The 72089-nt window shown below is 39.6% G+C and overlaps 1 protein-coding gene across 3 annotated transcripts; it reads right to left on the bottom strand.

Annotated features, from left to right (window-relative positions):
• Positions 1 to 23881: 23881 nt before the first annotated feature.
• Positions 23882 to 42804, bottom strand: LOC126299321 (NADH dehydrogenase [ubiquinone] iron-sulfur protein 6, mitochondrial). Of its 3 annotated transcripts, none has more exons than XM_049991148.1 (2): positions 42715 to 42804; positions 23882 to 24402 (listed from the first exon to the last, which is right to left on the bottom strand). In XM_049991148.1, the coding sequence occupies exon 2, from the start codon at positions 24366 to 24368 to the stop codon at positions 23994 to 23996; it is 375 nt and encodes a 124-aa protein (XP_049847105.1). In that variant the 5' UTR covers positions 24369 to 24402; positions 42715 to 42804; the 3' UTR covers positions 23882 to 23993. The 3 variants fall into 3 exon arrangements, with proteins under 3 accessions (XP_049847105.1, XP_049847104.1, XP_049847106.1); XM_049991147.1 differs by having other exon boundaries at positions 42690 to 42762; XM_049991149.1 differs by lacking the exon at positions 42715 to 42804 and adding an exon at positions 42442 to 42466.
• Positions 42805 to 72089: the final 29285 nt, after the last annotated feature.

Genomic DNA, 72089 nt, shown 5'->3' with positions numbered 1-72089 from the left:
GATGAGCATGAAATTGCATGTGGCACACAAAGAGTCACTGTCTCTGCTGGTGATCATTGATGACACACCAGAGAACAGACAGCTCTACCAGATTAAGAGGGTGGCCACTGTGGAAAACGTGGTGCTGAGAAAAGGCCTAGTGTAATGCTTTTGCTGCCAGGGTATGGGCCATGTGGCTTGCCATTGTTCCTTCCCTGAGTTACACGTGAAGTGTGAGGGAGGCCATGCCAGGAGAAACTGTCCACTATCCAGGACGTACACACTAAACTGTACAAACAATGGCCGCCCACATGTGACAAGTTATCACAGTTGTGAAATCATTAAGGCCGCAGTAGTCACCCAAGAAGACTGTTGACTGCTCCATCCAATGTCCATATGGGCCCAGGTGCACAGGCAGTGAGGAGACTGCCAAACACGAGGATGATGCCAACAGCTGACAGTGCCACTGCCACCTCCACTGATGGTGGCACCAAAAGACAGCACACCACTGCCAGCAAACATGCTCAAGAGAGCGCCCCATGTAATGTCGCAAGTTAATGTGCAATAACATTTAGTGCAGTAAGCTACTCTGCAGTACAGCCCGCAGCATTGCAGAAATTGGCTGTGAAGGAGACCACCAGTTGTGTCTTAGCAATGAGTCATTCGCACCTGTCTCTATGCTAGCCGTGAGAAGCGGTCTCCGTGTCACTTTGAGCAACTGTATATTCAAACTCCTAAGAATTTAAATAAACTGTATTAAATATTATTCAATTTACTTTTATTAAAAAGAAGATTGTGTGAAAATTTCAGCTTTATAGCTGGCATACTTTCAGAGTTAGAGAAAATTACCTAAAACACCCCAAACTGACACTTTTAAGATTAAAGTCAATTAGGATTCATAACAGTTTGTCTTCTAGTATCATGTGCAATCATTACTGAAGCTCACAGCATGTTAGGTCAATTTGTTTAGTGTTTCATATTTAAAAATGTTAACTATTTGGCATTTTTCATAATATAAAATTCAGAAAAGATCAGTATTTATTTAATGTGTTGTTGTGTGAGTAAATGAGAATGAGTGAGAGTGTGTATGTGGGATATAAGAAAAACTTCAATATTACCTCATGTTACACCATTACGTAACTGTGTCATAGGAAAGTTGTATTTTACCCACATTGCTGATGACGTATGTCTAAGTGTACTTGCTTTGGTAAGGAGGCAGCCAGAATAGCCATTTTCAGAGTAATCAGTTTCTAAATTTATTTCAAGTTTAGTTTTCCTTTCGTTTGGTTTTGTTAAACATTACGTTAATAATTGCATATTGAAATGACATAAATGCAACTAGGAATAGTGATTGGCGTAGGACAGTTTTGGCGTGAGAATAATCTCGAAGGATAGTTCCGATTGGCTGATCATTTTGATCAACCAATCAGAGTTAAGCAGTTCCCGTGCACTGCTAAGTAGTTAGAATGGGAGAGAAGCAGACTGAACAGGAGTCACTGGCTAGCTATTGGATATGCAGGTCATGTTGGACGTGTTCATCTACATCATGAGTAAAATGAAGAAGTTACTGGTTTCTCACATCTGGATTGTATTGTCATGAAAGCAGTTGCATTTACAGATAGATTGTGAAAATCTGAGCTTGTGAAGTGATCTGTTGGATAGATAAACATGTCTGAACTTTCGGCCTTTGTGGAATTCTGCGTGGCATGTTTCATATTCGTCTACGAAATATTTGGCGAGCAGTTTCTTTATTAGAAATCCACTGTGGAGGACTGAATGTGAAACTCGTATAATGTAGCAGAGTAATGACTGTAAATCACGTAATAATTCAGGTCAGACTTAAGTGTATCTCTGGCTGCCTTGCATATGTACTGAGTTGTCTGAACTGTGAGGTGTGGACAGTGATATTATTCGTTAATTAAATATGGGCTGATGGCAATTGCTCATTTTGAACCTAAAAAAAATAAAAGAACTTCTTTGCTCACTTTAGACAATTTTCTTAAGAGATGAAGCAATCGCCCTCCACCGGAAATTTGTTATAAGGTATTACAGAATAGCTTGCTACCAGTGTTTACGCGGACTTTATAAATGTAAGTATTGATGGTGTTTTTCTTCAACATTTCTTTTAACATAATCTGGACAGTAAGTATGTATGCGGAGAAACAGGCTGGTGATCACAGGCCGTACTGAGGTAGGTGGAACTTTGGTAGTGCACCGTACGATGAGAGACAGTGATCAAACTGTTACACAATGCTACGCCGCAATCCTAAATCATCCCACCGCACCCAGACAAATGCCGAGTTGATTCTCCCAGGGGGAAAATGTGCACAGAAGAAGCCAACAACATGGTGGGATGCAGCAGGACTGGAAACAGCCTCCACTTGCAACCCAGCTGCACCCCACCTCTGCACAGTAACTGCTGTACACCCTGAACAGCTGGCTGCAGTCGTCTCCACACATACTGCAGTACTTGAAAAGGTCTTGCACCTGGTCAAGACACTACAGAGAGTAGCAGAGGTAGTGTTGACTGCCATACTGTTAGCTGCCATGCAGTCGTTGGACTAATACGCTCCCAACACCATCTGTGCTGGGAGCAGCAAAATCTGGCCAGTATGGGCCACCAGATCTGTTTGTGCTGGGAGCAGCAATAATGCACTAAATCCTGATAAGAATGAACATGCTGACACCAACTACATGGGAAGAAACACATTCTGTTCTCAACTGCAGAAGATATGGAGGCAAAGTAGGTTTCGTCTACTAGGACTCTGCCTACCCAGGGGTCAAGGGGAGCTCCTGATTAAGTCCCATCAGTTTGTCGTAAGAAAGATGCCTGTTGTAACTGTATTTTCCATGGCCAAGAAAGTGCTATTTATATAAGTGCTCCATTAACCTATTTTTCACTATGGTTTCCATTGTTTTGGAAATTCAAGGTAATAAAGTAATTGGCCTGTGTTCCCCCTCCCCCTCGTTTCAGGTATTCCAGAAAGATTTGGAAGATACATGAATTATCATTGTTAATGGGGTTTCTATGTTGTTTATACATTTCTTAAGGACACTGACTGGAATCTCAGCCCACCCTGTGGATTTTTTTTATTGTTTAATTGGTGTATTACCTGTGCCACCCGTTTCTCTGTTGTAGAAAAGGGCACCATTGAGTATGGTGGCTGGTCCTGGTGGCGTAGAATGTGGGTATGGAAATTTCTCTTGCAGTTTCTTAGCAATGCCGCTGAAGTATTCATTCAGGAAGTTTGCTAGCTCCTTTGGGTTGCTAATTTGAACATCTTTGCTTTTAATCTGTGTTTCCAGCTGTTTTTGTCCAATATTTGCTGTCTCCTGTTTGATTATGTTCCAAATTGCTTTGCTTTTGTTATCTGCCTTTAGTAATGTTTTACTGTTTGTACATTATGGCTTTCAATTTTTTAGCTGGCAATACCTTTTAATAAGTTCTTCCAAACTTTTTGTAAAAATTCTGTGAAAGCTGAGTTATTGCAGCTATTTTTTGATAACTGTGAGATACCTTAGGGTCTCTGAGCATTTTTTTTAATGCCTTTCTTCACTGATATACTTTTCTTCCAATGGAATGCAATGTTTTGGGAAATGCCTCCTCTTATTTTAGTTTAATACTGTCAGAAACTTATTAAACATTTTGTTTATGTTTGTTCCTGGATACATAACTTCCTCCCATCTTTCATGTTTTAACTAAAGTGAGAATCGACATAGTTTTGATTTTGAGAAGATCTTTTGTATTCATTCAATTTAGCAGACTTTTCTGCATTAATACTGTCTTTTAATGTCTAACAGAGATGATTTGATAGCCTTGATTTTGAACAAGTAACTTGCAGTGCTTTCTTTCTATGCCTGTTGCTAAATGGTCTGTTATTGAAGAAGAATGTTGGGTCACTTTTGTTGGACAGTTTTCGAGCTACGTTATGCTGCACTGCAGATGATATTCAAGTATGTGTTATTGACATTATTTGATTTAATTGTGCTGATGTTTAAATCCCCTCATATAAGTTAACCTAAATGTTTAACAGTATTTCATCAAAATATACAATCCATGAAGAATAAAGTTTAGCAACTAGAATTAGAATTGCAACCATTACACAGTACCATTGGACTAGATACCTTGTCGAAGTTCTGAGTTTTGAGGAAAAAATATGTCCATGTTACCACTAGTGGATCTATACAAACAAAATACAATTAATTTTTTTGACATGCTGTTTTGTGTTATTTCAACTGCTGATAATTCAAAATGTTTGACCTCACTTCAGGCAGTAAGGTGTTTGCTGATTTTAAATGTAACACCTTTTTTCAAATCGTGCATGATCCCCCATCTTTCATGAAATTCTGCTATAGAAACAGGCCAGGTCATATGATGATAATGCAAAATATCAAATTTCATTTTCCTTGCACACTGCAATGTATATGCCACTGAAGAGAGATACATACAATGGTACTGTCTAGTACTTGCAATTCTAATTCTAGTTGCTGAACTTTATTCTTCCCGGATTGTCTATTTTGATGAAATACTGTCAAACATATAGTTCAACTTATCGTGGCAGTTTCATCCTCTTCATATCTAATGTGAAAAAAAAATTCCAGATGGGATGGTGGCACTATTTTTTGCCTTCTTGTTACACTACACATTTCACTTGCAGTCATTTCCTTCCTTCTGTTGGTGGTATTTCTGTCTCTGCTGCTGCTGTTGTTGTTAGTGCAGATGGGCATGCAGTGATGGCTTCCTCAGCTTCCAGATCAGCTGGTAAAGAAGGATTTTGCAGGCCTATGATGGCCTTGGCTGCGTACAATTCTTTGTATGCCTTTTTTATGATGGTAGTGCAACAGTGTCACAGTCCTCATTTATATGATGAACATAATCCAAAAATACTTTAATTCGCAGACGGAGTAATGATTTTCCCCTTTTACTCAGATGCATGCCGCATACTGTGAAGTGTTTTCTTTCCAGCTCATCTCTTGCTGAAGAAAGAACATTTGCACTGGACTAGCAGATCTGTCTGTAGGTCACATTAGCTCTTTGGTTCTCTCTGTTTGTAGCAAAAGATTCCATACGGTCATGACAGTGTGGTATGCCTACCACAATCCCCTTTTGATCATCCGTTTTTCTCAGTTCTCTCTTGAAACTGTGGTTGCAATTTTGAGTTTGTTTTGTACATATCATTGCGCTGCCTAGAACCACGTCAATTATGTAACACACAATTTTTGTTTATGTAGCCCTTCAATATTTCCTGCAATCCAGCTTTCACAACGTTCATAATAGTTGCATCTTGCTGGCAGCTAAGCATTCCTGCAATACCTCAGCTGGCAGTTGTCAGCAAGCAGAACTATGCTAATATTTTTTGTCATTTCAGTGTTGTCAAATAGTTTGTTTACCTTTCTTTTATGATATTTGGGATCAACTAATGTACTATGAGTCAGCTGGTGCCTTAAGCTTTTTGTTATTAGCAATCCAGATTGGTGTACTTTATCCCATGCGCAAGCTTCAACAGTTTTAGGTTCGTCAAGTAAATGTAAATGTCAATTTCGGACTATTTCCTGAAGGAAGCTTGCGTGCTCCTGAAATGTATTTAGATTTTGCATGTTCTGGTCCACTGTACATCTGCATATGCCTTTAATCTTGATGTGATTGTTTGCATAAGTATTTCACCATGTTTTGCAATACCATGACATGTTCTTTTGATGTTTTCAAGACTAAGTTCACGGTTGGCACTGAACATTTCAATTGCAGCTGAACAAACACTGCACTGTGTTTATATATATAGACACACACACACACACACACACACACACACACACACACACACACACACACACACACACAAGGCCATTGCAACATCCCTGAATATGGAAGCAAATAGGGATATAAAAAAGGGAGGAAGATTTATCTGTTTAGTAAGAGTAACACGAGGCAGATTTCAGACTAACTAACAGTTCAAAATGAAAATTTTTGTTCTGACACTGACAATACTGTCTGTTTATGGAAAAAGTTCAAGGCAATCGTAAAATGCATTTTAGACAGGTACGTGCTGAGTAAAACTGTGGGGAACGGGAAAAACCTACCATGGTTCAACAACAAAGTTAGAAAACTACTGCAAAAGCAAAGAGAGCTTCACTGCAAATTTAAATGTAGCCAAAACCTCTCATACAAATAGAAGCTAAATTATGTCAAAGTTAGCATAAGGAGATCTATGCGTGAAGCGTTCAGTGAATACTAAAGTAAAATTCTATGTACCGACTTGACAGAAAATCCTAGGAAGTTCTGGTCTTACGTTAAATCAGTAAGTGAATCAAAACAGCATATCCAGACACTCTGGGATGATAATGGCATTGAAACAGAGAATGACACACATAAAGCTGAAATACTAAACACCTTTCTCCAAAGCTGTTTCACAGAGGAAGACTGCACTGCATTTCCTTCTCCAAATCCTCACACAAATGAAAAAATGGCTGAAATCAAAATAAGTGTCCAAGGAATAGAAAAGCAACTGAAATCACTCAACAGAGGAAAGTCCACTGGACCTGATGGGATACCATTTCGATTCTACACAGAGTAGGCAAAAGAACTTGCCCCCCTTCTAACAGCCGTGTACCGCAAATCTCTAGAGGAACGGAAAAGAGCAAAGGTAGTTCCAGTTTTCAAGAAGGGTCGTCGAGCAGATGCGCTAAACTATAGGCCTATATCTCTGACATCGATCTACTATAGAATTTTAGAACATGTTTTTTGCTCGCGCATCATGTCATTTCTGGAAACCCAGAATCTACTCTGTACGAATCAACATTGATTCGGGAAATAGCGATCGTGCGAGACCCAACTTGCTTTATTTGTTCATGAGATCCAGAAAATATTAGATATAGGCTCCCAGGTTGATGCCATTTTCTTTGACTTCCGGAAGGCGTTCGATACAGTTCCGTACTGTCACCTGATAAAGTACGAGCCTACGGAATATCAGACCAGCTGTGTGGCTGGATTGAAGAGTTTTTAGCAAACAGAACACAGCATGTTGTTCTCAATGGAGACGTCTACAGACATTAAAGTAACCTGTGGCGTGCCACAGAGGAGTGTTATGGGACCATTGCTTTTTCACCTTGTAGATTGTGTCAGAAGTTCCATGCAGCTTTTCACAGATAATGCTGTAGTATACAGAGAAGTTGCAGCATTAGAAAATTGCAGCGAAATGCAGGAAGATCTGCAGCAGATAGGCAATTGGTGCAGGGAGTGGCAACTGACCCTTGTTGTTGTGGTCTTCAGTCCTGAGACTGGTTTGATGCAGCTCTCCATGCTACTCTATCCTGTGCAAGCTGCTTCATCTCCCAGTACCTAATGCAACCTACATCCTTCTGAATCTGTTTAGTGTATTTATTCATCTCTTGGTCTCCCTCTACGAATTTTACCCTCGACACTGCCCTCCAATACTAAACTGGTGATCCCTTGATGCCTCAGAACATGTCCTACCAACCGATCCCTTCTTCTAGTCAAGTTGTGCCATAAACTTCTCTTCTCCCCAATCCTATTCAATACCTCCTCATTAGTTATATGACCTATCCATCTAACCTTCACCATTCTTCTGTAACACCACATTTCAAAAGCTTCTATTCGCTTCTTGTCCAAACTAGTTATCGTCCATGTTTCACTTCCATACATGGCTTCGCTCCATACAAATACTTTCAGCAACAACTTCCTGACACTTAAATCTATACCTGATGTTAACAAATTCCTCTTCTTCAGAAACGCTTTCCTTGCCATTGCCAGTCTACATTGTATATCCTCTCTACATAGAAAGAGGGATCCTTTGTTGTATGATTATATGATAGCGGAACAAACACTGGTAGCAATTACTTATGTAAAATATCTGGGAGTATGCGTGCGGAACGATTTGAAGTGGAATGATCATATAAAATTAATTGTTGGTAAGGCAGGTGCCAGGTTGAGATTCATTGGGAGAGTCCTTAGAAATGTGGTCCATCAATGAAGGTGGTGGCTTACAAAACACTTGTTTGATCTATACTTGAGTATAGCTCATCAGTGTGGGATCTGTACCAGGTCAGGTTGATAGAGGAAATAGAGAATATCCAAAGAAGAGCGTCGCGTTTCGTCACAGGCTTATTTGGTAACCGTGATAGCGTTATGGGGATGTTTAGCAGACGAAAGTGGCAGACTCTGCAAGAGAGGTGCTCTGCATCACTGTATAGCTTGCTGTCCAGGTTTCAAGAGGGTACATTTCTGGATGAGGTATCGAATATATTGCTTGCCCCTACTTATACCACCCAAAGAGAACACAAATGTAAAATTAGAGAGATTCGAACGCGCACGGAGGCTTTGCGGCAGTGGTTCTTCCCGCGAACCATACGCGACTGGAACAGGAAAGGGAGGTAATGACACTGGCACGTAAAGTGCCCTCCGCCACACACCGTTGGGTGGCTTGCGGAGTATAAATGTAGATATAATTTGTTGGTTTATGTTTGTGTAGCAAAATGAATGATACCATTTATGCATAACTGAGCATATTCTGATGCCACCTGACATGATTTTATTGCATAATGTGCACTTTAGTGATGCTAAATAATCTTGATTTATAGAGCACTTAATTACAACTTCTACACATGGTGCAAACTTGCACACCTCTTGTGACTGCACTAGTCACCCCCATTTATTCTTGTTGTGGAAAGTGGAGTGTAATCTGTGCCCATTCAGTTGACTGGTGCCCATTTTAATTCTTTAAGCTACCATGAGTATGTAGATTAGGCACTGAGAACGTATCTAGAAAAATGGAGGATCAATGGGCTGTGGTTCACTAGGAAACCAAGTAGTAATGGGTGGTCATAATTAAACTTCCCTATTTAACATGTTATAACACAAACTAATTACCATACGAGTACCAAACTTGGTAACATTAACATCAAGGACATGGGGAAGAGAAATAATGCACAATCAATTCAATTGAGACACTTAATGTGCTACTTCAGTAGAACATACCATTACATGCTGGTACCATTGCTGTTACAAAAAGGGCTCAATATGGTGCCCACCAGTGTCCAGAAGAGTCTGAAAGCACAGGATTGCGTTCTACACAGCAGAATGCAGCATGCCTGCAGGTATGCTGGCTAGCTATCTTGATATGCTGTGCTTCAGATCAGCACATGTGTGAATGTTCCCCTAGTAAACCCTGTCCTTCAGATAGCCCCACAACCAGAAATCACAGGGAATGAGATCAGGTTATCATACTGGCCAAGCAGCTGGAAATGATTGGCTGATAATTCAATTGTTTCCAAATGTGTTTCAGAGAAGCAGCTGAACTTCATGAGCTATGTGCAATGGGGGTCCCATCTTACATGAAAATTATCAAGTTCAATGTGTGTGTGTGTGTGTGTGTGTCCTATAGGGTGGGTATGACAAGCTGGTGAAGCATATCACAGTAACGCTGGCCAGTCACAGTGCACGCCTTTGGTCCTTGAGTGCCAACCTGTTCAAAAGAAGAATGTTCCAATGATGAACATAGTTGTGATGCCACACCATATGGTGACACATTCACCATGCAGAGGAACTTCATGCAGTGACTGAAGGTGAAGATCCCCACATTTGGAAATTCTGTGTTCACCTCACCTGTCAGAGAATAAATGAGCTCTGTCTGTTCACTGGACGGTCCAGAGTCAGCTGTCATCAACTTCAATCACTGCGTGAAAGTGGAGAGTGAAGGGAATATGTCCTTGTGCATCCTGTGGTGCAAGTTGCTGTACAATGTGGATCTTTTACAGATACCATTTAAGAATGGTTCAAAGCATCTTCCATACAGTGGACCACAAGATGTTCAACTCATGACACAGCACACGTACTGCCTGACGATTGGGAATTGTGCATACCGTTGCCTGCCATAGCAACAGAGATTTTATCGACCAACAGCAGTGCAACTGGTTGTCGGCCTCTTGCCAGATAGACGACGAGCTCTCCAGTAGATTTGAAATTCATCATGCTCTGCACAGCAGGTGGAGAAAGAGGGACCTTCCATAATATTTTCAGCCAGCGATATTATAGAAGTGCAGTTGCAGCTTTACTGCTGTTTTGACGGTAGAGCTTCACCAATAATGCCCTGACCCTTTTTGTCCAAGCTCATGTTGACACATCAACAAGTGCACTGCGACTGGTCAGCTGTGTGAGACTATGCACCACGATGACTGATCATGGCACCTGGTGGCCATAGTTGGAACTGGATTTTAGCATTGTGATGCATGGAAATCATGCACCCCATACTCTGGACATCAATGCTACCAAGTTTGGTACTCATATGGTAATTAGTTTTCATGTTGTAATGTGTTAAATAGGGAAAATTATATATAGAAAGAAAATTCCACATGGGAAAAATATATTAAAAACAAAGATTCCAAGACTTACCAAGCGGGAAAGCGCCGGTAGATAGGCACAATGAATAAAGCACACAAACACACACACAGAATTTGAGCTTTCGCAACCGGCGGCTGCTTCGTCAGGAAAGAGGGAAGGAAAAGGAAAGATGAAAGGATGTGGGTTCTAAGGGAGAGGGTAAGGAGTCATTCCAATCCCGGGAGCGGAAAGACTTACCTTAGGGGGGAAAAAAGGCTAGTTATATACTCGCGCGCGCCCACACACACACATATATATATAACAAATCAGTAAGACGTGTGCAATGAAAGTTGTACTAGTTGTAAACCATGACCACCACTGCTTTTGGAATGATTCTCACATTTAACCATTTAGCAATTTTTTTCAGAACTGTTTCTAAATTAAACACTTAACTACTGCTCATACTTCCCCTCGGCACTCATCAATACCTGCTGGAGGGAGTGTTGCAGTTCCAGTGTTGGTCCACTCAAAGGGCACCACCTGCAGCCACTGGCTACACATCTACCTTGCCACATCCAATGACCACACCACTCCACCACCACAACATACCTGGCCTCTCCACTGTTGCTATCAACCAGAAACCCAATTTGTAAAATTAGAAAACTTCAAGTGAAATTTCCCTGTAAACCACCATGACCCCTGACAACCCTTCTTAAAAACTGTAAATATTGTTAATTACAGAATTAGGTCCCGATATATAACTGATTTTCCTGTGATACAAAAGATGCTCCCCTTAGCTCATAAGCCCCCTTTTTAATTTATCACGTCTCCAAAAAGTTTTCAATTACTGTTCACTTTATAAAACATTAATACTCTACTTCTGCAGAAGGGGAGTCATGCAAGATGTGGAAAGGGTCCTTCCGGATGCCACGAAGGGTACAGGGTGCAGCCAATTGCAGGTGGTGGCTCATGTCGGCACTAATGATGAGTGTTGCTATCGATCAGAAGAGCTTCTCTCTGGTTTCCGGTGGCTATATGAGTTGGTGAAGACTGCCAGTCTTGCTAGCGAGATGCGGGCAGAGCTCACCATCTGCAGCATTGTCGACAGGACTGATTGCAGACCTTTGGTACAGAGCCGAGTGGAGGGTCTGTATCAGAGGCACAAATGGTTGTGGGATCGTGTAGGCTTCAGATTCCTCGACTTGCACCATAGGGTGGTGGGGTTTCGGGTTCCGCTAAATAGGGCAGGTGGCCACTACACGCAGGAGGCAGCTACATAGGTAGCAGGGGCTGTGTGGCGTGGAGTGGGCGTGTTTTTTTTGGTTTTTTTTTTTTTTTTTTTTTTTTTTTGATTAGACAGCCCTGGAAAGATCAAAATGGGCTCCAGTCTCAAAGGGTGCAGGGCAAAGAAACGATGAGAATCGGGCAAGCAACAGTCGGTATTGTAGTTGTAAATTATTGTAGCTGTGTTGGAAAAGCACCAGAGTATGGAGCACTGATAGAAAGCACTGAAGCTGAAATCATTATAGGAACAGAAAGCTGGCTAAGGCCGGAGATAAATTCTGCCAAAATTTTTAGAGAGATCATTGTAGCGAGGCTCAAAACCATATCAACCAAAACCACTAAAAATAAATGCAAGATATATCTATTTAAAACAGCAGATAAAAATTTCCTTGATGCCTTCCTAAGAGAGTCTCCATTCCTTTCAAGCTAATTATGTAAGTGTAGGCCAGAGACAGCTCACATACAAAGGTACAGTATCGACAGCAAAAGATAGATTCATACCGCATAAGTTAAGAGATGAGACTGATCCTCCATGGTACACAAAACACGTCAGAACACTGTTGCAGAAGCAATGAAAAGAGCATGCCAAATTCAGAAGAACGCAAAATCCCCAAGACTGGCTAAGTTTCAAGGAAGCTCGAAATTTAGTGCGGACGTCAATGAGAGATGCTTTTAATAGTTTCCACAATGAAATATTGTCTCAAAATAGGGTAGAAAACCCAAAGAGATTCTGTTTGTATTAAAGTACACCAGTGGCAAACAACAATCAATACTGTCACTGCGAGATAGCGAAGGAAATGTTACCAATGATGGTGCCACTAAAGCGGAGTTACTAAATCAGTTTTTCACAATTCCTTCATGAAAGAAGATTAAGTAAATATGCCAGAATTCAAAACCAGAACAATTGCTAGCATGAGTGACATAAAAGTAGTTATCTTAGGTGTTGCAAAACAACTCAAATCACTTAAGAAAGGCAAGTCTTCCAGTCCAGATGATATACCAATCAGGTTCCTTTCAGAGTATGCAGACACAATAGCGCTTTTCTTAGCAATCATATACAACCGCTCACTTGACGAAAAGTCTGCTCATAAAGACTGGAAAGTAGCACAGGTCACCCCAGTATTCAAGAAAGGAAATAGGAGTAACGCATTGAATTACAGACCCATATCACTCACCTCAATTTGCAGTCGGATTTTAGAGCATATACTGTACTCTAACATTATGAATCACTTTGAAGAAAGTAACTTATTGATACATAACCAACACGGATTCAAAGAATATTGTTCTTGTGCAACACCGCTAGCTCTTTACTCCCATGAAGTAATGAGTGTTGTCAACAAGGGATCTCAGATCGATTCCATATTCCTAGATTTCTAGAAGGCTTTTGATACCGTTCCTCGCAAGCGACTATTAATCAAATTGTGTGCATATGGAGTATCGTCTCAGCTGTGTGACTGGATTCATGATTTCGTCTGAGAGGTCACAGTACATAGTGACAAACGTTAAGTCATCGAGTAGAACAGAAGCGATATCTGGCGTTCCGCAAGGTAGTGTCAAAGGCCCTCTACTACTCCTGATTTATATAAATGATCTAGCTGATAATCTGAGCAGCCCCCTTCGATTGTTTGCAAATGACGCTGTAATTTACCGTCTAGTAAAATAATCAGGTGATCAATTCCAATTACAAAATGATCTACAGAGAATTTCTGGATGGTGCGAAAAAGTGGCAATTAGCACTTAAAGAAAAGTACGAGGTCATCCGCATGGGTACTAAAATAAATCCAATAAATTTTGAGTATACGATAAATCGCACAAATCTAAGGGCTGTCAATTCGACTAAATACCTAGGGATTACAATTGCGAGCACCTTAAATTGGAAAGACCACATAGATAATATTGTGGGGAAGGCAAAACAAAGACTGCGCCTTGTTGGCAGAATATTTAGATTTTAAAAGATGTGACAAACCCACTAAAGTGGGAGCCTACATTACATTTGTCCGTCCTGTGGTGGAATACTGCTGCACAGTATGGGATCCTTACCAGGTAGGAGTGATGGAGGACATAGAAAAAGTGCAAAGAAGGGCAGCTCGTTTCATGTTATTGCACAATAGGGGTAAGAGTGTCACTGATATGATATGCAAGTTGGGGTGGCAGTCACTGAAACAACGGTGGTTTTCTTTGTGGCAAGATCTATTTACGAAATTTCAATCGCCAACTTTCTCTTCCGAATGCATAAATATTTTGTTGACACCCATCTACACGAGAGAAATGATCATCTTAATAAAATGAGAGAAATCAGAGCTCTAACGGGAAGAGTTAGGTGTTGCTTTTTCCCCAAACGCCATTCGAGAGTGGAATAGTAGAGAAGTAGTACGAAAATGGTTCGATGAACCCTCTGCCAGGCACTTAAGTGTGAATTGCAGAGTAACCATGTAGATGTAGATGGATGTAAAAGACTCGCCTACTTGGAGGGAGTACAAAAACAATTATTTAAAATTTTGTTTGTAAATTGCTACAGCTATACTTGAGTTAGTTTCTGTGAAGACTATTCACGGCTTGCCCATGGTACCAGCTTATGATGTTGGCCCCAGTGTGGTTCTCACACCGGTGATTGTTCAACAAATAGGGAGAAGTCAGGTGAGATCCTCCAAGCAGGTAACTGAGACATGTGGCAGACGCATGGCTTTGTCTGTGTTTCTGGCTTCTATTGTGTGAACATGCACCTACCTAGATCTCTTATGTTCTATACAGGTCTTTGACCAAGATAGCTAGCTAATCAGGTGCACCTTCTGTATACCCCAATCTTCAAGAAACTTGTCGAGGACCAATTTGTGCCAGAATTATACAGGTATGTACTGTTCTTGAGTCATACTTGCCTAGATCTCTCGTGTCTGTTTCTGTACACTCTCGATTTGATCAATGCAATCTAACAGAGGGCGTAAGTGACAGCAAAGTTTTATAACTGCCAGTTGGCTCTTCAGAGAATCCACAGGGGGTAACTGATCCATAGCATAGTAACAAGGAAGTGAAATGATCACCAGGAAGTCACTGTCACAAAGATAATCATGGAGCAAAGACATGAAACTGGGTGAAGAGACCGTATGGTTGATAGCTGAAGTTGGTAGGAGTACGCTCATTGAGGAGGCACAGACAGAGAATGGAAAGAAGCTGATTAATTAGATGGTGCATACTGAAATCCTCAGATGGGTGAACGAGGAGGGGGGGGGGGAGGGGGGGGGGGGGCACTGCAGGATTAAGGTGTTCATCTCAAGGGGCTAAGTGCCTTAACTGGAAGTAAATAAATGTTACAAATGGTGATCTTTTGGGTAGTTTGCACTCGCATCGCTATCACTTCTAATGTTGTATGGAGGGAAATCTACTCAGTAATGACATACATGCGAACAACCATTGAACAGACCCTAAAGTTGCCCTCCTTGGGCCAACACAATTCTGAAAGAATGCATCGTAACTACAAAATGTTGAGGAATGGTCATCAGAAAAGTGAGTTTCTTGGAGCACAGTAGGGACTGCAGGATAAGATGAAATAAGTTATTGCTGTTCCAGTAGTACCCATTACATCATAATGTTGAGGGTATCCTTGTTAGGTTTGAAGGGGTCAGGGAGACTGGTCACAAACCAAGACCAGTCTGTCACCAGTGCAAGAGGGACAATTTCGAGTAGCATTGACTCAGAATCTGGCGGCATGGGAGGAATCTGGCACAAGATTGGCCTTCTCCCAGTTCTTCTTTTCACAACTTTTGTTGGCCAAGATTCTTACCATGGCTAATCAGCAGTATACATGGGGACAGATGAAGACTGGGCAGCCAGGGGACTTACAGGTTGCAGCACCTTCAGCCATTGGCTAGTGTTGGGCCTCCTATCTCTGGGTTTCTGGGGGGATGGTGCCCTGACAACAGTAGACACATGACGAGGAAGCTGTCTGGGTGTGGGAAGTGGTTCCTGAAAAATGTTTCACCCACAAGGGGGATAGTAGATTTGGTTTGGAAGAAACAGAGGTGGGCTGGGGGATTACAGCAAACTTTTGCATACTTGGTCATCATGTCAACAATATTTTTTCTCACTTCAGTGTATAACAGACAGTCAAGTGATTTATATTCTTTCACTTTCTCTTTTTTTAAACACTGGGCAAATGTGGGGGGATGGTGTTCAGTGTATACAGGGTGACAATTACTGAACTATATGAAATAAAATTGTCATAACTTTGAACAATTTGCATTAGGACACTCAAACTGCACGGTTGGCTGCAGGGCATAATGGGGATTAGTACGGTTTCGTTTAGTGGAATGTTCACTTTCATTTAGATGGGTTCATCAATAAGCAAAACTGGTGCATTTGGGGGAGTAAGAATCTGCATTTTGCAATTGGCAAGTCTCTTCACCCTGAATGGGTGACTGTGGTGCGTGATGTCCAGTCATGGAATAATCAGTGTGATATTCCTTGATGGCATGTTGACTATTGAATGGTATGTGAACATTTTGGAAGATGATTTCATCCCCATTACCCAAAGTGACCCTGATTTTGACAAGATATGGTTCGTGCAAGACGGAGCTCTAGCCCATTGAAGCAGCACTGGGGAGGAGGACTTTGGGGACCGCATTCTGGCTCAGGGTACCCAGAGGCCAATGGCATGGGCTTTTACTGTCCACCATATTCTCCGAATCTGAACACATGCAATTCCTTTTTGTGAGGCTATATTAATGACAAGGTGTACAGCAATAACCCCAAAACGATTGCTGAGCTGAAAACAGCTATACAGGCCATCGACAGCATCAATGTTTTGATACTTCAGCAGGTCATGAAGAATTTCACAATTCATCTGCACTACATCATCGCCAATGTTGGAGGGCATATCTAACATCGAATATCTGTAGTGATGTTTACATGTTGAATGAAATGTGTGCACGCTGTAGTTTGTAACTAATTTGTGTTTGCTTTCATGTAGTTCAATAATTTTCATGGACCTTTGTCGAGTTATTATCCAGTTTTTGTTTTTTGTTTGCCGTGCAACAGGATGACATATGACCAAATCTTAAGCATCAGAAACATCTCACAGACGCCAGGGCATAAGGTTTCACGTCACTCCTGTACACCATAACTTTTTCTGGGAGAATGTTTCCTCGAGAGGCTAAGATGAATGCAACTGTATCTGTGTGGTTATCCTTAGGATTTTTTTCTTCGCATTGGACAAAATGAACACTTTGCAATTTGAGATTAGATTGTAGCTCCTTCTCTGTCTAAAATGCAAGGGCTCTGTGGAAGGTAATTCCTTGCACCATATTCAAAGTTTTATGTAAGGAAATAGTCACTGGTATGTCACACAAATTCACATCATGGAAGAGTTTGAGGTACTGAAACACAAGAGGTCTTTAACTAACAGTGATCCACTGTATATTTTTCCCAATTAAGGCATTAATGTACGTCCACTCCACAGAAAATATTTTCAAAATAGAAGTCAAACCCAAAAGGGGCCAAATGCACTTCAGCCAAAGTGATGCAAGGATAATAAATGAAGATTTCAATGAAAGAAAGCAGAACCTAGTAAAATGGACAGGTCAACAGCAAAGGCTGCCACCATGAGAAAGAGAAATAAGGATAATTGGAGAGGAAAGGCTGCAGCACTGAAAGGAAGCAGATACTGCAATAGTTTGAGGCCCCATGCTCACCACATACATACTTGTGAAAAGAGCCATGAGCCCCCTGAAAGGGGCAGTGGGGAGGGGGGACAGTGGTGTAGTAACAAGTACTCACTTGTGCGCATAAAATCAGTTAAATATTTAATGGGAAAAATAATTATATGCAATAATTTATAAGTTAAAACATTACAATAAAAACAATTTTTTTGTCAGTGCCAGCAGAAAATCTGAATCCAAAATAAGGCTGGGAAATATATGTTATTTCATTGAATGTGATTTCATGTCATGTGCCCACTCACTGACATCATTGCCTTCAACAGTGGAGCTCGCTCATGTGGAATGTACCCTATTACAACACCAGACCGAGAAGCATCAAAGGTTAAGTAAAAATTACACCAAATCCATGCTCAAACACATATTCCACAGAAATGTAGCTTTTGTTACATACATAATTAAATCCATTTGCAGATTACACCTGTTAAAGCTTTATCATTTGAATATTCTAAGTGAAAATATTTAGATCTGTGGTGTCATCATTTAATAAAGATCTAAAAATTGTATATTTTAATCTGTCTGTGAAAATACAAACAGTGTACTACACATATGACTAAAAATTAAAAATATCGGTCTTACAGTATATTTTACTTCAGATGGTCTTGATTTTCCTTAGTTCATATAGAAATTTGAAGGAAATTTTAATGTCACTAAATTTCCTGTCACTTTACTGGTATAAATCACAGAAACACTCTCAAATCATGATCAATCCTGTATAAATATGTAAATGTGTTATCTAATGTTGCCTTCTTTTCTTTTTAATAATCTTTACACTAATTTCAGTCAATGAACTGTTCAAACTCTCAGTTTCAGATAAGGCATGCAACCCCCCCCCCCCCCCTCTCGCTAAAAAAAAGAGTTCTTAATGTGTCACAGCACTGCCTATTTTATGAAAGCACTTCATTCTGCCAACTCAGTAGATGAATTTTTTTCCTTGAACTCCAGCTGCTACAGTGATACTTTCATCATCTGCACTTTTATTATTATTACTATAGTAGTAGTTTTTGGGAGGGTAGGGCTGGAGACAGTTTTCAGAAATAGAAACGAATTTATTAAGTTCATAAATTTAGAGGTGGGTTTCGGCTCACTGTAAGATTCAACTATGTCAATGTTATCGCCTGCTTTTCTACAATCTTCCTATGTTTTGTCACTTACCAGCTGCTTTCTCAAAGACTTCTGAATTGCAGACTCTACTAAGTTATGTAATGTGATTAACTGTACACCATGACAATTCATTTACCATATGATAGTTACGTGGTGGTACATTTATGCATTGCCAATACCAACATAATCTGGAAGGCTGCACCTCAAATCAGACTCAAATATTAATGATAGCATCTAATGCAAATAATTTTGCAAACAAAAAAGTGGAGAAGAGTATGCAGCAATAAGAAACAAGAGGCTGGAGGCTAATGTAGCTCAATTTTTCTCCAAGCTCACTTGCTGCATAAAAACTCTACACTAAATATAAAAAATGTCAACTCCCTGCTGCAGCATACAAAGAAGATATTCATCTGAGTAAGGTAAATATCTGACCACTTTCTCTCAGGCAACATTTAAATAATCTTAATGATCATTCCAGAATGGCACAAGTATTTGGATCCTGTGACTCTGATAAAAAGACTCACAGGTTTATAATTTCCACAAATAAAGTTCCAGCCATAAAATTTATTACTTTGTGGACTCCAAAGACTATCTATTACATGTACGACCCCTAATTCTTTCACACAATCTTAAAGCAATGTCTTGTGAAGCAGAACGCTAATCAACACAAAATTTAAATGAACTCGGCATCAATGTCTATTCTCTGCACCAAACGAACACCATAATAACTGCTACAATCAAAGCACAGATTTTCCAATCATTCACTGCATTATAATAAAAAAAAATGGAAACTACAGTTAAAGATTTTAGTTATAAATCCAAACATTTCTTGATCGGGACAGTTATATTGTGATTACTTTTGCTTCCCACGAGAATGCTAATGTTTCTTGCACATTGAAACCTTCCTGACCGGTATGCAATCAGCTAACTCTGAATGTAATGACTGAAACTGGCATCTAATTATTACACTCCATTAAGATAACTTATCTGCAAAATTTCAGTTAATTATGGTGACTTCTGCCACATCATTCATCCTTACCTTTACTTCAATCTCAGCTTTACACCCAATTTTATTGCAGAACATACAAGCTACATCCTCATAAGACTGCATCACACAATGAATGAATGAATGAATATAAATAGTCTGTACCAGGACGTCAACAAGCAGACAGACACTTCTAAACAACAAAAGTACAATTATCAGTTTATACATCAAGTATACAACAAACTTAGTCTAGAGATTTCTTCACTAACTCAGTAGCTATATTTATCTTCAAACTCATTGGAAGAGAGTAATTTGGGAAGGTCGAGAGCCTTGAAAACAGTCTCTTGTGAAATGATGTAGTCTGCCACCAGTGGCTTTCACACACTGTAACTAAACCTACGAAGTATCTGAGGAATGAATGAGAAATCTTAATGTAATTAGTAAGGCCCAACATGTACTCAAAACCTGTTCTGTTATCATGAATAATTAACAATGATATGGGCAAATTGTAGATAGCATCATTAGTTGTTTACATGTTCCATAGGTCATATTCTTAATAAATTTTACGATGGGGAATATGACAAACAAACCAACATCGAATACACACTTCAAACAAAAAATGTTTATATGGTTACTTCTAGTCAAGAACTACTCTTTGCAGTAGGACGAGTTTTTACAGAGATATCTTTAATCTAACCTAGATTTTAAAACATTTCTAGTATTTCTCAGGCTTTTTACTTCCACAGGTAAATAGTGTGTTTCATAGCTGCATATTTCTATCCTTTTTGTGCCAACGTTGGAGTCCCTGAAGGGTTACACAGATCATTCTTCCTTTTACTATTATACTCATGAATACCCCTGTTGGTAACAAATGACATAAGTGAATAAATGTACTGAGAGACTTGCAAATATTCACAGCTGTTTAAAGTGATGCCCTCAAGATGTATGTGTGTGAACTCTGCTCATTATTCCAATTAGTTTCTTTTGTGCAGTGAATATTGTGTAAGTGTGTGAGGTGTTACCTGTAAATATTATCCAACAAGACATCAGTGAATGAAAATTTGCCAGAGCTTTTCCACTTTAAGCTTTTGTCAATATGTAAACCTGAAAATCTAGAATTTTTTAACCCTATTTATTATTTCTTGTTGGTATACTTGGTTCATAGGATGTGAGATATTTTTCACACTATGCAACTGAATTAGACTTGTTTAAAAAATTTCAAGCTAGCCCACTCATACAAAACCATTCAATAACATTCACAAAAACATAATTTACTGTTTTCTCCACTGATGCTTCTTTGCTTGGCTTCACAACAATTCTTGTATAATCTATAAACAGGACTGACTGTGGTTACTGATTCAAATAAAAAGGGAGATCATAACAAAGCAAGAACAGTTGTGGCACAATGATCAAACCCTATGAGGTGCCTACTGTAATTTCTAACCATACAGATGGTGTGGCATCTCTCTTTGTATTACCCGAACAGCCTAGGGTCACTTTTTGCATTCTTTTTCTTAAATGAGAAATAAACCATACATGTGGTGAACAACGTATTTCTTAAAATCTTAACTGCTCTAACAGAATATTACGACTGACACAATCAAATACCTTCAATAAGCATAGCAGATCTCCACTGGTGAAATTTTGTTGTTTACACTTTTTTATGTGCTCAGTAAATGTACACCTAGCTGTCTCAGTAGCATGGCCCTTCTGAAATCCAAACCATGATTGGCTAAAGGTACCACTACTACACAGTTGCATGGCAACAGTTTACATCCCCTATCCCATTTGAATGTTATGAACGTCTTCCCAACTCTCAATCATCAACATCTCAATTTTCTATTTCATCTGTCTTTCCTCAGATTTGTAAGAATATCATTTGTAAGAATAACATTTCAAAAAAGTTCTGCAAACATTTTCATGTTTCTGCCCACTCAATCTCCATATCTTAAACACATAAAATAAGCATTATTCAAAGATTGAACAATGTAATAGTAGTAGCCCAGCCATCATATTTAATTTTTGTTTATATTGAGTTTAAGTGTACTCTGATATTCTAAGGTAGCGGCTAATTGTGTGAATTACTTCACTTACAATACAGTACAGTGTACAGTTCAGACTGCTAAGCATATTAGTGAAGAAATAAACCAAGAGAACAGTGTTTTGGGTCTGACAGACAACGAAAGTTACGTAACTCAAATGCAATTAAAAAGTTACAATTCACAAAACAAGACAACAATTGGGTAAGAGTGATAGCACAAATGCTTTCTATCACCCAACTGTGACAACTTCCATCATAAGACTGTAAAATACTGCTTGGAGAAGTACAGCACACCACATCATGACATTTACGGTAACTGAGCATGATCTTATGGAAACTATTTCACAACCATATCTGTGTATGAGCATCTCCACTTTACCCATCATTTTTGAGATACAAATTATAATTAAAAATAAAAAATTAAGGAGAAAAGGAGATAACTCACTGAGTAGTAGTAGTAGTGGTAGTAGTAGTAGTAGTAGTAGCAGCAGCAGCAGCAGCAGCAGCACTGAGTTGTTACACAAAAAAGAGAATAAAAATGTCTGATACCTGGATTGCAGTTTGCTGTGGGTAGAGGGCGGAAAGAGGTGATGCTTAAAGAGGGTGGCATACTGACTGAATGAAGGCAGATAAGAATGCAACAGCTAGGCACCAGAACCAATGAGTTCATGCATTCCATGATGATGGTGACCTGGAGGAGTAGACTGAAAGGGAGTGACAGGACAGAGGAAGTGGTGAATGTGGGACACAGGGTGTAATTGCAGTGGGTAAGTGAAGACTCAGGTCAGGAGGGTTACAGGATTGAATGTGTTGCAAGGATTCAAATAGCACAGGTTGTAAAGCAGCCATAAACCTCTAGTTGGATGGCTGCTTCACAACCCCTCCATTTCACTTACAACTGGGAAACCTTTGGACTGATCACATTACATGTTAATGATGATTGAGCCTGCTTAGGAATTATGGATAGTGGCATACATATATCACTTAAGTTCTACTTCAGCCAACTGTGTGTGGGAAGTATCCTTCCAACTCCTTCCAAAGTGATATTCAGCCACCCCCCCCCCCCACCCACCCCCACCCCCTTCCCCAATCTACACAACATCTCAGTCCATCCTTATGCCATCCACCCTTACCACATAGTTCATATCTTTGTGGCTGACCCAGGTGCAAGATCTGTCCGATACAACCACACAGCACATCCTGCTCCAGTTCTTTCACAGGCTTATCCTATCCCACTGGAGGGACATCTACCTGCGAAAGCAGTCATGAGACATACCATATCCGCTGCAACTTCTACACTGCATTATGCGAGAAAGATCACCAACCAGCTGTCCACAGAATGAATGGCCACCACCAAACTGGCCTTGAGCAGCGTTGACCACCCAGTGCAAGGACACACTGCTGAGAACAGCATAATCGATTCAAATGGCTGTTTTGCAAGCCAGGTTGTCTGGACCCCTTCCCCTGAACACCAGCATTTCTGATCTATGTAGATGCAAGTTATCCTTGCAACACACCCTTCACTCTTAATACTTCCAGCTTCAATTTATGCTAACCCTCTGCTCTTGTGCCTTCTACCCAACAATCCCCCTTTCTCTTTCCTGTAACCCCCTCTCAATCCCGTACTCCATGTCATTAGTTTTGTCCACTGCATGAACTAACTGGCTCCAGTGCCCATGTGTTCAACAATTCTACTATTTTGGGTTTTATTATTTACTCCTAAATTATTCCCATTCTGCCATAACTTTTCTTGCCCTATTTATAACGAAAAGTCTTATATTGTAACTTGAAATGTAAGTATGCTTCAATTTTAGACCATTCATAATAAAAACGGTACTACAGAGTAAAGAATCCACACAAAATAACTGACTACATGATCAGCAGTGTTTACTTCTTTTTGTGGACTTCATTGCTGATTTAAGGACATTGTTACCTTGTTCTTTGTTTCCTAGTAATTGACATGGAGGTTCTTGATTTTGCTCCATATTAGTTGAATTAGGTTATATTAAATTTATATTGAGCCCTTGAACCTGGTCTCTCTCAATGTGTTTCAAGGCTGCAAATTTTCCCCACTTTGTCAATACTGAACCTACCAATTCAATCCCCCTGCTGTGACCCCACAAATAAACTGCTCTCTAAAACTCACTATGTGTAATATACACCCCGTATTCTTATGATTTCACATTCATTGGCTTTGCCACCTCACAATCACCCTGTCATCTTCCAAGAACCTACTGGCAATACCTCTCATATGCAGACATAGTGAAAAAATATCACATTACTCCAACACTTAGAATGATATTATACACTACCATCAAGTTGACAAGTATTTCTTAATGAACTGAAGCACTTATTTCTAAATGTAAATAACAGGTGTACAATATCAACTAGCAATTTCAAGACACTTTGGATTAATATCAAAAACCTTGTCAAGTAGTAATGCAAGATTAATCATGTTAAATAGATTTATTTGTACACATAATTTCCAAAGTAACTAATAACAAGATATATTGGTAACACATCAAAACTGTGCTATTAAAGTGCTACAGAACTTCTTTTCTAATGGTCCTCTTTGAAGAAACGAAGGCCACAGTAGCCACAAGCATGGTTGCCTGGTTTATCAAGGTTTATGTACACTTTAGGATGACCAGTTGGGCCACCACCACCATCACACGCTACAACACGCTCTTTCTTAGGAATTGGTGGTGTGTCAGCAATCAGCTTGATTGCAAAATTTGGATTAACTTGTTTTTCTTTCCCAATGAACCGAACATTTCTGTAGTCATCCTCTTCAAACTTTTGACCAGTATGTGTCACAGTATCACCTGATTCTGCGACACCACTGTAAAAGCGTTTTGCATTAAGATGGTTGCAAAATCTTCTTACAATTGTGAGCTCGGATCCCAAGATCTTTGAGCTCAGTGATGCAGCCATTCCTGGAATTATCTTGCTGTCCTGTTACATGAATCTGTAAAGAAAAGAAGACCCATTCAAAGTGACTGACACAAAATGCATTTAGCTATGAAGTATGGCAATATGATGTGAAATACTTAATTAAATGTAGAAAGCATATGCAAGAATCATGAGAACTAAATTACAAACAGCAAGAAGCAGATTATTAAGATACAGGGAATCAAGCAGAAGTGCTGAATCCTGGAATTTATATTGTGCAGAAAGACTATCTGAAAGTCAGCTGCACATCTGTTTCTAATAAAAGCTTTTAATAAATAGTAAAAAAAATATCACACTAATGTCTTCCACTCCTTTGAACAAGGATATGTACATCTCTATCAATGATGAACAAATTGGTAAAAGTATGACGCCAAATTCTTAGGATTATGGTTGCAAAGTAATGTAAAATGGAATAAGAATGGAGAATATGTTTACATAAAATTGCTCACTGAAATCCTGCTGTAGTAAGGAAAGGAAGCACGCACATCATGCCTACTTTCTTTCTCATCTGAAATATGGAGTCATATTTTAAAGAAATTCTAAAGCAGCTATCACCACATTCCAACTACAAAAATGGGCTGCCACAAGAATCAGGTCTGGATGCACATTTAGCAACTCATTTTAAGCTCTGCTTAAGATCTCTAGTATTTCTCCTTTATGATGTCGCTACATTATCGAAAGCCTTAGTTCCTTTCAAATAAATGTAAAAGGCAATGATAATACACTGATGGAAAAAAAACTGTGGCACAAAGGAGGAGTTTTGCGACAAACTAAATTCAGTAGACATGCTTTTACTTGTGAAAGATGATTTCTATTAAAATTTATCACCAACAGCATACAAGTGGCAATAGTAGCAGCACTATGAGGACACAAAGATTTGCTTTAAATATACATTGTTACAGTCGTGAGTGTTAGTTACTTATGAGACTGGACATGGTGAGTTGACGTTAGTCAAGAATGCCTTTCAGATGACGACAGATGCCAATATCAACACCTCACTGAGTTTGAATGGGGTCTTGTAATAGGGCTACGAGTAAATGTATGTTCCTTCTGTGGTACTGCAGTAAGACTTGGCCGGAATCTAGCCCTGTACATGACTGCACACAGCGGTGGGCACAAGAATTTATGGGTGCAAGAAGACACAGGCTCCAGATGGCCACGTAGCATTATCGAGAGTGAAGATCGTGTTGTTCAGTGTGTGGCTGTGGCGCATCACACTGCATCTGCAGCAGCAATCCGAGCAGCAACTGAAACCACAGTGACATGACCAACTGTGACAAATTGGTTACTTCAAGGGCAGTTCTGAAACAGACCCCCTGTAGCGTCTGTTCTCCTGACCCCAAACCACCACCATTTGCGATTTCAGTGGTGTCAAGCACAAGCTCATTGAGGGGCAGGGTGAAGGTCTGTTGTTTTACCTGATGAAAGCTGGTTCTGGCTTGGTGCAAATGACAGACGTGCACTGGTTAGGAGGCAGCCACTTGAGGGCCTATAACCAACCTGTCTGTGCGCTAGACCAACATCTCTTAAATCACAAGGTCTTACAGCTCTCTGCCAATAGGTGAGTGATGTCATCAACTTCAGGCATACAGCCAGTGCCACCTATGGGTAGCAGCGCAAACCTAGGTGCCTGTAGGAATTCTATGTGGAGCCATGTAAACAACTGTTTCGGAGCTGTAGTGTTAGTGACTTGAATTCCATTGTGAAATAGTTAGCTTTCCAACTCTTTGAAATGTATACTGCCTGTGGCTGAGAAGTGAACAACACCATGGTGAATAAGTGTTGTGTTCCTGGTTGTAATGGTAATTACGTCGAGAAGGTGGTTCACATTTTTAAATTTCCAGCTGATGAGAATACGAGAAGGGAATGGTTGTCTACAATCAAAAGAGAGAATTTTGTTCCTAGCACACATTCTGTGCCCAGTACCTTTCATTTTAAGCTGTACTTATTGATGAAAGTACATGGCAGTTGACTAAGTATCAGCACAAGTTTCAGCAACATAGATCAAGTATATTATTTTTCAATTCATAGGTCTGCCATTTGCACTTCTGCATAGATGATATATTGTGGAAACACAAGCAGTAAACTGGAAAACTGGGACTACATTAACCGCACCACTAAGCATGCCACAACTCCGACAAAATGCAGCCCCAAGCGAATTTCCTAACTGCCCTTTGTATATTTCCAAAGCAATACCCTAAACCAGAGCTGCACCGAGAGCATACATAGAGGACAGTATTAAATCTCTAGAAGAATATAATAAGAAGTTTTCCCTCAGTTCATTTCAAGAACAAAGACGCTTGATTGTGTTGTAATGAATAGTGGTCGAAAGCAGTGAAAGATTCATATATACAGTTTTTTTATGTTTACACTGAAAGAACACCACATCGTATTTTGTACATAATTATTAAACAGGAACTCAGTATAAGCATTTACGTTAAGGGTTGTGAAATCACTTCCAATGAAGTTCCAAAAACTGTATCTAATACCCCTGATCTAGACAATATTATAATATTTGTTGAACGTTTAATGCACAAAAAGGATGAAAAACATCTTCAAGACATCATTGTTGAGCTGTTAGATAACTTAAAATGTGAGGGGAAAACTAAACCTGCTGTTGAATTCATAAAAAGCCAGTTTCAGTTAAGCTCCTCGCCACCGGAGAAACATAGGTTTCCTCCCCATGTTTTAGTATTTGCTTCTTTGTTGTTTTTTATTTCAAGCCATGCTTACAGATTCATACGAAGCACTGAAATATTGTTCTGCCTCACCCTAATACTATCAGACACATCTGTGCAAATACTGATGTTGATCCTAACAGTCCAAACTTTCTAGCTTACATTAGGGATAAAGTTCAAAAATGGCTCTGAGCACTATGGGACTCAACTGCTGTGGTCATTAGTCCCCTAGAACTTAGAACTACTTAAACCTAACCAACCTAAGGACATCACACACATCCATGCCCAAGGCAGGATTCGAACCTGCGACCGTAGCAGTCGCACGGTTCCGGACTGAGCGCCTAGAACTGCGAGACCACTGTAGGGATAAAGTATCAAACTTTAATCATCATGATTGTTTTGTGACACTCATCTTAGATGAAATACACATTAAGCCAGCCATGGACTACAAAGAAGGAAATTTGGTTGGTATGGCACATTATACCATTGCTCTTGCAACAACTGCTTATGTGTTTATAGTGCAAGGTGTAATTTCATCATTCAAAGATGTTGTCCACATCCTGCCTGTAAATAAAATAACTGCTGACCAGTTGTTCAATGTAATAAAAAAATATTGATTGGGTTGGAAGACTTAGATTTAAAGGTTATTTGTATTTGTTCTGACAATAACTCATTTAACAGAAAGGCTGTCTTATTTTGCAAACCCACCACAACTTAGTATTGCTTACCAACACCCTTCATATCATTCCAAACCCTTGTTTCATGTTACAGACCCATTACACATTTATAAATGCATCAGAAACAACTGGGTGACTTTGAAAGATGAACTTCTGTCATTTTGCTTCCCCAGCTTTGAAAACACATCTGTGAGAAGGCAGGCTTCATTTTCTGCAATTAGGTCCATATTTGCCATTGAATGAACAAATTATTGAAATCTGGATACAGTTTAAGTATGAAAGCTCTGTGGCCCTCTTAACTAGAAAAAAAAATGTAAAGCTTGTTTGTCAAATTTTCAATGACAACATCAAGTGCAGTTTACTGGAGTTAAAAATTATGAAGTAACTGCTGAATGTATTAAAATAATAAGCACACGGTGGAAAATTACGAATGTTAAGCCCCCTTTGAAAGGCCTTAGACTTGGAGAGGAAATGGAAGAGCCTCTAACAAGCCACAAGGATGATGAGGTGTGTAAATTTCTAGAATTTTTTTTTTTTAACTGGTTAGGCAACTGGAGCTCCACGAATTTGTCAAGTGGTAAGCTCAATACGGAAACACACACTGCACTCAAGCATTCAACATGTGCATTATTAGAACTGAGACTGTATGGTCTGTCAGAACTTAAAACGTCATACTTGCTGCTTGGAAAATTTCAGACTGATGCCTTGGAAGCCAGGTTTGGAATGTATTGGCAGCTATCTGGATCCCATTACTATATGTCAATGAGGCAAATATTTGAGGCAGAGAAAACGCTGAGATTATCAACTTTGTTAGAGCTTTCTTTACAAGGTGACTCAGCTACAAAAATTGTAATTATATCTCCACAAAGCTGTGATCAGTCTGAATGTCTTTACGTTGCCTGTGACATCTCAGCATCAGGTATTTGTAAATTAAGTGTTAGTCAATGCAATCTGGAACTTACTGGTCCAGAATTATCAGTGCTTAAATTCATTGCTGAATACTGATGCTACAACACAATAAAGAAGTTCGAGTGTGGTAACTGTGCTCAGTTTTTAACAATAGATAAGCAGATGGCATGTGGTGCTGAGCACAAACTAATTAAAGATCTTGATAGGGGTGGCTTGCAATATCCACAGAAAATGCCATTGTTGATAGTAATGTATTCTTTTTGTTTCATGCGAAACTGTTATCAGATGAACACTATGATTCCTTTCTCAGGCTTTAAAACCAATGGCAAACAACATGTAAATTAATTCTTCATTGTGTCGTGGCCAATGATGATTTTTCATCAGGCGTCTCTTACAAACATTCAGCACAGGAAATGTGTAAATCTGTTGTTTGAACAGGTGTTAATATTTTGCTTAATAACTATTGTAAAATGGAAAATAGCAAGGTTCATTGGTTGGTTTAAAAGAAGTGGAGAGGGACCAAACTGCTAGGTCATCAGTCCCTTGTTCTGATTAAAATAATTCCATAAGGGTGGGAGTAAAATAATCGAAACATACAGAACACAACTGGAAGAAAGGAGAAAACCACAAGAATGACAAAAGGGCAACAAACACTAAAATGGACAAAATCAGACAAGAAAACCACAGAGACATGCAAGAAACAGTAGAAGACATCAAAACAAGATAGCAGATTACCATGGCTGGCTGACCATGAAAATAAAAAGGAGAGGAGAAGCCAGCCACTCTGCAACACATTAAAACTTCCAGCCTAAAAGCACTAGGGTGGAGGACACAAACGGATAAAGGACATGTGCTACAGCTTAGATCAAATGATAAAACCCACCCTCACAAATGAAACGTAAAACTAAAGCTGCTTGTGAGGCACTGTCACCCAACACCGAAGGTAGGGTGCAGGGAAAGTTAAAAATCCGCCACAGAGCTGCTGAAAGTAGGCAGTCCAGCAAGAGGTGGACGACCGTCATTTGTGAGCCACAGCAACATCGAGGTGGGTCCTCACAATGGAGGAGGTAACCATGCGTTAGCCACCTATGACCAATGCGGAGTCAGCGGAGGACAACTGATTCCCTGCGAGAGGACCACATGGAAGATTTCCACACATTTGTAGTCTCCTTAATAACATGCAGTTTGTTGTGCGTACTGTCATGCCATTCCACCTCCCAAAGCCGAAAAACCTTGTGGTTTAAGACAGAACTCAGGTCAGTTTAGGAGATATCCTTCTCCAGAAGCAGTTCCCGAGTAGCCTGTTTGGCCAGCCTGTCGGCAAGTTCATTGCCTGGGATTCCTACATGTCCTGGGGTCCACACAAACACCACTGAATAACAGGACTTTTCCAGGTCATAGATGGACTCCTGAATGGATGCTGCCAAAGGATGGTGAGGGTAACACCAGTCGATAGCTTGTAGGCTGCCCAAAGAGTCAGTACACAGGAGAAATAACTCCAGGGAATGAGCGGATGTGCTCAAGAACACAAGATATGGCCGCCTGCTCCACAGCGAAAACAGTGCAACCATTTGGGAAGGAGTGCTGTTCATTATGTCCTCCATGAACATACGGAAAGCCTATATGACCATCAGCCATTGAGCCTTCGGTACAAACCACTTCATGGCCTCGGTACATGTCGAAAATTGAAAGAAAGTGATAGTGGAGAGCCGCAGGGTTAACAGAGCCCTTAGGGCCATGCGAAAGATCCAGAAGATTCTGCAGCCTAGGTGTACACCATGGAGGTGTACGTGAATGGACCTTGACGAGAGGTGGTAACGGGGAGGGCTCCAGTTCAGACAGAAGGGACTGGACGCCAACCGCCCTGACCTGGGCCGCTGATACGGGAGATGAACTGCCATGGTTGGGAAAAGCAGACAGTAATTCGGATGCACAGAACAACTATGAACATGTGCAATGTAACTGGCAAGTAGTTGTGCACGCCTAACCTTCAATGGAGGGACTCCGGCCTCCACCAGGACACTGATCACCGGACTTCTTCTAAAAGCTCTGGTCACTAGGTGAAGGACACAGTGGTGCACTGTTGTTGTTGTCTTCAGTCCTGAGACTGGTTTGGTGCAGCTCTCCATGCTACTCTATCCTGTGCAAGCTGCTTCATCTCCCAGTTCCTACTGCAACCTACATCCTTCTGAATCTGCTTAGTGTATTCATCTCTTGGTCTCCCTCTACGATTTTTACCCTCCACGCTGCCCTCCAATACTAAATTGATGATCCCTTGATGCCTCAGAACATGTCCTACCAACCAATCCCTTCTTCTGGTAAAGTTGTGCCACAAACTTCTCTTCTAGCCAATCCTGGGTCGAGTAAAAGCAATGCTGAGGGTGCCATCAAACTATAAACCAGACTCCCATAGTCAAGGCAGGATTGAACAAGGGCTCTGTAGAGCTGCAGCAGTGTAGAGCAATCTGCACCCCAGTTGGTGTTGCTCAGGCAGCGGAGGGCATTGAGGTGCTGCCGGCACTTCCGCTTCAGCTGAGGAAGGTGAGGTAGCCAAGTCAATCGGGTGTCGAAAACCAGTCCTAAGAATCAATATTTCTCCACTACAGTGAGTGGATCGTCATTAAGGTAAAGTTCTGGTTCTGGATCAACGGTGTGATGCTGACAGAAATGCATGACACACAACTCCACGGCTGAAAACTAGAAACTGTGGGCTAGAGTCCATTATTGTGCCTTGTGCATGGCTCCCTGTAGGCACCGCTCAGCAACACCAGTACTGAGGAGCAGTATGAAATTCAGAAGTCATCCACATACAGAGAAGGTGAGACCGACGTCCCTACAGCTGCTGCTAAACCATTAATATCCACTAAAAATAGAGACACACTCAATACGGAGTACTGCGGAACACCATTCTCCTGAATACAGGAGAAACTATGGGAGGCACTGACTCGGACACAGAGTACGGAGTGACAGGAAGTTTTGGATAAAAATCAGGAGCAGGCACTGGAGATCCCACTCATACAATGTAGCAAGGATATGATGTTGCCATGTCATGTCATATACTTTACTTAAGTGAAAAAAGCCAGCAACCAGATGTTGGTGTCTGGAAAAGGCTGTTCAGATGGTACACTCAAGGGACATGAGATTATCAGTGGTAGAGCAACCCTGGTGGAAGCTGCTCTGACATGGAGCCAGTAGGCCACGTGACTCCAGGGCCCAACCAGACCAATGACACACCATACATTCCATCAGCATACAAAGAAAGTTGGTGAGGCTGATGGGGTGGTAGCTATTTACATCAAGCGGTTTTTGACCAGGTTTGAGCACTGGAATGATGGTGCTCTCCTGCCATTGCGATGGAAAGATGCCATAGCATCAGATCCAGTTGAAGATGACGAAGAGATGTCACTTGTAGCCACAAGAGATGTTTAACCATCCGACTGTGCCTCTGATCCGGCCCAGGAGCTGTGTCAGGGCAAAGTGCAAAGGTGCTGAGGAGCTCCCACTCTGCAAATGGGGTGGGGCATTATAGGGTTCACTGTGGTGTGCAGTGAACGAGAGGACTTTCCTTTCCATCTGCCATTTGAGGGTGCGAAACGCTGGGGGTTAGTTCTCCAACGCAGAGACTCTAGCATAGTGCTCAAAAAAGTGCTTGGCAATCGTGTTTGCGTCGGTAGATAACATGCCCTGGATGTTAATGCCAGAGACATCTGTTGGGGTCTGGTACCCAAAAAGATGTCTGATCTTTGTTCAGACTTGGGAAAGTGATGTATGGCACCCACTGCTCAACATGTACCTCTCCCAACACTACGGTTTCCATCGTTTTATAAGCTGGTGAATGCAGACACGGAGACTATCGGGTGCTCTCGGGAAGGGTGCCACTTATGTTGCTGTTCAGCTTGCAGACGCTCTAATTGCCTCAGTGATTTTTGGCAACCACCATGGGACTGTGTCACCGGGGCGCCCTGAAGAACGAGGGATCGAGTTTTCCGCCACAGAAACAATCGTTGTAGTCACCTGCTCAATGACAACATCGATGGTACCATGTGGGGGAGCTTCAGCAGTGACAGCAGAGGTGAAGACTTCCTAGTCTGCCTTGTTTAAAGCCCATCTGGGTAGGCATCCTTGGGCAGAACACCAGGGGAGTGACAGGAAGACGGGGAAGTGGTCACAGCCACACAGGTCGTCATGTGCTCTCCAGTGGATAAATGGGAGAAGGCCACGACTGCAAACCGAGAGATCAATGGATGAATATGTGCCATGTGCCACAATGAAATGTGTGGGGGCACCTGTATTTAAGAGGCAGAGGTCGAGTTATGACAGTAAATTTTCGACCTCCCTACCTAGGCCAGTAAGCATGGCACCACCCCACAAGGGGTTACGCATGTTAAAATCTGCCAAAAGTAGGAAAGGTTTAGGGAGTTGATCAATCAGAGCAGCCAATACATTCAGGGGTTCTGCACTATCTGGAGGAAGATATACATTGCAGACAGTTATTTCCTGTGTTGTCCTTATCCTGACAGCCACAGCTTCAAGAGGGGTTTGAAGGGACGAAGGGACACATATTCACTACATACTGCGTTCAGGACATAGACGCAAACTCCACCAGACACACTATTATATTCACTATGGTTCTTGTAATATTCCCTGTAGCCGTGAAGAGCAGGGTTCCGTATTGCCAGGAACCAGGTTTCCTGGACAGCAATGCAGAAAGCAAGTGTAAAACTGAACAGTTGGCACAGCTCAATCAGGTGGTGGAAAAAACTGCTGCTATTCCACTGTAGGATGATGTGATCAGAGACTGGGAAGGCATGAAACACTCAAAGAGGCAGTCTACACCTCAGTGTCACCTGCTGCCACCATATGAGTACCTGTGTGATTGACATATATTGTGTCTGAGGGCCCATTGAGACCTAGGCCCTCAGTGAATGCCAGAATCTCCACCTCATCCTCAGATACAGAGCTTGTAGGTAGTGGTGGTGGTGGTGGTGGTGCCACTGCAGTGTTTTGGTTCTTTGAAGTATTTTCTTTTTAGGTTTCTCTCGCTGCTCCTTAGGTTTGTCCAGGTGGGAGGGCTTCACTGATTCAATCTCAGGGACTGAGGAGGACCGTGAAGACCTACGACCAGCTACCTGTGGTTGCTTCAGCCACTGGTGGGTGTCAGCTTTGCAACTGGTAGGAACCTGGGAAGGGAGTGACCCAAGGGATCCCTTCCTGGCGAGAGGAGCCAAAGAACACGTTTCTCCAGCTGAAAAGTGGGGACTGACACCCCCAATGATTGTGGGGTGTTGTTTCTGAAGTAGGTTGTGCAGGGGCAACAGAGAGAGGAGTGCACCCCACCATCAAGGGGCAAGTGTAGTCTGACTGCTGTGAGAGCCAACTGTATGTGGCGGAATGGAAGAGAGTAGAACCGTTGTTGAGGTGGTGTAGGTTGGACATCATATCCACAGGATGTAGCCTCTAATATTTTATCTTAGCCTCAGTGTAGGTCATCAGTCCAGGGTGTTGTATTCCCACATTTTTCTTTCTTTCTGGAGAATACTGCAGTCTGGAGAGCAAGGTGAATGGTGCTCTTTGCAGTTGACACAGATGGGAGGTGGGGCACAGGGAGTATTGGGATGTGAGGGACGTCTACAATTCCAACAGGTGATGCTGGAAGTAAAGCGGGAAGACATATGGCTGAACTTCCAGCACTGAGAGCACCGCATCAGGGGAGGGATGGATATATGGCTTTATGTCACAGTGGTAGACCATCACATTGACCTCCTTGGGTAATGTGTCACCCTCGAAGGCCAAGATGAAGGCACTGGTGGAAAACTGATTATCCCTTGGACCCTGGTGGACACGCCAGATGAAACACACACCTCCACTGCTCTAAATTGGCATGCAGCTCATCGTCAGACTGCAAAAGAAGGTCCCCGTGAAATATGATACCCTGGACCATATTTAAGCTATTATGGGACATGATGGAAACAAACATCCCCAAGCTTGTCACAGGCGAGTAGTGCCTATGACTGGGCAGAGGATGCTGTATTGATCAAGACCGACCCTGACTGCATTTTGGACAAGCCCTCCACCTCAACAAAATTGTCCTCTAAATGCTCCACAAAAAAAGCTGAGGTTTCACGGACAAGTAAGATTTCCCATCAACTCTCATACATACAAGGTACCAGGGTGAATAAGCTTTGCTGTCATCCTTATCCTGGCATTCCTCCCATGGTGTGGCCAGGCTGGGGGCTGGTGGAGGGGGCGATTTGGGGTCTTTTTCTATCATTGAAGTTAGACCTTGACTGCTTAGAAACTGTTGGTGTCTGACCACCAGCAAGAGATGACATACTACACTTCATTGCGGGTCATCCGTCCTGATACCACCCACTCCAACCAGGGGGCCTCCCCACAGGCGCCACCCAGCCACAGTAAAGGCCACCTGGCAGGATGGCCATTGCCGGGACTCCCGATGCCGCAGGGTGATGGGCATCTACTCCTTGGCATCTGTGGGGAGTTAACGGCACAGGCATCAACAGAATGATCCCTGTGTGGTCAGGGGCTACAAACAACAGGGTACATGGTGGCCCCAGCACAACAGACTGACTGCCGTCCTGGATATCAGGCGCAAACGAGTGAAGAAGTCCATTATCGTTGACAGCGCCAAAAGTGATACTGCACAGAGGATGGAGGAAAACGTACCCAGGAGGGTGACCTTGTCCAACAGCTGGAGAATGAGAGGCAGTACAGATCCACATCGACAAAGGGTGCGAGAGGTCTCAGTGCATGATGGACACTACACACCGTGTAAGGTGCCTTTCCCCAATGGGCTCGTTCTTCGGGAAAATTTTGAAAAATGGAGGCCAGTCCCTACAGGGGACCATCACATAAAGGCCAAAACAATTGAGAATCCTTTTAGTCGCCTCTTACGCCAGGCAGGAGTATCTAAGGCCTATTCTAACCCCCGGACCCACAGGGGGAGATGACAAGGGGCAACTTTACTATCTCTAAGATGGCTCTCATTCATGTTGCTTATTATCTGCACAGTATTCTTTGCCACATTGTCATTTTGTAAGTTTGGTAAGAAGCATTTGCATGTCCTTGACCATGTGCTATGTTGATCCCGCTTTGAAAGTTAATTGCAGTTGGGCCAGAGTGTCATGTCTGTATTTCCTTTACATGTCATGAATTTGGATTGTCTTGTTTTTCTTCCTCTATTTGTGTAAAAGTTATTTTTGTGTAGAAATCTGTTAGTGGGATGTGATCTCTCATTTGAAACTTAAATCTATTATCTTCCCTACATATTTTGCTACGCCCATTAGCACAATAATTGAGAACCACGCTGTTAATGTTTAAGGTGTTTTGTAGAAGAAACTTCGCTACCTAGAAATGCAAATGTCATATAGTCTGATCAATTATTACCATCTGTCCTTACATGAACTATTAAGAGGCTGTGACATCAGTCATTATGTCTGTGAAACAAACATAGCAAATGGAAACAAGGTTACATTCACAAGGACTGCTACTTTCTAACTCTATGCAATGTTTCCATAAGTGCAACGTAGAATGAATGCTTTCATTGTTAGAGTAATGCTGGGCTGTTTCATGCAATTCATGGTTACTTTTGTATGTTTTGCTTGTGCTCATAGGTTTCGCGAAAGTTATCAGTAATCTTTTTTCCCACTTTTATTGTAGACCATTATTTTGCAGGACAATGCTCAAGCACATACATTGCAAGCTGTTACCGATTTGTTTGACTGATGTGGCTGCTAGGTGCTATATCACCTACTGCACTAACCTGACTTAAGCTCTCGTGAGTTCAACTCTATATCTAAACTGAAGGAAACACTTCACGGCATTCACTTCAGAACTGCTACAAATTCGCCGGGCAATAGACCGCACCACTCGAACTGTCAAGATAACTGGCACTGCTAAGACCAACGGATTATGCACAATGCTTGTGACTATTTTGAAAGTCAGTAGAACTTTGAAACCTGTACCTATTTTGTATGAGCTGTAAATAAACAGTTGCCACTATTAAGGTTCTAACCCTTGTACTAAATCAGAATTCATTTGGGAAACAGATTGCTGTGTCCAGAAGTAAATTAGCAATATGCCTTAAATGCAGCATCTGTAATTGGTGTATAGAATAACTACTGAAGTATGTGAATGAACACCAATGAATAAACAAACAAGATATAAATTTAAAAATTAAGATTTAACCCCCCCCCCCCCCCCCTCCCTGCCCCACACACACTTTGTCCGATGCATTCAGTTGTCTTCTACTAACCAAAGGAGAGCCAGCTGATAGTTGGATGTCCACATCAAGTAACAACATCAGCAGTAGAAAATGGCAAACTGTTTGTTGCACCTCTTTGGATGCACCTGTAGCTGTTGGTTACTGCTGCCCAGTACTAAGATAGATGCTGTGTCACAAGTCATTTTATTGGTGAATGTTCATATTTTGGTGAACACTGTTGCTTGTTTTTTATAATATGTGAACATAAATAACATTTATAATGATTACAAATAAATGAGAAATCCTGTATTTCAAGGTTGGGGGGGGGGGGGGGGGTGTTCAGTAACTGGATACTTGAGATCTAAGATTTACCAATAAACGGACATGTGTTCATTCAGTGAGGTTTTTAACACTTTCTTGAAATCAAATGTAAATGGGCTTAAATGAACTGCTCACTAAAGCAAATATGTTCTGAGTTCAGTATACAATATCCTGTATGCCTCTAACCAGTCAGTAAACACCCAATGTATTAACAGTTCATAGTCTCATAATTAATCCACAGTCCATTTAATAGTCAAAAAGGCATCTGTAAGAACTTTGAAGACATGTTTCATGCATGGTTATTTCCTGTAAACTGCATCTGTTACCTCAGCTCAGTCTGATGGTATATTTTCTTTACAGATGCTTGACGAACTGAACTTTCAGGCAAATAGAAGAAAATACAATCACTCTAAATATGCAGAAAAACAATTAGATTATGCATTGAGGCAATAAGATCTGGAAGAGACTTTAAATAAAGCATTATCACAGTATAATATACCACATGCAACAGTATCAAAATGACGAAACCATTAAGGAAGGCAGATGGTCCAACCCCCACTTAACAACACCTGAACAGCAGCCGCTTGAAGGCTGGATATTAGGAAAAGCAAAATTTGTTTATCCAATACATCCAAATGAAGTGAAAACACAATGTACAAATTTACAATGGAGATAGGAAGGAAGAATCTCTTTACAAATTGTAGGTCAAAAGACATCCAGCTATTTTACATTGTAATGTGCAATCATGTCTAAAGGAAAAATGAGTGAAGGCATCATGCAAATCTGTTTTGAGGAAATTGAAAAATACCTTCAAGGAGAAAACTCCCAGAACATACATCATCATGGTGACTGAATATTCAACACTCATGAGACTGGAGTTGAATGTTGCCCAAAAACTGGATGAGTCTTAGGCCCAAGGAATTATATGAACTTTTTTTAACAAGTGTTCCTGGCAGAGAGACAGAATGTGTAACTGCATTGGCTAATTTTTCTGCTAGTGGAAAACTGTAAAACCACTGGTAGTATTTGCTTATGAAAGGATTATAAAACATACTTCTGAATTCATTCCTTCTCGCAAAGAGTGAGTGTGACTGGATGATTGCACAAATGTTTTATATGCTGCCAACTGCTTTTATCCTTCACTGATGGAAAAAAATATAACTTTTCTGTTTTATTACTTTTTAATGAGTGCAAGTGTCATTTAAATTTAGAAGTCAGTCAGACATGTTCAGGGGAGAAGATAGTTATTTTCAGTTTTCCATAAAATCAGCAAATATCGTTCCAGCCTCGTGATGTTATTGTTTTCCATCCACTTCAAGCATTAGGGAAGAATACCATAAGATGCTGGAAACAAATATGGTGGATCAAAGACATTAACAATGGTAAATTATGCTTCTTTCTTCCAATAAGCTTTAGAATTTGTAGTGGATGAAAATACATAAAGCTTTCAAAAATGTGGCATTTTTCCTTTAAACAATGAAAATGTAGATTTTGACACATGAATGCAAATTTGTCATTATGAGCAAATGGAAAAACATGTTGGATGAAGGAAAGTTATGTTGTCAGAGCCCATATCTATTACAGATATATCTGAACTTTTCGTAACAGCTTTACTTGATGAATCCAGAAACACAGATTAAAGGACCAGTTTTGTATTCCACAAGGAGGCAGTAGCTATTCAATTGAAGTAGACCTAAGGCAGAACAATACTTGATACGAACCACTATTCACTCATAGGGGCCACTGGAAACTAAATTTAAAAGATCACCAGAACATAATGCACTATAAGCAAATGCTTCTTAACACCAGAAAGGAGATGTTCTTTAGACAGTCAAACAGAAGAGATGGTTTTAGAATACATCTCAACCACATCTAATCAGTCTGAAACACTCATTTTAGATGTACCAGACTCCATTCATAGTTCTCAGCATCAGAACTCTAAATTCCCAATAGCAAATTCATATTAGGAAGGTCGTCAAATTACTGAAGAAATCTAGAAGGCCCACAGGACCACCTTCATTGGTCAATAACAAAGCAAAAAAGAAAAACACCAACTTCTTTATGTAGGTACCTTCAGAAAAAAGTCACAAAGTGTTAAGAAAAAACAAGGAAGTTAGAAGAAAAAATAAAAAGGAAGTGAAACAGAAGCAAGAATTGTGTGTATCCCAGGAGTAACATTGTTAGGAAAGGTGAAGTCACATCAAGTGGTGGTGATACAATCTCTCTGTGTGATTCAGAAAAAAGTTTAGGAGTCCTGGTTCAGGCATCTAATAATTGCAATCTTGAAGACATAGAAGTAATTACAACCTATGTATTTGTAGTTTATGAACGTGAATATTTTCCACACATTGTTACTGACAAACAAAAAGATAGGAATTTGAAATAAGCACTATACATGGACCAACACACTAGAAATTGCCCAAGAAAGAGGAAAAGATAATTATGGTATCAGAGAGAGGAGATAAAACAGTTTATTTCAGATCCTCAGCCAATCTACATAATAACTTACTGAATCTCACAGACATTGTTGAGTAAAATGAAGACATATATTTAAAGTATAATTTCCTTCTGTTATGAAAATTGCAGTTTCCAGATTGTAAAAAGTTACAACAAAATAACTAACATTCATTTATTTGTGTGTTCTCCTCAGAATATAATAACTATAGCCAGAATAATGCTCTAAAAGTTTATCAGTTTGCGTTTACGCAATCTGCCTTAACCACTCATTTTTACATTTAAATGATCTGTACTGCAGTGTGCATGTGCTATTTTATACTTATTTTCATGTTGATTTTAAGTTTTTTTTTTGCACTTAAGAGATTTTTTATGGTTATTTTGCATTATAACATTCCTCTTATGATATTAAATACTAAAATATAAAAAGAACTGACTAAACAGTTGTGCTATTATTATTAAGTTGTAACTGGCCCTGAAACTGCACTTATAAAATTATCAATTTTCTTGGGTAGGGGGAGGCATGAGGGGGGAGGCATGAGGGGGGAGGGGAGATGGACAGTGTATCTGTTCACTAAGTGGATAATGCTGTTTATTCACTTAGTTTTCTTTTATATATTTTATATGCACTGTAAATACAATTGAAGTGTGTATTTCCCTTTTTTTTTTTTTTTTTTACCAATTCGAGATAGTCTATAACATGTTTTCTTCAGTTTAAAATTTCACCAGAAATTGTGGTACCAATGTTCGAATGTAAATGTGCACTTAACTGTTCATTCACTGGTTATGTTAATCTACTGTCAGAACTACCTTACAGAAGTTACACATGAATGTTAAATACGAAAACACTAAAATTTGAGGACTGACAAATGATGAATGGGAAAATGTACGTTGGGCGTGAGAATGGACAAGGCAAATGAAGAGATACAAAGAAAGACAAGAGTTTATGGATGTCATAGTAACTGTTGTGAAATGGACTGCAAATTGGTCAAAAGCAAGACGAAAGGGTGGGAGCTGAACTAAGCAGATTCTGTATTTGATTCATCACAATATGAAAAATATATAGAGGATAACATAATTGCAGATGAAGTGAAAAAACCAAGGGAACAAGCAGGACAAACTTGCATACAAAGTTTAGAGCCTATTGACTGCAGAAGTATGAAGTGGCGAATATGCAGTGGAGCTAATGGCTGGTTGTGACGATATTATGTACTTTCGTGTTCCATTCACAGATGAAGCAATAAAAAGTTACTGCTTATATACATCTATGTATACTGCTTGTTTCACATAATTTATTGCAATATTCTGCACTACTTACTCCAAGCACTCAATACTTTATATAAATCTATTAATGGTGACCTACAGTGGGAAAAGTGGAAGATCTATATAATAACTGCTCTGTTAGTTGATTTTGGGGGAGAATACCAAACAAGAGGTCCTCAGTACTATCGGATTAGGGACGGATGGGGAAGGACGTTGGCCATGCCCTTTTAACAGAACCATCCCAGAATTTGCCTGATACGATTTAGGGAACTCATGAGAAACCTAAATCAGTATGGCCAGACGTGTTTGAACTGTCGTCCTCCCGAAAGCGAGTCCAGTGTGCTAACCACTGCACCACCTTGCTCAGTAATAAGTGCTCTGTAATACCTTGAGTACATACATTGTCAGGGTTTTACTTTGCAAGTAATGGAAATAGCTGAAGTGTCTTTCTCCCTTTTTTTACAATAGTATGCAACAATAAGTGTAAAAAACCTAATACTGTATTTAAACTGCAGACAATTCTGTGAAGTGAAAATCTGGATATAAAAAAAAGCTAATGATCCACATTTTCATGTCAAGTATTTCCGTCTAAAATGAAAGGCCTTAAGTCGCACAACATAACAAAGAATCAATGTCATAGAGGGGAGATTTTATATATATATATATATATATATATATATATATATATATATATATAAGAGAGAGAGAGAGAGAGAGAGAGAGAGAGAGAGAGAGAGAGAGAGAGAGCAATGAGTTCCTATTAAGATATACACTACTTTTAAAAGAAATATGTAACACTATGTCAGAATTTATGATTAATCACTAACCAATCACAACTGCATCCTACGAAGTAATGACAGTTTCTTTCTTTGTGCTGAAAACAATCTAAAGAAACAATGAAGACATTAAGGTATAAAAGTTGTGGGGGTAGGACGAGGGAAGTCCCAAAGCTTTCACATGCAACCAAGATTAACTATAAATGTTTTGAACTGAAGAGCATTTTCTTAGGATTCGTTCTCAGGGTTGAATAGTGTGACACAAAGACCACGAGAAACATACAGTGGTACACGGATTTGAACCACTGTCAAGCGGAATATGGCTCCAACATTTACCACCGTGTTATTTTCTACCAGTATGCAAACACAGCCATCAGCTGTGAAATCTACATGTCAAAACCATCAGCTGACCAACATAATGTGATTCCGAATCGGCTGAACGTAAACAACTTTATATTTATGAAAGATAAAAGAAATGATAACGTCAGTTCTGAAACTGAACAGCTCATCCAGTTCCTCAAGTGCTCTCACGATGCAAGTCGTCTTTAATTACACTGACATTTGTACTGCATAGATCACAATGACCTCTACGTAAGGACAATGGCAGGACCTGTACGACTGCAAAAAGGTAAAACTTTGGTCGAGTATAAACATAGACTGCTGTTTGTACAATTCGTCAAGGTATCAATAGCATATAAATACTATTAACACCGAAATACGAATAAAGTAGTACTTTAATTCGCCCACGTCACTTACTCGGATTGTCGGTATCTTGACACCGAGAACAGTGTTCCAGTAACCTAGGACTTCGTTTCAGATAATAATGTATATAACTGAGCTGGAAAAAATAGCTGTTCAACGATGGATTCCCAGCGTATTTTAGATTCAATACCTGTTTCTCAATAATGACTGTTATTATACGTAAGTAATGAACGGCAACATACAACAAGACAACATACGCAAACTAGAAAAAATATAACAGCAGACGACTACAATTCCCTTACCCTTTTGCCGCACAATAAACATTACCTGTAGTTGTCGAGAAGACCACCGAAAGCGCTGCATACGATTAATCGAAAGGAAATAGTCGATAAGAATGCCAAGAACTGTTTTCGAAAGTCGATTTTCGTCTTTTCCTTTAAACAAATACAGCGATTATATTTTAACATGACTCCCATCTATGTGATAGGAGACGAGTTAGGGACCATATTTTTTCGCAATACATAATTATAATCATGCAAAGCATATAGAACATTTTATTACAGTTTCCCCTACCGTATTGGGAAAACACTGTTAGGCTGTTGCGTTCTTCACCTTATATATTTAAAATATTAATTTAAATTGTGTAATTGATTCAAATATATGTTAAAAATAGGATAAAATACTTGGCGGTGACTCTTGGGCTGGAACTACTCCTGAAAATGCGTGAATGGAAAGGTTACTAATATACTGAAGGAAGATATAGGTAATCGTTTTTCATCCTTTTGTCCAATGTCAGTAATGATTGTGGATGTAACAGTTGTATGTAAGATACGAGGTGCTTAGAAACCAAAGAATGTAGTGGTAAGTGCACTTTACCATGTTTTGATGAAATCAAGTGGAATGATGAGCGAGTGCCACTCTCAGCAACATTTAATATGACATTTAATGCAATTTCCACCTCACCTATAGATAGTCTATTCTATTTTATACTAAAGAATGAAATCCACTGGACACATACAACTTATTTAATCAAAGAGAAGGAGTATTTTGTCTCATTTGGTCTAATTTTGCGATACACGTATGGCGTCTGCCTTCTAAATCATAATAGGACAATAAAAAGCAACTAAGTTCAGTACTCCTTTATCTTTTCACACTAACTGCTTATAAATATATTTTAGTGATTTTCGCCTCTTGAAAATCACGCATTGCGTGCTGTGTATGTAACTACCACTATGACATTTAAATAAATAAATAAATGTTCCTATACTCTGTTTATCATAAGAATAACCCTGATGTAAACATTCTTCCACGTTTGTTTGAATCTCATTGGATTTCGTTTCACGTGTATCGGAAGCCAAGCTGTGGCCACTACAGTCAAGTACGATCATAAGGACACGTTTTATGCTGTGTTAGACGAACATATATATTGAGCGATAGGGCAGGACAACTGCTTTACCGGCTGGCTTGCCAAACTTGACAGCACTGGCAAGCCAGCTGATCCAACTAACCTTCGACGATGTAAGCAGTTGCGGTTCAGACGAAAAAAGAAACGAGCAAAGAAGCAATATAGCTTCGCATGTCATTAAATTTTTAAAGAGAATGAAATAATATTCGGCAAAATTCCGGCACTACTGCACACTTCTTAGGTGATCAGACTGAAAGCATAAAATGCTCTAGTTCTCACCTAATGTAGTGTTCTAATTACTAATAAGGATGATGAAAACTGTCAGTTAAACAAAGAGTAATTTTTCTGAGCGATTATGTCTGGTGCAAAAGCGTACTGACCATACTGTTGAATACTGAAGCCACTGAAGGTGTTAATTACAATCAGTCACCTGGTAATCTATTAGCTCCTTCCTTATCCGAATTAGAGAAATACATTTCAGTTCTGGAACTGTCATCTGCTATGTTGATAACAACAGAATCCACGAAGCCACCCAGCCGCCGAATATTCTCCTACTCTTAGATGACGTGCCATTCTATATTATGCCAGCGTTCGGCAGTTACATGTAAAAAAGTTGCGTGCATTAGTTGTAGTGCATCTGTCAGCTTGACAGTCTTGTTATTTCTTGGGCTAAAGCCCTTAACTTGGCTCCAGATCAGTTCTGTTGGATTCATATTGGTACAGTGGCATATGTAATAATGCAGCATTTGTATGACATGTTCGATGCTGTGAAAATGATTGTTTTTCATGTTTCTAAGACACTTATCACTCTGGTTTGTGTAAGTCTACATCTGTGGTATTAAACAACGGACATAGCCCAAACAAAGAGTATTTGGTTTTTCATTTTTGCCTTAAAACATTAAATTGTTATGTTTCCTTAATTTAAGCAACCTTAATTAACAATCTTTCATACAATATCTATAATTAAAAATTATATTTGAAATGAAAACTGGAATTTGTGGAATATGTAATTAGAAACAAGAAGACATACATACATACATACATTAAACCTTGTTCTGTAGATCATGAATACGACATTTCATACTGATGTGGAATGTGTCACTTTAACATAAGTTTTCTTTACACAAAATAATTAATTATTTATTTTTAGTGCTTCATATCTAAGAATTCATCTATTGAGTAGAAGGAGTTGTCATTCAGAAATTCTTTTAATTTGCTTTTAAATGTTGATTGGCTATCTGTCAGACTTTTAATACTATTTGATAAATGACCAATGATTTTTGTGGCAGCATAATTCACCCCTTTCTGTGCCAAAGTGAGATTTAAGCCAGAATAATGAAGATCATCCTTTCTGCTAGTGTTGTAGCTATGCACTTTCCTGTTGTTTTTGAATTGGGATTGGTTATTAATGACAAATTTCATAAGTGAATATATGTATTTGCGAAGGTGCTGTGAATATCCTGAGTTCCTTGAATAAATGTCTGCAAGGTGATCTTGTGTGGGTTCCAGCTATTATTCTGATTACACACTTTTGTCCAATGAATACTTTCTCTCTTAATGACGAATTGTCCCAAAATATGATGCCATATGAAAGCAGTGAATGAAAATAGGCATAGTAGGCTAATTTACTGATATGTTTATCACCAAAATTTGCAATAACCCTAATAGCATAAGTAGCTGAACCTAACCCTTTCAACAGATTATCGATGTGTTTCTTCCAATTTAATTTCTCATCAATTCACACACACAGTAATTTTGAGTATTCTACCTTAGCAACAGACTTGCTTTAATGTTCTATGTTTATCAATGGTGTTATGCCATTTATTGTACAGAATCGTATAAACTGTGTGTTCTCAAAATTTAGTGACAGTCCATTTGCAGAGAACCACTTAATAATTTTCTGAAAGACATTATTTGCAGTTTCCTCAGCTGATTCTTGCTTCTTGGATGTGATTACTATACTTGTATCGTCAGCAAAAAGAACTAACTTTGCATCTTCATGAATATAGAGTGGCAAGTCGTTAATAGATATTAAGAACACTAAGGGACTCAAGACTGAACCCTGTCTGACACCATTCTTGATACCTCCCCAGATAGACTATCTGTACTGTTAATTTCAACCTTCTCCATTCTCCAAGTTAAGTACGAATTAAACCATTTTTGCACTGTCCCACTCATACCACAACACTTAAGCTTGTCTAGAAGAATTCCATGGTTCACACAATCAAAAGCCTTTCAGAGAGCACAAAATATCCCACTGGGTGTTGTTCACTTATTCACTGCATTTCATATTTTATCACTGAAAGCATATATAGCATTATCTGTTGAGAAGCCTTTCTGAAAACCAAACCAACATTTTGGTAGTACTTCATTTTTACAAATACGTGATGCTACTCTTGAATACATTACTTTTCAAGAATTTTGGATAAATCTGTCAGAAGTTAGATTGGGTAGTAGTTGTTAGCATAAGATCTGTACCCTTTTTTATGCAATGGTTTAACAATAGCATATTTCAGTCTACCTGGAAAAAATACGTTTCAATGAGGTACTACATGTGTGGCTGAGAATCCTAATTATTTGTTGCCAACAAGCTTTTAGTACTCTGTTGGAAATGCCATGAATTCCATGTGAGCTTTTACTTTTGAGTGAATTGGTTATTTTCCTAATTTCAGTAGGAGTAATGGGTTGAATTTCAGTTTTTCCAAATTGCGTAGGCACTGCCTCTTCCATATCCTGCCTTGCATTTTCTAATGAATTGCTGGAACCTATTTTCTCTACAACACTTAAAATATGATTATTATAAATGTTTTTTACTTCTCACTTCTTGTTAACAAACTTTTCATTGTGCATGATACAAATACAGTCCTCCTGTGCTCTCGGTTGCCCTGTTTCCTTTTCCACAATATTCCAGATTGTTTTAATTTTATGATCAGAAGTTCTAATCTCTGACATGATATACATACTTCTGGGCTTTTTAATAACCTTTCTTAATACAGTGCAGTAGTTTTTATAATGTTTCATTATTTCGGGATCATTACTCCTCCTAGCTATAAGGTACATTTCCCTTTTCTGTTTACAAGATATTTTTATCCCTTTAGTAAGCCATGGCTTTTTACATTGTTTCTTACAATTGTATTTCACTGTATTCTTAGGGAAATCGTTTTCAAATTTACTCACAAAGGTATCATGAAGTAGGTCAAATTTTAAATTAGCACCAAGCTCCCTGTAAACCTTATCCCAGTCTAACTGTTGCAAGCTTCCCATAAAATTTTGAAGTGTTAAATCGTTAATGGAACAATCTATTTTGGAGGACTGTTTTGCATTACTGTAAGGAGCTGTATCACATACTATAACTAGCTGTGCATTGTGATCAGACCATTCTTAACAGGAAAAGTTTTTATTTGATTAAATTTATCTTGGTCTATGAAAACATTATCTATCAGTGTGCTGCTTCCCTGTACCACCCAAGTAGGAAAATCATTAACTGATGTCAAATTGAAAGAACCAAGTAATACTTCAAGGTCAAGCTTTCTATCTGTCTCTTTCAGAAAATCTACATTGAAATCCACACAAACAATCATTTGCTTTCCTTTGTCTGACACATAGCACAACAAAGAATCCAAGTTTTTGAAAAATAGTCTAAAATTTCCCAATGGGGCCTATACATGGCTACAATTATGAAAGTGCCTTTATTTAATTTAAGCTCACATGCACATGCTTCTATGTTTTGCTCTACGCAAAATTTTTAGTTTCCAAATTTTTCACACTCTGACTGATTTTATAATATATAGCAACTCCTCCTCTCTCCATAGTGTCTGTGCTTACATGTGCTGAAAGCTTATATGCACCTATGTTTACCATTTCCATACCTGTGATTATATGATATTCAGACACGCATAGTATATCTATTCCACCTTCAGTTTCTAAATCTTCTATACAAACAAGAAGCTTATCTACTTTGTTTTTTAATCCCCTGATGTTCTGATGTAATATATCAGCATTATTTTTTACTGCAATTTTATGTGAATCTTGTGACATAGTAACATTATGTTTCAATGTACTGTTAAGAGAATCTTGTGTCACTAGTACCTGCCTGTCTGAACTTTTCATTAAGCTTAATTTCAATCAATGTAGGCTGATTGGATACTGATCTTAGGCTAAAAAAGTACTCCAATGAGTTTCTGTGCCCCCCTTAAACCTTTTGCTTTCATCGCAGCTAGTTTACCCTTCCCTTTCCTACTGAGATGCAGGCCATGTCTTGTGAAGTCCCACCTACCAATACCATCAACAGGAACCAAATCTATGCCTGTGAAAGTAGCTGCCCAAAGCAGCCTATCTAGCTCCATATTGACCCTCCTGACAGAGCTGTTCAATTGGGGCCAGTCACACCGCATGAAAGCAGGAACCAAGCCAACATATGTATGGTTCATTGCACACGCTATTATTACCATGTCGAACTCAATATTGTAGCCCCGATCCCTATCAATACTGTTTCCCACTCCATCCACTGCCACAACATGATCCTTCTTTGTAAAAACTTTGCACAATGATCCTACATCCTCTATCACTCGGCTAAGACATGCACTGGGCTTGAAAACACTTGTGACCTGGTACCTGCCACCTAATTTTTCCTGCAAAATCTGGCCCACACCTCTTCCATTGCTACTAACTAACAACAGAACTTTCCTCCTACGTTCTACTTTTTTTGCAACAGTGGGTTTCCTAGTGAAAATCTTCTGAGTGCTGACTACACTTACATCTGCTTGAGCCTCTTCCTTAGCTGACTGAGGTAGCAAGGCAAATCTATTGTTTGTGCCAATGATGAAACTGTCTGATACTGTTCTCTTTCTGTGGCTACTGTTCCTTGCTAGCACTTCCCACCTGCCTTCACCCTTCTCCCCCTGTAACCTCATCAGTTCCTCCCTAACACTATCCAGTTCAGCTTGAAGGGCTCTAATTTTCCCTTCCTGTTCCTTATTTTCCTATCCCTTGAACATAATCTGCAGTACCATGGAAGAGACCCATTTACTTCCCTGATTCCCATGCCACTACATTCACGCCAATGTAACGATCTGACACAACAGCTGCACAGAATAGAAGAACTGACTTTCCTATGGCAGCTCAAACACTTCTCGCTCATAGTTGTTTACAATATTTTTTACACACTTTATGTAGGCAATAACAATAATATTCTAGTAACTACAGATCACAAAAGCCACTAAAGTTATGTGGAACACTTGTATATGTGTATACTATTAATATAGTAACGTAATGCAGTTAAACTAACGTTAAAAATCAAAACTTGTATACCTGAAAAATTAGGCCTAAGATCGTCCTAAGTATATGTGTAATGAAAACAACCTACATTCTTCACTTAATACTTTAATAAATATGTTACATTTGTACGTAAACCTATGTCTAAAGTACGCGGAAACAGGCCCTTATGTTGTTGTTTTCTTTTTTCGAGAAATACTTTGAAACGAGTGAAACCTTCAATATATAATATAAAACAGACTCTAATTAACTTCGCTACGGTGTAATATTAACTTAATTGACAGTTATTATAGAATTAATTACTTACCTTCACGAGCTTAATATTCAAGCATGTGCGATCTGCACCAGTGCTGCTAACCATTGACATGCATTATTCAGAAAAAAATGCTGATGAATTTCACTATCAGTGTTGGGGGCACTCCTGTTCCTTATTTATATAATTGATATAATGCCTGGTATTACAGGTAGTTCTAAAATATTTCTGTTTGCTGATGACACTAGGTGGGTAGTAAAGGATCTTTTTTTCTTCTAAACATAAGTATTTATTAATGGTTCTTCTGACATTGGAATATATTGTTCTTTCTTTATTTATGTTGATTATTGCTTTTCTTATTTAATTTGATTATGATTGATTTTTTCCAGTTATTTTTTTAGTTTTTTGTGAAGGTGATTTAGGTCTCTCTATTTTGTTTTCAGTAATTCGAACTCATGGTAATGATTTTTTAAATTCTTTTGGCTTGTCTTTTTGCTAAAGTATTTATTTATAACTGTTTTTATCCTTCTTTGTTTATTAAATAATTGTTGATGGTTGGTTCATTCTTTGAGGTTCCTGTCAAATTTTGTTTTTATGATTTGTGTATATTCATATGCTGATTTGAATATAATTAGATATTATTTTGGTATTGATAATTTTTCTTTTGGTTTAGTCTAGTTTTGTTGAGTTTTTGAATTTGTTCTTTAATAATTATTGCTAGAGGTTCAGTTTATTAAATTTCTTATCATTCTAATTTTCTTGTTTTTATGGTTGTGATTTTAATAAGTATACTTTATTGTTCATTTGCTAGATTAAGTCTTCTTTCTTTTTATATATTTTTTTGAGGCTAGATTGATTCCTATTTTGCATTTGATTTTAGTTTGTGGTTATCAACCCGAGCATTTGCAGGCATGTAACATTGGCTCTGTTTCTAATGGTGCAGTTCATGACATAAGTTCATGGTCTGTAGAAAATAAACTAAAGCTAAATCATAGTAAGACCCTGTTTTACAGTTTCTGGCACACAACTCAACAAAACACAACGTCTTAGTTACACAGAATAGGCAAATGATTAGTGAAACTGAACAGTTCAAATTTCTAGGTGTTCCAATATACAGTAAACTGTCATGGAAAGCCCACATTCAGGATCTTGTCCAAAGACTTAATACTGCCATTTTTACTATTCGAACGGTATCTGAAGAATATGATCGTTCGACACGAAAATGTGTCTACTTTGCTAATTTTTTTTGCTTATGTCGTATTGAATTATATTTTGGAGTAACTCTTCCCATTCTAAAAGGATATTTTTGGCTCAGAAATGGGTAGTTTGGGCAAAAAGTGGTGTAAGTTTGTAAACCTCTTGTCGACCCCTGTTCAATAGTCTGGATATTTTGACAAGGACCTTTCAATATATATATTCTTTACTGTTGTTTCTTGTTAACAATATCAACGTATTACCAAGAATTAGCAGCTTTCACTCAGTTAATACTCGGCAGAAATCCAATCTGCATGTGGATCGCACTTCCTTAACTCTTGTGCACATAGGTGTGCATTATATTATTGCATCCAGTTTCAATAAGCTACCACAAGAATTCAAAAACCTTAGCAGTAATCCATGCGCTTTCAAATCGAAACTGAAGAGCTTCCTCTTGGGTAACTCCTTCTATTCTATTGAGGAGTTCCTTGAAAAATTAAGCTGATTCTTATGTTATACTGTTGACTGCGGTTACTTAAATTTATGGGTTGAATTTTTTGGGTTCATAAACATTTTATTTTATATGTTATTACTTTTATGTTGTAATTTGATGTACTAACATGTTCCAAGACCTTGGAGATTTACTGCCCAATTTGGTACTACAGGACTAAACGTGTAAATAAAATAAAATCAAATAAATTACGAGATGTACGTATTTCAAATTGAAAAAAAATCATTATGGCGAGATTTGAACCACTGAGCTATGAATACACAAGGTTATCAGCCTACTATGCTACTGATTCCGCTATACATTCAATGAGTATTTGTTTCTCAACTGTATTGAAGAGAGTCCCTGAGAAAGCTTCAATGCCAATTTTTTCTGTAGATGTATGAAAAGCATTAAGAATAACCTATAACTTGAAACTTCCTGACAGATTAAAACTGTGTGGCTGACCGAGACTCGAACTCGGGACCTTTGCCTTTCGCAGGCAAGTGCTCTACCATCTGAGCTACCGAAGCACAACTCACGCCCGGTACTCACAGTTTTACTTCTGCCAGTATCTCGTCTCCTACCTTCCAAACTTTACAGAAGTTCTCCTGCGAACCATGCAGGACTAACACCCCTGAAAGAAAGGATACTGCAGAGACATGGCTTAGCCACAGCCTGGGGGATGTTTCCAGAATGAGATTTTCACTCTGCAATGGAGAGTGCTCTGATATGAAACTTCCTGGCAGATTAAAACTGTGTGCCCGACCGAGACTCGAACTCGGGACCTATATCGTAGTACTTTTTAACCATGTTCCACACGAATGTTTGACAACAGAATAGGAAGCAGCCTCAGTCATTTTCATACTGCGTACAGTGACAGTCAGGGCACATTGTTACAGAGACTTTTACTGTACACGATTTTTGAAATAAAATCTATATAGCTAAAGTATGATCAAGAAAAACTTTTCCAGAATGAGATTTTCACTCTGCTTTGGAGTGTGCCCTGTTATGAAACTTTCTTGGCAGATTAAAACTGTCTGCCGGACCGAGACTCAAACTCATGACCTTCGCCTTTCGCAGGCAAGTGCTCTACCAACTGAGCAAGCCAAGCATGACTCACACACTGCCCTCACAGCTTTACGTCCTCCAGTACCTCTTCTCCTACTTTCCAAACTTCACAGAAGCTCTCCTGCGAACCTTGCAGAACTAGCACTCCTGGAAGAAAGAATATTGCGGAGACATGGCTTAGCCACAGCCTGGGGGATGTTTCCAAAATGAGATTTTCACTCTGCAGTGGAGTGTGCGCTGGTGTGAAACTTGCAGGAAAGTTTCAAGAAAACCGTTGATCGCTGTTAATACATTAGAACATCTTAAAGTTTCATTTAATGTAACTGAGTAATAATATATCTAATACATAATGAGGACCCTCTTCCAAGAGTATAACAACACTAGTGTAAATACTATACGTGAACTATTACTTGGCATCTCGCAGCAGGGGGAAGCGGGGAGCGAGCACTAGGGTAGCTGCGGGGAGAGGCGGGGTGAGTAGGGGAACAAGCTTCACCTCCATGTACTGCGAGCGCACAGTGCAGGCAACACAAACGTGTTTCTTAAACTCCCACAAATGCAGCTATGTGTGGGACAGAGTTAATCGTCAGTTAAATACTTTATGCTATAGAAATTGAGATCACTGTACTGACATATTAAATAAAGACATTAATAGTGATTTTTGGTTGTTTCATCATCACGCTACTTCACTCCATTCCTCATTATTTTACGACAAGCACTCCTTATAAAAGGGCTTCTTTTTCCAAAGTGGAGTCGACGATAACTCCCCAAATGGCCAGCAAACAGATCATCACTCATTTTAGAAACAGTGAACACCCAGCTACTACACACTGACAGCAACAGTATAGCTAAGTGACCGACATAGCAAGCAACAAAGGAGGCGACACATGCAACCTACACCGCACAGTAGGCGACATGTACAAATCGCCATGCCACGCCACGAAATCTCCCGACTGCTGCCGATAGTTTCAGATTCGGAACTATGGGCCCCACATGCCAAGTTATAGTTTTTTAAAAATATTTTCGGGGGAATTAGAGTCTACCTGTTTTCAGTGTTCTGATAAACATATTTCCCATTGACAGTCACATTTAGTTTCCTCTATGAACCTGATATCTCGATCTAACTTCTTCAAAAAAAAAAAAAAAAAAAAATGCCAATGCGGTGAGTGCTTTGGTTATCTTCTTCAGTCCCTGTACTTATTCTCGACATAAGGTCAAAAGTTTACAACATGGTGGCTTTTGTTTGAATAATTATAATAATACTTTATTCAACATCGAATGAGTCATTGCATGTGTATGAAAACCTGAGATCTTCAAAGATGCACACAAAAGAACGCTCTCTATGATATCAGATAGTGGTTTCATAAACTCTGATCTCTTCAAATGGCAAAAGCACTTCAGTGACTATCCCAAACCAACTAAAGATGACCCAGTCCTGTTGATACTCGACATTCACATGTCACATCACAGTCTTCAAGCAGTTCTCTGTTGTCGAGATCACCACATAACTTTGTTATTCTTACTATGACATGCCAGTCATAAATTTCAGCCCTTAGACTGTGGATTCTTTGGACCCCTGAACACTACTTACGCAGGTGACCTGACAAACAGATGCATAATCACTCAGGGGCTTCAATTACACTGAGTGATATCTGCCTGGTGTTTTGTAGTGCCTATGAACGAGTTACCATTCTGCAGAAGGCGAATCAATCCTTGTGTCCAAAAGGTGTACCCGATTTAATCACGAAGTTTTTGGGGAGGAGGAAAGTTTCCACCTACTGGAACTGATCGACCCATAGGATGATCTAATCCAGAATTCTGGAGAAACAAAAGAACTTGCGCCCCACGAGACAGATTTGAACAGCACCTCCAGTGGTGACCCAAGCAGAAACTCTCCATTTGTGGGAAGTGAGAACACAGCAGAAGCAGCAGTGTCACCAACAGAAATTTTACCATTTCTGAAAGCTAAACAAATATTAAAGAGGAGATGAAAAGCCGGATAATGAGAGATCACGACAGCTGCTACATACAAAAATAATATTTTGGAGGGAAAGACCAACAGAAAGCACATATCATCTTATGGACTTAATACTCAGGAAGCATCCTGTTCCATAAAAAACATTACTTATGAGGAGGCATCCTGTTCCAGATGCAATGGGCTCACACCATCTGAAGAGGCAGCAGACAGCTTGGCTATTTTCTGTCTAAGAAGTGACATGCAGTAGAGGACTGGATCCTGTTCATTAAGTATGAGAATTGGCGGCATGAACACTGCTCTTCATTTGAGGATAGTTGTGCATTCATTTGCAACATTTGCTAAAAGCATACTCTTTGTGTATACTTTGCATATCCTTAAGCGTAGGTGAACAAAAGACTGCACCTTTCCCATGTTCTGTATTTTGGAAAAGTTCAATAAAGGTATTACCTTTTTGCACCTGTTGTTTTCTGAACACGTAGATAGTGTGTTAATAAATATAAACCTAAAATATTTTTTCCTCTTGATAATAAGACAGATATTTAAGGTTATTCCTTAATTGCACACGTTTAGGTATGGTTCCCCTATTTCGTCACACCATGTGATTGCCCTTTGTTGAGTGATGTATCACATATGGTGTTCAGTCAGTCAAATACCTATACAGGAAAGATTGTCAGCAATTGGCTACAAAATTCATATTGATGGAGTTCGAGTTAATTACAAATATGGCTTGTTAGTTGTTATGAAACGAGTACATTCATGTACAGAGAATTTCTCTGGCAGTAAAGATTTCGAAGATGCAGAAAATCTGAATAAATACCCAACTAGAGCTATTTTGTAACCAACTGCAGAAGTTAGGTTTAAAAATTTGGAGCATCTACTAAAAGTCATTGACGGAAATAATGTTTCAAAATATAGGAAAGCTAGAGTCATGTGCATCAAATGTCAAATTTATTGATGTTTATGGGAAACAATTATTTTGAAGCTGATACTAAAAATTAAAGATTTCTTAATTGGAGTGGCAAATTATTACTTGGTAGAAATTATTTTATGATTCCCATTTCCTTGCATTTATGACACTATTTCAGAGCATCAACAAAAACGTGTATTGGAAATCTCACATTTTGCAAATATTAACATTAAGAAATCGATTTTCTGTGTACATTAGCACAAGTAGTTGACTGTTTCAAATAAAATAAATATTTTGCTGTAACAGGATAAAATATAGAAAGCAAAGGTTAGTATATTTTCACTGTAGGTGAGACTGGAGATCCACACATGTGGACTTTTATTTATACCTTAGTGAATCATCATCATAAAAAACTACTAATTTTATGCCATTCTTGTGAACTGGTATGTTGGAAAATATGAAAAGAAAAATTTCCTGTGAATTTTATTAACATCAGTAGTGAAGAGGCAGATTCAAGGTGTTGTCTTCAACTGAAACCGAAACTGACCTAGTCAGACTCTCTTCACTTGAAACTTCCTGGCAGATTAAAACTGTGTGCCCGACCGAGACTCAAACTCGGGACCTTTGCCTTTCTCGGGCAAGTGCTCTACCATCTGAGCTGCTGAAGCACGGCTCGCACCTGGTCTTCACAGCTTTACTTCTGCCAGTATCTCGTCTCCTACACTTCACTTGTTGGAAAACCTGCTGTGTCGTGTGTCATTCGGAGGCAAACACAAAAGGACAGGCGTCTCTTAATCACCAACTGTGCAAACGTATGGCTAATAGTAGTACTTCTTAGGGAAATGTCAGCAAAGGATGGAAAGGAAAGCAGATGCACTTGGTGTGTATGCCTTGGGGCACCACTGAGCACGATGAAGGTGCTATTCCATAAGCCATTGAGGGAATAGGGTGTTACCAACTGTAGAGTGTGACTCGTTAGAACAAACAATGCCTGTCATCTGGGTCCTGAGGGCATACTCTGACCATTCCAGAGACTAGTAGAGAAGGTTAAGAAGACTAGCCTTCCAGAATGAAATATTTGGAAGGTATGAGACGAGGTACTGGCAGAAGTAAAGCTGTGAGGATGGGGTGTGAGTCGTGCTTGGGTCGCTCAGTTAGTAGAGCACTTGCCCGCAAAAGGCAAAGGTCCCAAGTTCGTATCTCGGTCCGGCACACAGTTTTAATCTGCCAGGAAGTTTCAAGACTAGCCTTTATCATAGAATTTCAATGAATCTCACACTCTGCAGCATTGTCCCCAAAACTGAGTGTGGTCCCCATTTCTGAATAGAGTGCAAGATTTCAGCTAGAGACTACGAATGTTCTGTGGCAGCGCAGGCTGTGACTTTCCTAATTATCGCCATAGAATTGAGAAACGTAGGGTCTCCCTGAATGAGTCAGTTATGTTCTACTCTTCAGAGGCAGCTACCCAAGTAGCTGTCCATGTGTGGAATGCACACAAGATTTTCTATTGAATTAGGCGAGTCTTTATCCTACCCAGATAACAACGGCTGAAGGAAACCAAGAATTATCAGTGTAACAGCCAAATAAAAGCCCTCCCCACCTCCTCCCCACAAGTGATAGTATTAAAATCTTAGTGGTTAACAGCTGAAGCTTTCATGGCAAAGAGCCGAAGTTTGAAGTCCTTCTAAGAAGGAGTGATGCTCACAGAATACAAAGTGCAGAACGCTGGTTAAAACCAGTTAACAGTAGTAGCATCTTTGGGAAAAATATAAGTACACACTGAAAAGATAGACTAACAGGAAATGAGGTAATGTATTTGTCGTAGTAAACAAGAAACTCAAAATCAAAGTTGCATGTGAGATTGTTTGGGTGAGACTCAGTACTGTGGGTGGGCATAAATTTGTAATTGGATCCTCCTTTTAACCACCAGACTTACCTTTTGGTGTAACTGATAACTTTAGAGAAAACTTGTGTCACTTTTATGTAAGTACCCCAATCGCACTGTATTCACTGGAGGATACTTTAACCACTCTATAGTCAATTGTAATACTTACAGTTTGTTAGCAGTGAGCATAAAAGACATGTTGTGAAACATAACTGAATGCCTTCTTCAAAAACTACCTAGAAGAGATAGCTTAGAACCGAACTCATGATGAAATGTATCTAATGGCAAGAAACAGACCAGACATCCTTAACGATGTCCACATCAGATCTGTTATCAGTGACCTTGAGGCATCTATAGCAAACGGCAGATTCAGGGGTAAGGTGTGAGGACATGAAAAAAAACAGCTGAAGGAAGAGAAAAAGGAAAGAGAGAGTGGGAAGGTGGGAGGAGGAGGAGGGAGATAGAGAGAGAGAGAGAGAGAGAGAGAGAGAGAGAGAGAGAGAGAGAGAGAGAGAGAAAGGAGAGAGGATGAGAGATAGGGAAGGTGAGAGAGTGAGAGAGAGAGGGAGGGGGAGAGTGTTTTTATGTTAAAATTAGTAACACAAATTATATAACGACATGTTCACCCTCCTGATCTTTGTACCCCCACCCTCCCCCCACACACAAGAATGAATATCAAACTGCAAAGAGCGACTAAAACAAGTACAAAGATTTATACCAGGTGGTTACAATTAAAGTGCAGCTACTCACAGAGGTACAGGGTGGGCTGCAATTATCATGTGGCAGCGAAACTTAGTAGATATACTAATGTGTTAATTTGGAACCGATTTGCACTAGAAAAATATTTATTCCAATTTTGGCCACCAGGTGCAAATCTGAAGATGTGAATTAAAGAAAAAACGTATAGAATGTTTTGATGTGTAACGCATTAGGACCAGGAAATGGGCATAAACGCTCAAATGAGAGAGAAAATCTTAATGTTAATTTTATTGTAAACCACTGCTTACACACTTTGTACAATAGTAGCATCAGAGACGTTGATGAGATGTTGTATCTCTAAAACGACATGATCGACTGTTGCTCACAGCAGTTCTGGTGGAATTTGAGCAATGTGTTCCCATGTACTGGCCCTCAGATCAGGTAGAGACTGAACATGTCCCTGGTAAATGCGTTCTTTCAGATATCCCCAGAGTAAAAAAATCGCATAGATTCCGATCACGTGATCTTGCAGGCTGTGCATCTGGAAAACCTCTGGAGATAACACGTTCGTGGAAGGTTGCATTAAGCAGATCTTTCACTGGGTGAGCCCCATCTTTAATGGTTTCCCCACAATTGCCCTCCTCCAAAATAGGAATCAGATGCTGCACAAGTAGGTTTCGATAACATGCAGATGTTGCGGTACACCTAACAGGCCCTCTGGGTATATTCTCTTCAAAGAAGAATGAACCGAGAGTAAATGTGTTTGTGAATCCACACCACACAGTCACGCAGGGCGAGTGCAAGCAACTTAGCAGTAACCCAAATCCGGCAGTTCGATGTATTGACTGCACCCTGAAGTGTAAAATGTGCCTCGTCACTACATAGAGTATTGCATGGCGACATGCCATCAACTTTGATCTGTGCTGGAAACCAACAGAACAGTGTTGCAGGTCATGAGATTACAGGTGCTGCAGCATCTGGATTTTGTATGGGTACCAGTCCAAAATAAATCGCAAAACTTTTCATACTGATCGGTGTGGAATGGTCAATTCTCTAAGGAGCACTGCATGCTGCATGGTCAGTTGAAGCAACAGAAACCTTATCGATAACTTCCACTGGGATTAGCCGCAGTCATGGACTGTGCGACTGGTCCCGGCAGAGGTTCGAGTCCTCCCTCGGGCATGGGTGTGCGTGTTTGTCCTTAGGATACTTTAGGCTAAGTAGTGTTTAAGCTTAGGGACTGATGACCTTAGCAGTTAAGTCCCATAAGATTTCACACACATTTGAAATTTTTTTTGATAGGGCGCCTTCCTCTTTCAGGTGTCACAACAAGCGCAACACGTGTTTTCGAATTTCATTACAATGTTCTTTAAACCATTCAACGATATTGGTCCTCTCCTCAGGCCATTCAGCCGGCCATATTCTCTCAATGCAGCGCTGTACTTGCTGCCTTTCACATAAAACAATGTCACTACCAGAGCATGGTCTCTCTTCTTGATAGCCATAGTATTCACTCACGTTATCGCTTGTCAAATAACATTGTGAGTGTCAAGCCATCATACAAACAGTGTACAGTGTGAGATTTGCACCTGGTGGTCAAAATTCGAACTAATTTTTTTCTAGCGTAGATCAGTTAAATCGGATCCACGTGAAGGCATTAGAATATCTACCAAGTTTGGCTCTCTTACGATAATAGTAGCCAAAATTGTATCTCTGTGAGCAGTTGCACTTTAATTGTAACCACCCACTGTGTTCAGAAAACTAGACAAAGTAGCAGCAGTGTCATCTCGCAATGAGGAACTCGAAACTTTTAGCTCAGTACAGGAGCATGTAGAGGAACTATGGCTCCAGTTAAAAAAAGAAGTTGACCATGCACTGAATAGTTATGTACCTATTGGAATAGTTCTTGATGTGAGGGATACACTTGAAATGTGACAATGTGCTGTGCAGCAAATGATCACGCTTCATATAAGCAATAATTTTAAGAACTTCATGTGACACCTAAGAATATGTGGTGACTGTGTGGGCAATAAAAGTAAAGTTCCAGCATTTTTTAATTAAGCGAGCGTTGATTAGAATGCAGTGGGATGGCAGACATACAGACGACCAGAGAAGAAGTATTTGATGAAGGGTTACGATGAGAGTCGAGTCGGGCGCGGTAGGCTAGTAGGGTGACTTGCAAGAACGTCAAGGTGGAAGGACACAGAAAAGCCAGAGGTAGCTTAGAAATACGACGCAGCATCGACAGGTGAACACCCCTTGGGGATGGAGAAGGTGGACTGGTCCCACCAGAGGCTGCCAAAGGGTAAAAAATAGCTCGTTTGAAAAAACCTTAAAATAGAACAGAGGGCTAGAGTAAAAATTGCAGAAGGGTGAAAATCAAAACTGTATTTGCGCAGAAAGCAACAGGGAAAGTATAAGGTAAAATGTTTCTGTTTTAAAGGCAGAAATGATGGCTGACATCACAAACGGTTTATTGGGGGAGAAAATGGACACAGCTCGCCACTGTTGAGGGCTAACGGTTTGAACGGGGAGCGGTACGGATGGCCGGAAGTTGCGCTCCCACAAGATTACCAACTAAACTTTGCCTTTTGGCTACATCTGCATAAGACCATGAAAAAGTAACGTTCGCGTAGGTTTTGAAGTTATTTATCTTAATATGTGACCATTACTGAGGTATAAATAGTTAATTGAGCAAAGCTTAGTGTATGCAACAACACGACAGTCATTAAACACGGGATGTCAGCTGCTGTGCTCGCTCCTGCTGTTGCAATTCTGTTTTTGTTTTCTACCAATGATCATTATGAATAACTGATTATGACCATGCTTATTTTTATGTGGGATATCAAGTGTAAGTAAAGACTGAGTACCGTGGCTTATGGTAATACAAGATCCTGGCCTTGTGCACTAAAGGACCCGCGTGGCAGCTGAGTGAATGATATTAAAGCGATCACAATAGGGATTAGCCAAAGGCAATCGGTATCCGACAGTGGTCTTAAACCCACTTAGAGGGGCATATCCGTCTGACCGCTATCTGGCTGGATTCTGACGTGCAAAGTACGATTTTGAAACTTGTTTGTAATAAATTGTATTAAAGGATTCTGAGGCCAACGAGTCTCTAGAATATAATTGCTTTCATCAGAGCTGCATGGCATTGTTTAGTAGCACCGGAATTCCTCTCCAAAACCTCAGTTCAACATATTTACTAAGTACAAAACCCACAGGGTGCCGAATAACGTGCGTGCAGCTGAACTGCAGGTAAGGGCAGGTAAGATTACAGGTCGAGAAAGTGCGGAGGCTGACTACACTGCCATTGCGCAGGTAAGTCACAAAGAGTACCTGCCACGTACTCCTTTAATCTACCGCTTACTGTACCAGACAGTCCAAGGGGTCCAGTACGTTATAAGTTAGGGTTTGTCATTCTGCAGAAGGGGTGTTACAAAGTGGTACATCGGTCTAAGGAATGTTACACACTCATTGTGAAGAAACTTCTGAAGATACAGAGACTATTGCATAATAGTTATGAAACAAATCATAGGGCTGTAGATAGAAAGATGCTGAGTGAAACACATCTGGTGGCGAGAGAGCAATGCATGAAGCATTCAATGGTTACCAAAGCAGTGTGTTGTCAAAAGATCTCATGCAGTACTCAAAGAAATTCTAGTTGTATATAAAGGCTCATAGTGGCACTAAAGCTAGTGTCATGAGACGGGAACTGAAACTGAGAGGAGCAAAGCAAAAGCAGTAATGCTTAAATGTATGTTCAAAAGTTCCTTTACAAAGGAAAACCCAGGAGTATTGCCCTAATTTATTTCTCATGCCGCTAAAAAGATGAATGAAACAGAAGTTAGTATCAGTGGCGTTGAAAAACATCTGAAATCGCTAACACTTACCAAAGCCCCAGGTCCTGATGGGATCCCTGTCAGGTTCTATACCCAATTTGACTGAGTTAGTCCCTCTGTTAACTATAACCTATCATATATCCTTCAGTCAGTAGTTAGAAGAAATCACAGATCACGTTCATTTACAAGAAGGATAGGAGAAGTGATCCACAAAACTACCTCCTGTACCACTGACATTCATTTGTTGTAGAATCTTAGAAGATATTCTGAGGTCAAACATAATCAGGCATTTCGAACATAATCTTCTCCACCATTCCAACCAGTACGGGTTTCGAAAGTATCTGTCATATGAATTCCAACTTGCACTTTTCTCACATGACATCCTGAAAGCCCCAGAGCAAGGCAGCAAGGCAGTCAGGTAGGTGCAGTAGTTCTCGGTTTCCGAAAAGCATATAGTTCAATATCATACCTACACTTATTATCAAAAGTGCGATGTAGGGGGTTTCAAACGAAATTTGTGACTGGTAGAGAGGATGTGGCAAGTTATCTTGGTTGGAGAGTCATCGACAGACATAGAGGTAACTTTGGGTGTATCCCAGGGAAGATACTTGCTATTTATATAAATGACCTTGCAGATAATACTAATAGTAACATCAGACATTTCGCAGATGCTGTTGTTATATGCACTAAAGTACAGTCTGAAAGTAGTTGCACAAATATTCAATCAGATCTTGATAAGATTTGAAAGTGGAGCACAGGTTGACAACTTGTTTTAAATGTTCAGAAATGTAAAATTGTGCACTTCACAAAACGAAAATACGTAGTACCACATTGCTACAGTATCAAAGACTTATAGTTGGACTTGCTAAACTCATACAAATGCCTGGGTGTAACACTTATTAGGTACATGTAATGGAACGATCACGTAGGCTCAATCATGGGTAAATTAGGTAGGAGATTTCAGTTTATTGGGAGAATACTTGGCAAATGCAATCAGTCTGCAAAGGAAATTGCTTGAAAATCATTTGTGATACTGCTCAAACGTGTGGGACCCTTACCAAGCAGGACTAACAGCGGATACTGAACACATACAGAGAAGGGCAGTGCGAATGGTCACAAGTTTATTTGACTCACAGGAGCAGACACTTGAAGACGGACTTAAACTGCCATATTCTTCATAGTGGCTTGTAGAGTATAGATGTAAATGTAGATTCATGAAATTAACCATGTTCAGTCTGTTACATAAGATCGTGGTCGGCTTAATCAGTAGAAAAATATATTTGACAACGAATTAAAACATATACATACATCATATAAGAACAAAAGGAAAAGGAAATTGCAATATTAGTAATGTGTCCACTCACCCACAGCATCAGTAATTGCTTGGTATCTCCAAGACCTGCTTGAAACCAGGTCGTCCGCGTATTCATGTGGAAGAGACCTCCAAATGCGTCGAATCTGCATTGACAGCTGTTCCAAAGTGAAAATATTTTTTTGTTGGAACTTCTTTTTTGTGTAAGACCATAAATTTTCAATAGGAGTAGCGCCAGATGACTGTGAGCGCCAATCCACTACCTACACACCTTTCTCCTTTTTCCAGTCGCTGCAAGGCCTGCTGCAGTGCTTCAAATCATTGTTCTCCTGCAGTACCCAATAGTCATTTTTGTCGGTGAACCAACGTTTGGCAGTCGGCATCAAACATCTGTGATAACAGTGACACGTAACCTGCACTCATGTCTCTTCTTGTGTATCTCAGTCAATAATTCATTGTAAACTAATGCTCGATGGACATTGCATGAAAGACTAAGATCCCCTCTGTGTCTGATGGCGTCCATGCTCTTACGTAGCAGACTGTTAAATATCTAGCTGTACATTCTTACTTAGAGAAATGGCAGCAAGCGATGGAAAGGATCATCTTGTGAACTCAGGGTGTGTACTAGGATGCTTCACTCAATATGTTGAAAAGACTGTTCTGGCAGCTACTGAGGGATGTGGCTGTGGTTAACTGCAGATTGTGGTGCGTAACAGAACGAAGAATGCTCGTCATCTGTACTCTGAGGTCATAGCTGGATCGCTCCAGCAAGTGACATAGAATGCCTAGAAGGGCAGCCATGCTCGTGGAATTTCCAAGAAGCAAACGATCTCCAGCATTGTCTTCAGAACTGAACATGATTCCCTGGTTCAGAGCCGAGTGTCTATCAGAAGCAAGAATGTGACTCTCTAGATTTGCGATAAAGTGTTGTGAACTATAGGGTCCCCTTGATCAGTCAGGGATACGCTACACGAGCAACGCTGTTACCCATGTAGCTAGATGTGTGTGAAGTGCAGATATCTGTATTTTCGGTTATAGTAATTTACATCCCGTTCAACATAATGATAGTTAGAGACCTCCAAGTATTAGGATAAGATAAAAAAATACTTTCAACAAATCCTTGAGATCAATTCCCGAAATCTTTACAATCTACACCTACATCTACACGGATACTGCGCAAATTACATTTGAGTGCCTGGCAGAGGGTTTATCGAACCACCTTCACAATTCTCTATTATTCCAATCTCGTATGGCGAGTGCAAAGAACGAACACTATATCTTTCTGTACGAACTCTGATTTCCCTTATTTTATCATGATGATCGTTTCTCCCTTATGTAGGTTGCTGTCAACAAAATATTTTCGCATTCGGAGGAGAAAGTTGATGATTGGAGTTTCGTGAGAAGATTCCGCCACAACAAAAAAAACGCCTTTGTTTTAATGATGTCCACCGCAAATCCTGTATCATTTCATTGACACTCTCTTCCCTATTTCGCGATAATGCAAAACGTGGTGTCCTTCTTAGAATTTTTTCGATGTACTCCATCAATCCTATCTGATAAGGATCCCAAACCGCACGCAGTATTCCAAAAGAAGACGGACAAGCACAGTGTAGGCAGTCTCCTTCAGTAGATCTGACAACATTTTCTATGTGTTCCTTCCAATTTAAGTTGTTCGTAATTCTAATTCCCAGGTATTTAGTTGAATTTACAGCTATTAGATTTGACTGATTTATCGTGTAACCGTCGTTTAACGGATTCCTTTTAACAGTCCAAATCTGTAAAACTACTAGGGTTCCATATCGACCAAAAACTTAACTGCGAAACTCACACAGGCATGATATACAAAAAACTCTCACATGTAATCTTCTTGTTACATAAATTGAGAGACTCTGTAATAGAACACACCTACTATATTCATACTTTGCCTTCTTCCACTCTCATCTCGCTTATGGGATTATACTATGGGGCAACTGCCCAATACCAAAGTCTGTGTTTAAATGGGAAAAAAGCAATCAGATGCCTTATAGGACTACCACCCAAAGACTCAAGCAGGCAGCATTTTAAAGAATTAAATATAATGACAGTCCCTGGCTTGAATATTTACAGTTGCCTGATATATGCCAAAGAAGAATTAAATAAGTTTGACCTTAGGATGGCAATTCGTTCACATAATACAAGAAAATGACATACAATTGACATCCCATTTGTCACACTATCAAACATTCACTGCAGTTATAAGTATCTAGCACCCACATTTTTAACAAATTACTCAAAAGTGCACATTCTATGCCCATGGATAAATTTAAAGTAAAAGTAGCAAAAGGGATAAAAAGCAAAATATTTTATACAGTTTTACAATTTCAAGAGAGTACAATAAATGATATTGAATTCTGATTCTACATTTTGTGAAAGGAGTGCATATTACAAAATTAGAAATATAATATTATGCAGGCAATTTGTCTTGTCAAATACATGTATATATAGATGTATACAATGTATCTGTAACTTTTATTGTATGACACCGATTACATGTAAAATGTTTAAATGTGAATATATATCAATATGAATATGACACTCATGTTGATGACCTCACACTTTTCTTTATTTAGGGTCTATTGCCAATTTTCGCACCATACAGATATCTTTTCTAAATCGTTGTGCAATTTGGTTTGACCTAATGATGACTTTATTAGTCGATAAATGACAGCATAATCTGCAAACAACCTAAGACGGCTGCTCAGATTGTTTCCCAAATCGTTTATATAGTTAAGGAACAGCAAAGGGCCTGTAATACTCCTTAGGGAACACCAGAAATCACATCTCTTTTACTCAATGACTTGGTGTCAGTTACTACAAAAATGGCTCCGTGCACTATGGGACTTAATATCTGAGGCCATCAGTCCCCTAGAACTTAGAACTACTTTAACCTAACTAATCTAAGGACATCACACACATCCATGCCCAAGGCAGGATTCGAACCTGCGACCATAGCGGTTGCGCTGTTCCACACTGAAGCGCCTAGAACCGCTCGGCCACACGGGCCGGCCTCAGTTACTACAATCTGTGACCTCTCTGACAGGAAATCACGAATATAGTCACCTAACTGAGACGATATTCCATAAGCATGCAATTTCACTACAAGCCGCTTGTGTGATGCAGTGTCAAAAGCGTTCCGGAAATACAGAGATGCTGAATCAATCTGAAGTCCCCTGTCAATAGCACTCAACACGTCATGCTAGTAAAGAGCTAGTTGTGTTTCACAAGAACGATGTTTTTTTATCCATATTGACGGTGTGTCAATAGACCGTTTTCTTCGAGGGAATTCATAATGTTCAAACACAATATATGTTCCAAAATCTTGCGGCATATCGACGTTAATGATACGAGCCTCTAATTTAGTGGGTTACTCCTACTACCTTTCTTGAATATTGGTGTGACCTGTGCAACTTTCCAGTCTTTGGGTACGGATCTTTCGGCAAGTGAACGGTTGTATATGATTGTTAAGTATGGAGTTATTGCATCAGCACACTCTGAAAGGAACCTAATTGGTATAAGTCGGACCAGAAGACTTGCTTTTAGTAAGTGATTTAAGTTGCTTCACTACTCCCAGGATATTTACTTCTACGTTACTTATGTTGACAGCTATTCTTGATTGGAAAGTGGCTTAGTTCAAAGAACAAATAAGAAGTGGTGGAGTACACAAAATACTAGGTACCGTAAGCTGGCTAAAATTTGAAATTGAGTGAGATTTCTTTGAGTAAATATAGCTACGCATCGGAAGGATAGGTCAGGGGCTGTCAACAGTTCGGCTCCCACACGACTGCCATAGCGCTCAGCCTAGCTGCACCCTTCCCACAGCACCAAGGCTCTATGCCTGAGCGGTGCATTTAAATTGCCGTGCAGTCGCAGTGCAGATCACTTGGTTTTATGTTTCACAGTTCTGAGCAACATAGATCAAAAACAAAACAAATTTTTTATGTTGTACAAACTATCGGAATATGGGCAGATGCAGACAGATTTTTGCAGTCAGATTTCCATTTCATCGTGACTTACTTAGTTTCATAATGGAAAGGTCTCTCATACACAAATGTTGTAACATCATTGTGGATATATGGAAGAAACTCTACCCGAGAAAAACAATGTAGACGTCCCTTAGAATTTTAATGTAAAAGGCTTTATCTTGAAAACGGGAATTACACTGCAGATCTATCAATTTCATCTGCTCATGCACAGGGGCTCTTTCATATGAAATGGCAAACAGTCTCGAAAACAGATAAAAGACTGGCAGTGTCTCCCAGACATATAGAAAACTATCTTTCTCTGTGAGATATAGTTTCAAATGATTTTTAAAACATTTTAGGTCTGTTTCTTTTTTAATTATTCTGGGGAGTTTATTGAAAAACCTTTTGCCTGCTTCTTCTGGGGCAGCCATAGGCAGTTTTAGATTTCTGTTTATCATGTAGTAATTTTCATTTCCTCTTGTACCGTGTTCGTGTACATCTTTATTTAGGAAGTGTTTATCGCTTGACCTTACCGCCATTATGCTTTGGTATATGTACAATGAATATACTGTCATAATATTATAGTGTGCAAGAGCTTGCCTACAGGTCTGTCTTGGTGGTATTTTTGCAATGCATCTCACTGCCCTTTTCTGGATTGTGAATATTCTTTTTAGGTAGCCAGCGTGTCCACTTCCACATATATGAACTGAATAAGACAAATGTGGGATGACAAGTCCATAATACATTGATCTGAGGACTTTATCATCCACAGTCTTAGCTGTTTTATGCATGATGAAGATCTGTTTGTTTATCTTTTTACACATTGCATCTATGTGCTCCACCCATGCCAAATGTTTGTCTATTATAGTTCCTAGAAAATTTGTGCTGGTTACTTCTTTAATAGTCTTTCCATTTACATTATTATTTTCACTATGCTTGGTATGAAATACACATTCATTGTTTTAGACTGATTCATAAACATGTTGTTTTGTGTTAAGTATTTATTTGCATTTTTGATAGTCAGGAGTGCTTCCTTCTCAAGCTCCTCCTTTGTGTCAGCTGTGCAAATGATTGTTGTGTCATCAGCATACATTATAAGTTCCTGATTTATATAGCTAGGGAAGTCATTTACGTAGAGTATAAATAGTATTGGCCCAAGCACAGGCCCTTGTGGCACAACGTGTTTAGGTTGGTTGGTTGGGAAAGGAAACCAGACAGCGTGGTCATCGTAGTAGGGACAGATGGGGAAGGAAGTCGGCCGTGCCCTTTCAGAGGAACCATCCCGGCATTTGCCTGGAGTGATTTAGGGAAATCACGGAAAACTTAAATCAGGATGGCCGGATGCGGGATTGTACTGTTGTACTCCCGAATGCGAGTGCAGTGTCTAATGTGTTTAACTGTTTGTAATTCTGATCTGTAGTTTGTTATATTTCCCCCACTAGTATGTCTGATTTCTGTGCATTGTTTCCTATTTGTAATGTATGATTTAAGTATGTCATAGCATTTTCCTCTAATTCCATACTGATATAATGTCATCATTCATTTTGAGTGGTTCACACAATCAAATGCCTTAGACAGGTCCATAAAAATCCCACAAGTATTTTGTTACCTGTCAAGTAAATTAAGAATGTGCTCAATTATATCTGTTGATGCTGTTTTTGTTGACTTCCCTTCTCTGAAACCATGTTGTGATGAATGCTGTATACTGTACTTTGTTATAAAACTCACAATTCTATTCTTTATTATCATTTCATAGATTTTAGCAAATGTTGAGATCAATGATATTGGCCTGTAATTTCATAATTCATCCCTGTTCCCTTTCTTAAATATTGACTTCACTTTACTTACTTTCAGTGAATCTGGAAATATATCTTCTATCGCAGAATTCAGCGTGTGTGTCAATGGTTTTAATATACATTCTCTGCATTCCTTTATGAGATGTGATGTGACACCATCCAAGCCAGATGAATGTTTAATTTTAAGTTGTTTTATTCTAAGTGGGACAAGCAACTGCCAAATAGTGGGTGAAATATGTTGAAAACATTATAATGAGCTGATTACATGTTACACAAAACCAAATATTTGAATAATTTCGAAACAATCTCTCAGTGAACAAGGTGCTAACAAAATAATGTCGTCACACGACGGAATCAAGGAAAATTTAGTGACTAACAACAGAAGTGAATAAAATACATAACAAACATTACGCTTTTGTATGACTCGAATAACTGCACGTAATTGTCAAAGCAGGTCTGTGTTGACGATTCACACGAATCTGGCACTGATACATGGAGAGCTGAACTGGCTGCTTCTGTGTCATAGTACTGTTTTACAGCTTTAGATGGATTGTCGAACCTTTGTGGCAGTTTCATCTTCAGTTGAGGTGGCTTATGTGGGATGTCAAAAAGTGTGGGTACTGCATTCCACACGAGTTTATTATTGTCTGCGTTCATGAACTGGTTTTGCTCGAAATGTAGCGAACAAAACCTAATATTATTATACAGGTAAACTGGGTCTTTTTTCATAAGGTCTTCTTGTCTGCTATTGACTAGCCATTTTCTGCTCCTAAAACGAAACATTAATCATTAATACGCGTGTAGTTTGCACGTGACTCCTGACGATACAGTTTAGTAACACGATGGTATGTACCTCTAGGATCCTTAGGAAACCTAAAAAAGACAGCAGTGGTGTCTTCCTCCAGTTGCCGCTGCAATTTATTGCGCTACAAACGCTCTCGCTTGTAAAAACCATTGTAGAAATCAAAAGAAACAACCACTATTCGCTTTCACGATAGTGCCGAACTCACAGTTTAGGGGCGCTGCTGGCGCAGTAGGCAACAAAATCGAGGCGAAGTGTCGCGACTGTTATGTTAGACTGTGGAAATACCTACACCCTGTCGATATTGCCCCAACGACTTATATAAACAACATAGACTGGCTATGGCACCGCCATCTTTGAGGCGACTTGAAAACTGAGCCGCCATGTCTTGTACCGTCAAGGTGCAGCCTACGCGTCGTCTGCTAATACTGAATGTTGTTATTGTTTACTACGCATGGCGTAAAAAAAAGCCAATCTGCACTGACAATCTAATTTCTCTACTGCAAAACATGATGAAGGCTAAAAGAAATGAAACACACTTCTGACATCGATTAATTGAAAAGTTTATTAAGGAATGTTGCAGTTCATTTCACTGCAATGCCATAAAAATTAGGTCAAAAACAATTTTAAATAGTTCAGTAGGTCCAAAAACGTTCAATTGACAGCGCACGACCTTTCATTGTCCCTTAAACAATAAAAGTTTGTATATATTTGCCGAATATGTTTCCCTCTTCCTTCCCTTGGCCTGTTTTTTGCACAAATGGTGTAACCTACAATTAAAATACTATTTTAACAGCATCCTGACTAGAAAAGAGTAATGTGACTCTTCTCCAAATTCAGCTGGCACCATCAGATGGTCAAAATCGAGTAAATAAATTCGGCCTGTCAACCAACATTCTGAACAATTCCACTCACATCTACAGAAGGAAATTCTTCTTCCATATTAAGGTTTGACAGTCCGTGAAAACCCTTTCTGCCACTGTTAACAATTTGAATACACCCTTTGGAGCAGTAAAAAAAAACTATTTTTGATGCATTTTATTGCAATGAAACCTGTTTTCCATCAGTTTCCTCCAATTTATGGAGGTACTGCTGCAGTAAATTAAGTTTCACACTTGCTGTTAAACCATTAAGAAAACAATAGCCAAAAAGAATTTTCCAACTCTTATTAATCCCAGTGACCATAAACACTAGTGCCTCTTTTGCTATTTGGCTATCATCACTTTCCTCACACCTCAGACCTTATTACCATTCCGTATTAATTCTTTTTTAAGAGTCACCTCATCGAACATAAGTGCAGCTAAAATAGGTCCTGAACTACGTTTTTTTTTTAAGCTTTCTTCAGTAAATACAGGACTGCTATTTACTGTAGTTGCCCACCTGCGGAGTGTTCGAGGATTGGGTAATTTAACAAACTTCTTCCAATAATTATAAGCTTTGGAGGAGTAAAAATTGAGTGTAAGGGCTACTGTCTTATTTCTTCAGGATATTCAGGAATTGAACATTTGTTTTGCATTGCAAAAAGTGCTTTAGAATATCACTATTTTTGTCACATCCTATCACTTCTTGAAGTCTCTTATTTAGGCCTACAACCACTGTTTCATATGTCACAATTTGTTTATTCTTTCTTGAAACACTTTGCCTTGCATGTTTCGCTTGCTTCCTCAGCTTCTCGGTCCTTTTCTGTAGTGCCTCATAACTCCGTTTCAATTTTTTGGGGCTAGGCAAACAATAACAATTATCTGTATGATCATTCTGATTCACTCTTTCACCTACAAAAATGAAGTATTACCATTAAGCTTTATTTTTCTTTAAACATACATTGATTAATAATAAAATTCACACATAACCCATATATCAAATAAATAACAGGGAAACTATTTTACTTGGTTCATTTTATAAGGAAGCTGATTCTTCACTGACATGCCGTTTCCTTGGTTGTCTCTATACTATAGTTGTTTTCTGCAGATGGTCAGGAAACGTAAATATTGTCGGTACTGCGTTTGCCAGAAGTCACCTTTTCTCGTTTGTACTATACATGTATCTATCTTCAAAGTGAAACGAGCATATGTAGCTATATTGAGTTGGCTGCCACTTATGTCGCCTCATATTGGCTACCCACCGACTTAACAGCTCATTCTTTTTCAGTGGAAGCTTATTTACTTTTTGTATACAGCTTAAACACGAAAATGGTGCACAAGACGCTAAGTACAACACGCATTTAGATACTCACCTGAAATATGATATTCCAGTTGTTTTATCACTTCTATTAGCGCAATTGTACGCTGCACACACACAGGGCACGATTCGCGATCCGTCAATAAGACTTTTAAAACAAATTACAACCGGAAAACAGTGATTTTCTAACGCCAGTACTATACACCAAATGTAAATATACTGACATGTAGACATTGCAAAAAATGGCGGCCAGTGTTGCTTTTTGCTGCCGCTGGGACCGCTGTTACCTCACAGATAGCCACTCTATGTAGTTTATATACCTCATTGGTATTGCCCCCTAGTGGGATGTTGGCATTACCCTGGAGAGACAAGATGGCGGGTATCAAACCCTACAGACTACTGCACACTTTGAAATGTTACAACTATTATACCAAAATGTTCGTTAAAATATGTAATATCTAGCTGTACATGTTGTATTTTAGTGACACAAATGATTGGAGTATTACCTTAACTTGTTCAGAGTCGTTCTTTAGATCGAAAACTATAAAATTTTAGGATAAAATACCACAAAACTACTGGCATGTGTAGAAGACAGAAACACACTGAGTGCTAGTTGTG

Source organism: Schistocerca gregaria, chromosome X (assembly GCF_023897955.1).
Source record: "Schistocerca gregaria isolate iqSchGreg1 chromosome X, iqSchGreg1.2, whole genome shotgun sequence".
Taxonomy (NCBI): Eukaryota; Metazoa; Arthropoda; class Insecta; order Orthoptera; family Acrididae; genus Schistocerca; species Schistocerca gregaria.
Note: the sequence above shows the minus strand (reverse complement) of the source record. Positions and strands in the feature narration are given on the sequence as shown.

What these genes read in the sequence shown, in the direction of transcription:
- LOC126299321 (XM_049991148.1), bottom strand. Translation starts at nt 24,368, where the DNA reads ATGGCTGCATCACTGAGCTCAAAGATCTTGGGATCCGAGCTCACAATT.